The sequence below is a fragment of the Enoplosus armatus genome, chromosome 3, assembly GCF_043641665.1.
Source record: "Enoplosus armatus isolate fEnoArm2 chromosome 3, fEnoArm2.hap1, whole genome shotgun sequence".
Classification (NCBI taxonomy): domain Eukaryota; kingdom Metazoa; phylum Chordata; class Actinopteri; order Centrarchiformes; family Enoplosidae; genus Enoplosus; species Enoplosus armatus.
Genome location: NC_092182.1, coordinates 27122590 through 27194678, shown reverse-complemented (window position 1 = coordinate 27194678; position 72089 = coordinate 27122590). Strand labels below are relative to the sequence as shown.

General features: G+C 42.7%; 1 protein-coding gene across 1 annotated transcript; it reads left to right on the top strand.

Moving 5' to 3' along the window:
• Positions 1 to 20305: 20305 nt before the first annotated feature.
• Positions 20306 to 70273, top strand: pcbp4 (poly(rC) binding protein 4). Its single transcript, XM_070902129.1, has 13 exons — positions 20306 to 20440; positions 20705 to 20728; positions 22299 to 22331; positions 30444 to 30560; positions 36191 to 36322; positions 37149 to 37277; positions 40933 to 41007; positions 47435 to 47506; positions 54060 to 54101; positions 54184 to 54262; positions 56618 to 56673; positions 63985 to 64154; positions 69862 to 70273. The coding sequence occupies exons 1-13, from the start codon at positions 20306 to 20308 to the stop codon at positions 70271 to 70273; spliced, it is 1476 nt and encodes a 491-aa protein (XP_070758230.1).
• Positions 70274 to 72089: the final 1816 nt, after the last annotated feature.

Genomic DNA, 72089 nt, shown 5'->3' with positions numbered 1-72089 from the left:
TGAGTGAACCCCACTTCAGCCTACAGCGATGTTGAGCTGCAGCCAACTTTCTCCAACAGTCGCTCTTATGACTTCAGTGTTGTCGAAACATTTAGTCCTGAGAAACACTGAGCATGATGGAATCAGTTATCACCCTTTATTCTGTTCACACTGTCCAGAACAAAGTTCCCCTTTAGCCATGTTCAAACGCCTCAGTTCACTGACCCTGTGTGTGTGTGCGCGCCCCCCCTGGGTTTAGATTAAGGTTCGGCATGTACAGTAGATAAAGATCAACTTTAACACCCTGTTTCAGCTTAAACACTCCTCCAACGTGACATTGACTTGTAGTTGGGGGTCGGGGGGGGTCCCGGTGTACCTCAGAGATTATTCACAGATTTTATGGGGGTCTAGAGGACAGAGTCACTGGATATTCTCTGGAAAAGGAACTTGCTACAGACTGGGACCAGGATCGAATGAATGTCATTTACTGACTCAAAACAAGTGGATTTAGGTGTTCAGTCACTCTTGTGAATAAATTATGTTAATGAGGGTCCTCACAAGTATAAAAGCATAAACGGACACGAGTGTGTATTTATGTGCGTGAGGCTTGTTTCTGCTGTTTTAACTGGGCGTCTGAAGTCAGCGGCTCGTGGGTCTATCATTAGTCTACACACACACACACACACAGTGGCTGTAATTACAGTGAGACATGAAGCTTTGTTGCATTTTCCAACAGAAGGTAGATGGATTTTTTAACTTGGCTCGTTTTAAAATGATATTTGGAAGTTGTCAGTGAGACTTGCACATGGTGTTTAACTGTGTTTCAGTTTTATGTGGTCTGTTTCCACCCTGCTCTCTGAGCCAAAATGGCTGGCTCCGTCCCACTGTCCTCCTCCTTTTCTATATCACACTTTCTGTCTGTTTCCCTCTCTGATTTTATCTCTCACTATCTTTTAGCTGCTTTCTGAACCGCCTGTCCTCCCTCTCTCTGTCCTACTGCATCTTTCATCTCTCTTTTTATCTCTCTCCGATCCCTCCCTGTCTTTCTTTTAAATCAACTTTACTGTCTTGTTCTCTCTTTCCTCTCCTCTTTACTACTCTTTTTATTCACCCCCCCTCTCTCTTTGCTGAGCTGCCAATTAGTGTGTAAAATGCAAAACCTCAAAGAGCTGTGCATGTCTTCATGTAAAGACGAAGCAGAAGCAGAAATCAAATGGATTTGGGTCGTGGGTGCACAGAGCTTACTCAGTTGTGTTTTTCATCCTGGCTTCATTAAACTTTGTTTTTACCATAAAAAAATCCATTTGTTAATACATTTTTTCCATTAATCTTTTACTGATCACAATATAATGATAAACTGACCTGAATGGGATTGAGTCTTTTCATTTTATCTTATTCTTGGAGTCATTACTGTGAAAAACAACATCAGGACAGATTCACAGAAAAAGAAAATCTCTGCTTTCTCTGCTCCACTTAAACTTCTTTACACTTAAAGCTAAAGGGCGTATTGGGGACATCTGGGACGGGATTAGCTTTTCAAAGGGCAGTGCAGTGTGTGACTTCTATCTTAGCATTTGGTGAGCCATGCATCATAAATGAGCTGCTGTTTTCCCAACCGCTGTATTAAACATATTCCTGACATTTTATTCATCTGGTCCTTTTGCTCCCCTGGTTTAATTTTGAAGCCTCACCTGGAGTGTCAGTGAGGAGGTGTTGGGTCTCCGGGTCAAGTGAAGGAGCATCGGTACAATATGAGCTCATTTCCTGCTGACATTGCCGCTGTATGACCTCTATGACCTGTGTGAAACTGTATGTGTGTGTCTCTCTGATCCTCTGTGTTTGTCCGTCTCTACATGGATGTTAAATCCACCTTTTATTGAATTTATTTTTATGTATAAAACAAATGATATGGCTCCTTTTGTAGTTTTCTTTATTATATTATGTTTTGAGGGTTTTATCTCACCAACTAGCGGATAGATTGTCATGAAATTTTGAACAGACCTTTATGTTCCCCAGAGGATGAATCATACCAGTTACTCTAGCACCAACATCACGGTCCACCACACCACTGCTCCCAGCATGTTAGCATTGTTGTTGTGAGAATGTTAGCTTGCTGACGGTAGTATTTCAGAATCAGAATCAGAAATACTTGATTGATCCCTGGGGGGAAATTAGACGGATCATATCCCTCTTTTTGTGCATCTCTTTCAGTTTCTTGCTCTTGGACTCAACTGTATTGTTAAAGGAAAGAACAGGGTAGGTTAAAAAAGAAGAAGGAGGACTGTGCAGTTATGTCCAAGTGGACTGAAGAGAGAATAGCTGATGTGCAAGCAATTTGCCTGACAAGTAATCTCGCAGCGCCCTATCTTTCTCCACACCTCGTTTCACTTGGGTTTCGAGTGCTGAAAAGAAAAAGCGTAATAGTAGAAGTCTGCTAAAACATGTTGTTAGGGCAAACTGAAAGTGGTCCAGCATCAGTCTCTGTGGGTAGAGCAAGACTTTAACCCTGCCTGGTCTGAGGGCCTCGATTCCCACTGAGGCCGACCACACTAAAATATATATATGTACTCACACATCCAGTGAGGTAGTTGTGCTTTTATGCTCGCCATAAATGTTTTTCCAGATGTTGGTACATGCTGTTACATGCTGTTACATCCCCAGTTCATCAGGTGGAAACTCTCAGTGGCAGAAGCAGGTGATGTTGAGAAAAATCTGTTCACGTCTTATCTTCTGTCCAGCGAGACGTTGTGTTGGTTTTCCAAATCTGGATTGTGAATCAGGTCCTTTGAATGTTTTATGCTTGCCAGAAGGAATGTGCTGGTGTGGGAGAGAGATTTTTATAAGCTCCTTGTTGAACTGCCATGTCTGCACTGCCTGTGGTTGTAACCTTTACTGACCATCAGTTGGCCTGTAAAAAGCCCCCCACAGACTATATGATATTAGCCTGTCAATAGCCTGATTCAACAGAAATGTTGCAGAAAGAACAAAATGGAGCGTTTGGAACAATAAGTCATCTCGTCTCGTGAAGCGTGACTCTGTGGAATCAACAAAGTTTGCTAAATTTGATGTCATTAAATGTAAGTTTTCACACTTGTGATCTAAACAACTAAGCTTTCCCTTTCTGTTTAGAAAGTATTTGGGTCCAACAAGTCCTCCAACTTAAATGAGAGCAGGACGACATCATTCGTCCTTCCAGACCCAGTACAGATCCTTGTTGAAAGATGAATCGGTTTTTATGGAGTGACAGTGGTATGGTTAAGGGCTGGTTAGGTTCAGGCACAAAAGTAACATGGTTATTTTTTTGGGTTAAAATAAGTACTTGGTTAAGGTTAAGAAACCTTCGTCGTCATGGTTACAATAATAATCACATGGTTAAGGTTATGGAACGATGGTGGTAATGCCTTAAATTAAAACAGCATTGGCTGTGGTTTGGAAAATGGAAACAAACCAGTCTGCCGAGTTAAAGTTGACATTTCGTTGACGCCCCCAACCGCCCGACCTCCTCCCTGCGCAGATTTTGTCACTCTATAACAACGTCACCTGACTTCCTCCTTTGCTCCCATTGCTATCACTGTAGTTGCGAGAGGGATTTGTCCCTCGAACGTGAACGTATGTTGTTTTGGGACACTGACTGAAATGACTGAAACTGTCAGTCTTTGCGGGAGAACAGATGCTGACATCTTTGATAAAGAGAAACACTGTGATGAACTTTTTGTAGTTCTGTTCAAGGCTTTTGATACTGATGATCACAATGTTTAGTTACACATGTGGTTTGGGTTTCGATGATCCTGCTTACGGCTGGTTTAAATCATATGTTTCTGGGAGAGTTCAGGCTGTTGTTGCTGCTCTTTTATTACTTTAAATCTCGTTGCTAACTCCAAAATAGAAAAAAGGAGCTGTTTCTACTCCTACTTTTCCCACCTTACCTACTGCTACTTTGGTTTTTCCTTGAAGGCTCTCTTAACTGTCTATTCCTGAACTAATGCTAAAAACCACAAAAACATATTCTTCGGACACAACAGAACCAAATGATAGCGAGCATAAAATACCAAGGGAAAAGAATTAAACATTTTAAAATGTCTTGTGATTAATGGGTGTGCAGCCAATCGGGTTAATGGATCCAGTTATCAGTGGCTGTGTCAGGATCTCGGCTGGATAATAATGACTGCTCTGGTTTTGTGGAGCATCTAATTCAATAATGAGTCCATTACTTCCTGCCTGTTAGTCCCCAGAAGCCTCTGCTGCAGACCTCTGTTTCTCTTCCATCACATCAACTGTCTCTATATTTTGGCCACTTTGTGTGCGCGTTAATTAGGAACCAGTATTACCTAAACACAAAGTGAGACAGCAGCTAGTTCTGTGTATACATATAAACCTCTGCCCCGGGAAACCACATAACCCCAAGTCTTGTGTCCTGAGGACCTGTCATAGTTTAGTCACAGTCGTAATATAATATAATTTCTCCCCCCGAGTGTTGAACATACAGAGTACAGAGGTTTTCAAACTGAGGTGCGCCTCCCCAGGGGGGGCGTGGGAGAGTTGAAGGGAGGGAGAGACGCTGTGTGAGGTGACAGGGACATGCAGGCCTTCTGAAAACAACGTAACGTCCATATATCTGCTCACTGTAACTGCAGAATCATCAGGTTTTGAAGTTTTCTTCAGTAAATCAGTGATAGTCTCAGTAGTACAGTACAGTACAGTACAGTACAGTACAGGCTCTGATTGTATTAGTACGACGGTTTGAATCTTCAGGGATTTGTTATTGTTCGTCTTAATGTCTCCACATCAGTTAAGACGTGCCTCTCTTGCCTTTTAGTGTCATTTGCTGAAGTAGACAAACTCAAAGCCACTTTACTGTTTCTTTTCCACATGGCCTCCTCTCTCAGCTGTTCATTCTCTGTTTACCAGCCTGTCTTTCTTTCTCTTGTTGTTTGCTTCGTCTCTTTCCATTCGTATCTGCCCCACCCTCCTCTCTTCCTCGCTCTAATATGATTTACGTTTCCCAGCAGCCAGTGGCCTCATATAGATAGTGAAATAGAGAGATGATATCCATGCACACTCAGACATGAGAAAAGTGGCTCTTGGGCTGAGGAGCCGATTGAAAGCAACTCCCCGGCAGTAGACAGAGCAAATATGGCTGAATGAGTGCTTGATTTTCATACAGAGAGGGAGCGACAGGCTGGGGGAGGCAGATGTAGAGTAAGCAACACAACTATGGAGAGAGATAGTTTGGTGTGCGTGGGCGTGTTGACAAATCACTTATGTAATTGCATTTGTTTGACAACAAGAACCAAGATTTTTGTATAATCTGTGGAGCATTTTAACGCAGAAGACCAAGAAAACGCAGCCTTTTGCTGCTGCTGCGCTGTAATGCCTGTTTTATGTACCTGTACTGTACATTAGGCAATGGTAAACTGAAAATACATCTAATGACTTGCAATAGTTGCTCCATCTATATGTTACACACGGTATCCTGATGTTGGAGCTGCTCAACATAACTGGCCGGAGCAAGTTAATGGTCCAAAGTCAACGAAAGTGTAGGAAAGTACGTTATCTCAACATCCACAGGAGCATTTGTTAAGCTGCAGGCCGGCTTTTATCCTATAAATCCAGTGTTTTCTTACTTTGTTGAAACTGAATCTCTGTGTCTTCTTGGGTGCAAACTCAGAAACTCAGCAACAGACAATCAACCTGTGGAGGTGAGGAGATAAAGTACTGACAGCTGCTGATTCAGAGGACGCACAGGATGAACGTACACAGTATCAACTCGCTCTGTTCTTCTATTAGTTAGCTAAATATGAGGTTAAACTGATCCATAATGGAGCCGGCTACAGGAGTCCAGCTCCAGCTGCCAAAACAAAACAAAACAATTGCTGCTCTTTAATGTTGCTCATGCGGATTTCAACAAACTTAACACCTCACAAAGAGTAGTTATGGTAAATTTGGGAGAAAGTTTAGCCTGAATTTCCTGTAGAAACCAAACTCTGATTGCCTGGAGAGACCGCAAACCTTAGCCTCTTCACATATATGAAAATATTTATTGGACGATAATAAAATCATGATGTTTTGGTCTTGTGACCTTCACACAGACTCTCATCCTGTCTTCCAAGCAGAAGCACCATGATTTATATATGGCAGCAGAATAAATATTTTGGTGTCATGAAATGAGAGAACGCTGCAGCCTCTTCTGCTCTTTCAGCCAAGGCCGGAGCAGTTAGAGGAGATCACATGGTGACCTGACATGTTACACACAAATATCACAAACACTCGAGCTCTGTCATGTATAATTCATAAACCATCAAGTATTCCCTCTTTATCTCTCGGTGTGTCGGATTCACACACATTCACACACCCTAAGCCTGGCCAGTAGTAGTCAAGGCTAATTTAAGCAGTGGGCAAGTCTATAAAAACCAGATCCTTGGTTGTCTGGTGCGTTCATGTCTGGACTGATAACCTCAGCAGGCCAGCAGGCTCCAGCCTCGGAGGCACGATCTGAAACTGCGCCCACTGACTTAAAATCTGACTTGCAATAGCAGTTAGAGTTCGAGTGATGTCATGTCACACCAGCTGCTGTCATCCTCTGCAACCCTTTATAAGCAGACAGGTTAATAAACCGAGAGGAGAGCCGTCTGTCTGCTCTTCTCTGAGGCAAAAATATACATACAGCAGTATATTAGCAGTATACAGCAGTATATTAGCTGTATACATCAGTATACAGCAGCTGTATACAGCAGCAGTATGTAGTATACAGCAGTATACAGCAGTATACAGCAGCAGTATACAGCAGTATATTAGCTGTATACAGCAGTATATTAGCAGTATACAGCAGTATATTAGCTGTATACAGTAGTATATTAGCAGTATGCAGCAGTATATTAGCAGTATACAGCAGTATACAGCAGCTGTATACAGCAGCAGTATGTAGTATACAGCAGTATACAGTAATATACAGCAGCAGTATACAGCAGCAGTATACAGTAGTATACAGTAGTATACAGCAGTATATAGTAGTATACAGCAGTATACAGCAGCAGTATACAGCAGTATACAGCAGTATATAGTAGTATACAGCAGCAGTATACAGCAGTATACAGCAGTATACAGCAGTAGTATACAGTAGTATACAGTAGTATACAGCAGTATACAGTAGTATACCGCAGTATACAGCAGCAGTATACAGCAGTATACAGTAGTATACAGTAGTATACAGCAGTATACAGCAGTATACAGTAGTATACAGCAGCAGTATACAGCAGTATATTAGCAGTATACAGTAGCAGTATACAGCAGCAGTATACAGCAGTATACAGTAGTATACAGTAGTATACAGCAGTATACAGTAGTATACAGCAGTATATAGTAGTATACAGCAGTATACAGCAGTATATAGTAGTATACAGTAGTATACAGTAGTATACAGCAGTATACAGCTGTATACAGTAGTATACAGCAGTATACAGTAGTATACAGTAGTATGCAATAGTATACAGCAGTAGTATACAGCAGCAGTATACAGCAGTATACAGTAGTATACAGTAGTATACAGCAGTATATAGTAGTATACAACAGTATACAGCAGTATACAGTAGTATACAGCAGTATACAGTAGTATACAGTAGTATACAGCAGTATATAGTAGTATACAACAGTATACAGCAGTATACAGTAGTATACAGCAGTATACAGTAGTATACAGCAGTATACAGTAGTATACAGTAGTATACAGCAGTATACAGTAGTATACAGTAGTATATAGTAGTATACAGCAGTATACAGTAGTATACAGTAGTATACAGCAGCTGGCGCGCCGGTCGGGGAGCGAGAGACAAAGTAAAGAAACTTGCGCTGCAGCTACATGTGATGGGCAGGCAGTGAGTTGCTGTTAGCATTGAAGAGTAAAGACCAGACCAGCGTCTGAACGGACCCAAGTGATGTTTGTGGGTACGTTTACATGCTGTTTAATGTGCTTTAGCTGAGCTGCTAATTAGCGATCTATCCTGCAAACTGGCGTTAGCGGTGCACTGTTCCCTGGTGGACGTTTGTTTAGTCGCTCGTTCAACAAGTTGGTGTTTGTAAGTTAGCTGAGAAGGAGACTTTAGCAGCAGGGTTATTGTTGTGCAGCAGGCCGCTGTCTGACAGAACGCTGACGTTACTGCTTCATGCAAATAGGGTTTAAAATGAGTGATTTGATTGGCTGTGTGGAAATCTACGTAGCAGAGAACTAATGCTGTTGCAGAACATGGAATTTAATTTCAGTTGGACTGCAAATAATGAAAGCTGCACAAGCTGTACGCAAACAAACGTTTTGTCAGGTGAACGTTCAACGTCCATTAACAACACGGAGGGCGCGGTTGCCTCTGCAGTTTGCATGTATGATGACGTTTATTTGTTTGTCCCTGTGTCTCTCTCGCCCCGACACCTCTGTCATTTGCCTTTACTGCCTTAAACAGCAGCCGGTTGTGGCAGAACCTTGAGTCTCTGAGGAGGCACCGGTGGGTTCGGTAATGACAGGGGCTGCTGTGTACACTACATGGAGATCTGACAGTGACTAATGTGGAAAGAGAAAATGGAGATAAACCTGAATATAGCCTGCAATCAAGATGAATGCCTCTTTCCCCTTTAATTGACACCCTGCACATTTGCTCCATTTTCCCAAATTAAATTTTGGTGTCAGGTATGATTACTGGTGGGAGATCTTTTCAAAGCACACGCATCATGAGTGAAACAAGGTTTTTAAGAAGGCAGCAAACATGCATTTAGTCCAGGCAGAGTTAAACCTCCTCACCATCTCCATCAGCCACTAAGAAACACAAATCAGAAGTGTGCAATTTGCATTTACTGACGACTGACCGCGATGTTTCTGTTTCCCTACTACAAAATGTAATTAAAAGATTAGAAATAATAATTTGTGATCAGATAAACCTGCACAGCAGCAGTTTGTTGGAGAAATTAAACTCTCTTTTTTACAATCATCCCTTTAACAAACAGAGTGAATGTGGTAGATTAGGAACATACTGGCTGAGACACCTGAAACAACAGTGAAGGAAGTCCTGGCGCCTGCGCTCTGCAGCGAATACATGATGAAAAGTAATTAAAGAGAGTCTTCCACCAGGGCTGCGACTGTATTATGTGAGAGTCAATACCAGATGTGATCCGAAGGTGTAATCTGTCTCGTGGTTGTTTGCGCTTTAGTTCAGCAGTTGATATGCATATCCTGTTCTGGTATTCAAATACTCCCTGGTAGGCAGTCTGTCTGTCTGTCTGTCTGTCTGCCTGTCTGTCTGCCTCTCTGCCTGTCTGTCTGTCTGCCTCTCTGCCTGTCTGTCTGTCTGTCTGTCTGTCTGCCTCTCTGTCTGTTTGTCTGCCTGTCTGTCTGCCCGTCTGCCTCTCTGTCTGTCTGTCTGTCTGTCTGTCTGTCTGCCTCTCTGCCCGTCTGTCTGTCTGACTCTCTGCCTGTCTGTCTGCCCGTCTCTCTGTCTATCTGTCTGTCCGTCTGTCTGCCTGTCTGTCTGCCTGCCTGTCTGTCTGCCCGTCTCTCTGTCTGTCTGCCTGTCTGTCTGCCTCTCTGTCTGTCTGTCTGCCTGTCTCTCTGTCTGCCCGTCTCTCTGTCTGTCTGTCTGTCTGTCTGCCTGTCTGTCTGCCCGTCTCTCTGTCTCTCTGTCTGTCTGTCTGCCTGTATCTCTGCCTGTCTGTCTGCCCGTCTCTCTGTCTGTCTGTCTGTCTGCCTCTCTGCCCGTCTCTCTGTCTGTCTCTCTGCCTGTCTGTCTGCCCGTCTCTCTGTCTGTCTGTCTGTCCGCCTGTCTGCCCGTCTCTCTGTCTGTCTGTCTGCCCGTCTCTCTGTCTGTCTGTCTGTCTGTCTGTCTGCCTCTCTGCCCGTCTCTCTGTCTGTCTCTCTGCCTGTCTGTCTGCCCGTCTCTCTGTCTGTCTGTCTGTCTGCCTCTCTGCCTGTCTCTCTGTCTGTCTGCCTCTCTGCCCGTCTGTCTGTCTCTCTGTCTGCCCGTCTCTCTGTCTGTCTGTCTGCCTCTCTGCCCGTCTGTCTGTCTCTCTGTCTGCCCGTCTCTCTGTCTGTCTGTCTGCCTCTCTGCCCGTCTCTCTGTCTGTCTGTCTGCCTCTCTGCCCGTCTCTCTGTCTCTCTGTCTGCCCGTCTGTCTGCCCGTCTCTCTGTCTGTCTGCGTGTCTCTCTGTCTGTCTGCCCGTCTCTCTGTCTGTCTGTCTGTCTGTCTGCCTCTCTGCCCGTCTCTCTGTCTGTCTCTCTGTCTGTCTGTCTGTCTGCCTGTCTCTCTGTCTGTCTGTCTGTCTGCCCGTCTGTCTGCCCGTCTCTCTGTCTGTCTGCGTGTCTGAATTACAGAAGGAGAGAGTACCTTTATGAAACAATAAGTACCACGTTGTGTTTCAGCAGTTTCAGTGTACTTGTACTGCACTGGCTGTGTTTTTTGGTTAGCTGTGAATTAGCTGCAGGGCTCAGGGCTGCAGCCTGAGGCGTCGTTCCATTGGCTCCGCCACAGTTGCACATTATTAGTATGGAGACGTGTCCTTGTCTTATAGGAGCCTGTCTGTTAGCACCATACGTTCCCAACGCAGTACATAAACATACATGCACGTCTGTGTTTGTGCATATAATTACAGAACGTGCACGTGAAACTTTAATCATAGCCATCAGGAAACTGGGTCACGAGCAACACGCAGAAAGAATTCAAACAGGAAGTGAGGTCACATACAGGAAGCAAACGTCTAAGAGTCTGGAGCTGGTGACGTGTGGACAGCAACACCTGTAGACCAGGACCATGTCCCTGATTACACAGGATACTACCAGGACTATTACTACTCCTTCTACTTCTATACTATATTACTGCGTTATTGTTATGGACTTGTATTTCTTTTTACAATTATTACTGGATTATGTGTGTGTATATTGCATATACTGCACATATTATATATAAATACTAAACTATACACTTTAATATATTATTGTATATATATATATAATTGCATTATTATTATTGCATTATATTTATTATTCATATCTACTTTCATATCTAAATATTTATACTGACTTTATAAATACTGGAGTTGCACTACAGGATTTCTTTCAAATAATTCACTCTTGTAGTCTAATGTATTTTAATAAATATATATATATATATATATATATATATATAGCTTTTTAATGTCATCTCTATAATTATTCCACTTTATTTCTATTCATTCAAATAGTTCTTCACTGTTTTCTTAACCACTCAGGGTCTCTGTGCTGCTGTAACATGAAAAGTAAATATCGTAAAATAAAATAACGTCCTCCTTTTTTTATCTTCTTAAATTATTAAAAGACACACATTACATTATTATTATTATAATAACAGAACTTGCAAAGCAAAGAAAGAATGAATATTCTGTATATAAATATAAAATATTCCATGTGCAACAAAACAAGTGCACATATTGTGAATACATGTGTCTCGTACAGGCTGCGTACCTGCTGTCTGTCTGTCTGTCTGTCTTCCTGTCCATCAGGGGACGAACAGTCTTATTCTCAGAGCACATTGCACTGTTGTTTCAGTGAGTGCCGTCACTCCCCTCAGCTTCACTGCTGAGTTGCTGCAGACCTTTTAAAAGCAACTCAGAATGGGATTCAGGCTGTTTTTCCTCAATCTGTCATTGTGGCCGCTCAGTTGAATTTTAAGATATTTTCCCTGTTTAATGGCCGTGTGCTACCGGCTCTGAAAACACCCGAACAATGTGTGTCTGCATCATTTTCTTTCTTTCCTTTCCTTTTCCCCTGACCTGCATCCCTCTCTCTTTTCCTGCATTAACAGACGTGCTGTCGTTTCTCACAGTCACATGAACGCCACGCCGCTGTGTTCAGCTCACAAGTACGGGCCTGAATAAATGTATGCATCCTCACGCTTGTGTCGGGGCTGCGATTTATGACTAAGCCTGCCGCAAGGCTTTGTGATATGACACTGTATGCCAGGGGAAACCTCGTATGTCCCGTCTTAAAGCAATGAGAGGAAACCGCATCGATCTCGGTCGAGGCTCGCTCGGAGGATTTAGATCGTGGAAGTTACTGAAACATGTCCAGGATTATTTAAACGTCTGATTCAAGGAGGGACTTTAAATATACAATTACAGGGTTTTCATGAAGCTCAGAAACAAACAAGCTGCATCTGTGTGAACTTTAGTCCTTTCCATGATTCTTTTCCTCTTTCTGTCCAATTGTAAATCATTTGACGGACAGAAGAGTCAAACTGTATTTTGTGTCTGGTGTGTGTGTGTGTGTGTGTGTGTGTGTGTGTGTGTGTGTGTGTGTGTGTGTGTGTGTGTGTGTGTGTGTGTGTGACGGATTGGAGCGTCACTGAGCTTAAGACACAATTCATTCTCATCACCATCCGTTACTAATTCACTGATGCTTCTGTTGTTTTCTCTCCACTTGGAATCAAATCAGTTTGGATGCTGTGCATGTATGGACCTGTGTGTGGGTGTGTGTGTGTGTGTGTGTGTGTGTGTGTGTGTGTGTGTGTGTGTGTGTGTGTGTGTGTGTGTGTGTGTGTGTGTTTTTTATGCTTAAGCTTTTATCTGCATCTGTCTCTGTCCGGACACTTGGCCAGTCACGTGCACGTATATCCTTTTATACGCTCATGTCCGAGCTACATTTGTGACTGTATGAGCCAGACGGCGTCAGCCTTCTCTGAGTGTGTGTGTGTGTGTGTGTGTGTGTGTGTGTGTGTGTGTCCTGTAAGCCTAGCTGTGTGTAAGTGGTTTTGGCAGGCCTGTCTGTGTATGCAGGCAGCACATGTTTTCCGCTCTATTTGTGTCTGAGTTTGTGTGTTTGCCTGTGTATGCATGCCAATGTGTGTGTGTGTGTGTGTGTGTGTGTGTGTGTGTGTGTGTGTGTGTGTGTGTGTGTTACGCTGTGCTTCTGGTGATGCACGTGCAGCGTGTTTATGTATCCAAGGATGGTGTGTGTTTATTTGTGTGTGTGTGTGTGTGTGTGTGTCCTCCTGGTCAGCAATGACTAAATATGACAAGGTCACTACTGTCATTTACCTGCCACACACACTCACACTCACACACACACACACACACACACACACACACACACACACACACGACATGTATAAACATGTGAAGGCACACAAATATATTCACAGACCCACGCACACACAAACATAGTGGAACACACACACACAACTGATGCAAAGGAGCATACTGAAACCATTTAGACACACAGGTACTCTCCACTTATCAGTACTCAAGCAGATACTTCAAAAGGTGACATGTCCTTTTCAGTCTCTTTGTCTCTCTCTCACACACACACACACACACACACACACACACACACACACACACACACACACTCACACACACACACTCAGTGGCAGCATGTAAATGTTAAACACACTGTGTAAATAGCTTGGCCTTAGATTGGATTGGTTTGCAGGATGTCCTTCCAACCCACAAGGAACCTGATTGGACAGACCCAAACCTGAACCACAGCCCTGAACATTTGTCTCTCAGAGCAGTTCAGTTCAGTTTGGGGGGGGGGGGGGGCGATTTGTATGTAAATCTAAACAGAAACAGAAAATGACCCATTTACAGGAAGGATGGCTTTGACTTGGATATAGTGACTGAGGTTCCTCTGGACTGACTCTTCAAAGACTGACACCTTAAAGAATAACTCAGTTTCATAACAACAAAGTTCTTATTTTTAGTATCGCAGGGCAGGAAACATGCGCAGTCAGGTGATTATTCTGTTTCAAAGGAAACCTCTAAACGTGTTTGATTGAGAAAACAAATGAGATGGGTAAAAGTTATCTCTTACAATCCTGAATCGATGTACATTGTTAATGACGGCATGTTGAACAGTGCAGCACACACACTGTAAAGCAAGCCGCTAACCCGCTAACCCCGACAACAGTGTGAAGCCACTCGCTGACTGATGGGGAGCTGCATCTTTCTAGTGTCAGCTGTCAACAGAGAGCTTCTATTTTAAGCTTTGTGTTACCATCCGAACATTTTGGCTTTCCATCTTTAGCGTTAGCATCCTGGCTTCACCTTCTATTACAGTGTTAGCCGTAGCATCCTAGCATTAGCCCGTCCTTGTGATTACAGTGATTATCAACAGCAGTGGCTGGATGACCTCCCTCTCTCTCTCCTTTTGTCTGCTCTGTGTCTCTCGCCCACTCTCTCTGATCCAGTCAGAGTTTAAAAGAGGAGGGATTTCAAGTTTATCTTTTCTTCTCTCCCTCCTTCTCTCTCGAAATCTGTCTCTCTCTCTTTCTCACACACACACACACACACACACACACACACACACACACACACACACACTCCCTCTCTTTCTGTCTCTCGCCCCTCCTCTTCCTCTTGCTAGATTCTGTTGTCTTTAAATAGAGACTGGTGTCACCCTCACTCACTCACACACACACACACACACACACATAGATAGGCAGTGATGTCAGCTTCTCTCTCTCCCTCTCTCTCACACACACACACACACACACACACACTGGCAGTGATGTCACCCCCCCCCCCCCCATCCTTCCATCCCATGCCATGACATCATCGTCTGATGCCGCACATCACACATGTGCACAAATACACAAACTCTGACACACACACACACTACATACACGTCCAAACACACGAGACACACTTTGTGCTGTTGTACAGAACAGATGTTTGTAAGACATCACACTCATAAAAGTCTTAATGTGAAAATGAAGTAGTACCCACAGAGGTCAGATACATGTAGTGAAGTTAAAAGCACAATATTTCCCTCCGACATGTAGTCAGTATCATAATCATCATAAAATGGAAATACTCAATACTTAAGAACAGACCTGCCTGCTGACTTCATGTCCGTTACTTAATCAATCAATAAATAAATACATAATAAAAAATCCTGTGAGTATTATAGGCTACTATTATTACTGTCATTATTATATTATTGGATTGTTATTACTGATGCATTAATGTGTAAGCAGCATTTTAATTTCGTAGATGGTTGAAGAGGATTTTTATATGGGTTGTTTGATTTATAGTAATGCATCTCACACACACACACACACACACATATATATATATATAATAAACTCATCATGTTATATATGTAATCTTAATTTAACGTTAACTTTAACTGTGAGATAAATGTAGTAAGTAGAAGGTATCATAAAATGGAAACACTACGGTGAATGTACTTAGTTACTTTCTACCACTGATGTTGATAACTGTCCAACCAAAACTGACATTTTTCATTTTTCTTTTCTTTTATAAGCACGTTGTCCTCGACGTCGCTGCTGACATGATTCAAATCAGCCGTCTGCCGTTTTAATCCAGTCCGCTTTAAGGAATGAGTTGTTGGCTCAGCGTTTAATCCAATCAGTTTTTAGAAATGAGTTGTTGCTGGCCAGAATCAATCAGGCCTGCCCACCTGGTAATCAAATCCAATGCAATGATGTGAAATCTATTCAGACTGTGTTCTGCCTTCTGGTTTCCTCCTCTGTCTCTCTCTCTCTCTCCCTCCTTGTCTAGAGTTTCTTCTTCTTTGTGTTTCCTCCCTCTTCATCTCGCGCTCCTCCTCTCTTCCTCCCTGTTTTGTATTCATACACTCACAGACTCCCTGTTTCTCTCTGCTCACGTCTTTCACAACAGTTTCCTTGACTTTTATTTGGAGACACTGATATGAAAAGGCTGCTCATTAAGAGGGGAGACATATCAGGGTTTCAGTTAGAAGACGACTCCTGGATTTTGTCCATTGGCATCAACTTCTAGAATAACTGCATTGTCCTGAAACAATACTGTGATGATACCCAGCAGGGAGGGAGTTCACCTGGGGGGTAAAACATCACAAACATGACCTCAATACTAATAAATAGAGAACACATGCTCACAGTTATAATTATCATGGTGTTTATTCATTGGTGGTAGCTTCTCCCACAAGCGTTTGGTTATTCGTGTATTTTCTTCCAAAATGTCGTTAATGATACTGTGTTTTTTTCCCCAAACTAAATACGTTCAGTCCCAGACATTTAAATACAGCTTGTTATCTTAGCTAGCAACACCTCATCGTGGCTGTAGCCCTTGAATGCTAACAAATGTATAGTTCTTTTATGTTGATTAAAATGACAGAGGGAGATATTTACTCCCCTTCCTTACTTGCTACGGGACCACACCTGTGCTGGTAAAATAGAAGAAAAGCCTCAACATTGACAATCAGGTGTGTGGTCTCATGTTATATGTATTTTAAGGCGTTGCAGAATATGAGGGAATGGAAACTCATACGAATAGCAGCTGCATCTGCATCATCACCGCAGACGGACCGCTGCAGCAGAGGATGTTTAACGTCTGGGAGAAGCTACGATTTTTACTGACTTTTATCTCCCTACTTTAGATTCCTCATGTCTCATTCAGTAACTGATCTTCTTGTTGCGCTGACGACATGAAGCTATTTAACTATCCAGAAGTGTCCGAGTTCAGCAGCAGAAAACACTTTCTTTGTGCTTCATTACTTTCCAGACTTGCACAAAATGCTTCTGAACAGTAAACTTATGTTAGTCTAGTCTTAGTAAATATCGAGCTACACTAGAAAGTTGTGGAGATGCTGTATTTTGCTGCCCTGAAGGTAATTTGTGACGGGCTTATTACACATCACCCATAGTGCTCAAACTTTACTGTCGAGCACAGTTGTAGTACAGAGCCACTTGTCTCAGAAAAACGACATGAAATGGAGGTATTGTTGTGTTTTTGGAAAGCGTGTCTGTGGGAAAGCACATAGTCTGGCAGCAGAAGGAAAGGAGGGGATGTTTCTCTCTGCACTGTTTTCCAGTATATCACAAAAGAAAAGCAGCAGAACATCCTGTTTTTTTTCCAGAGATAATTTAAATAACATGCAGCGAGCAGAAGGAACTGAATTGAATTATTACATATCTGTATTCATAAGAATGAGTATTATCTGGATATGAAACATAACTGTTACAATAAAGTTTGGGCGTATAATCTTGTACAAACCGTGTATTATTCAATCAGAACAAACACGCAGCTCAATTTATATTCTGTTACTGCAAATACATCCAATAATTCAAAGTTGTATCTCGCACGTTAATGAAACCACACAACTGAAGCATATTTCACAATAACAAATAACAAACTATGTGTCAGTAAAGGTGTTTTTATTTTATATTCAAAGCATCTTTATTAGGTTGAGCCTCTGAGATGAACACAGTTAACGGTCAGTTTCACAAAAGCCCACAAAATAATCCAAATGATTAGTTTTTCTGTGGTGGTGGAGCTCCAGCCCCGCAGTTATCGCCGCTGTTGTTAGTTTTGAGCAGCTACAAAACAAACCGTCTCTTTGTAAAGTTTAGAATCATCGCAGTCATTTCCGAGGCTGTTTATCTGCAACTGATTAAAAAAAGAAGAAGAAGAAGAGGAATCTTCTGTAGACTCCACCAGAGGAGGACAGTGTGTGTGTGAGAGTTATCATCATCACCATCACCACCATCATTATCTTCGTTACGATCTTCATCACTGTCACACATCTGTAATATCTGCAAGTTCCACTTTCACAGCCTTCTCCATGTTCTGCTGGTGTGGTTCCAGTTCCAGACAGTTAACAGTTAACTGCCTTGTCAACACGTCTTTCTCTTGTTTTATGGTTTTCAATATGATTGTATTTTCTCGGTTTATGCTTCCACTTTTTTTTTTAATCTTTTTCTTTTGTTTGTTTATTTATTTCTGTTCTAAATATTAATACCAATGTTGTCCCATTGCTAGTTCGTACTTTAAACCCTTTTGGATGAGTAACATGTTACTATTATCTACTTCCTTCTAGCACTATGTTGCAGTTTCTTTTCTAAATGTTTGTAAATTTGAGTCATACAGTGTAATCCAGCTCTGCTCTGATTGGTCCAGTCTGACAGTAGATTCATTCTAAATCAAGCAGATCACAAACACAACCCTACACCTCTACTCATGACCCCAGAATTTAACTTGTGGGGCTCGGCTTCTTTGACAGATGCGTCCCCATAATGTGACTGACTGAACACACACACACACACACACACACACACACACACACACACACACACACACACACTCTCAGTGCTGACCTCATGCATGGCTGATTCATGGCTTATTCCCCCGAGTCCATTTCTACAAGGACAGGTCCATAGGGATGTTAACTGTGTGTGTGTGTGTGTGTGTTCGATCATATATGACTCAAAGGGGGGTGGGGAGGCCAGGATTTTAACCAGCTGAAGCATCTGAAAGAGTTTCAATAATTCATAAGTTCTGTATTTGCATCTCTCTCACACACACACACACACACACACAGAGTAAATGCATCCTTTCAAATACATGCACACATGCAACCAAGCACATATACACACTCCAATGCACACAACTACCCAAGTGGTCCAACACACTAAACAAGAATACACACACGATGCATCCCCGTACAGTGACACGGTTTCTGAAGTACACACAGATACACAAACACTTGACCGACGCTGTGAAGAAATGAATTCAAAAAGCGATGAAACGCCCGTTTCAGTGACTTCCCAGGTGGTCCTTCTGTCATTCTCTCTTCTCTCCACCCCCCTCTCATCAGAGTCTCAGGTGCTCTCTCTCTGAAGTTAAAGCAAACCTCCCTGTGTGTGTTTCTGTGAGCGCTGCGTTGTCATGAGACGCTGCTCGTCTAGCGTGCCAGACAGCCTGCATCGCAGTTGTGACCTACTTTGGTTCAGAGTGTATTTTTTATGAGACTGGGAGACGCAGAAGCTCTCAGTGCAAATGGAGATGCAAACATGAGGGTCCATGCACACACACACAAACACACACACACACACACGCATATGTTTTCATACGAAGCAGCACCTTTTCATACACATCGTTAATTTATTCATCTGCATACCGTGTGCCGCTGAGGACCCTGGTTGGCATAGAGACAGATGCCTGAAAGACTGCTCTCCAGACAGCACACACATAAAAACACACAGATGCTCAAGGAAATCTCACAAGCTTACACACAAAAACACAAAGTACAAGGTGTACATGTAATGATGTGCTTGACACAGATGTATTCATACACTTCAACAAAGAAACGCATCAACAACGGAGCAACACCACCTCCTCAGTATGCAGAGCGGCTGAAGTCTGCTGCTCCCTCTGTTTTCGAGGGGGTTTGGGGTAAAAGGAAACGCTTAAGTATCATCACGCTTGAGTGGCATTTCCATGGCCAAAAGCTTATTTAATTCAGCCCCCTAAGCCTTTTAAACAGAGTTCCCAATTAATTTTTAAATTACCGCGCTGACTTGTTGACTAGCTTCTGACACTTGAGAAATTATGTTAATTTCCACACTTCTTAAAAGCGCCGGAGTCGGCTCGCTGCTGCTGCTCAGGATGTTGAATCAATGAAATGTCTTGTAGGCCTCGTGGCTATAGAGCAAACACGCTGGTGGGTTAACACGAACTGCAAATCACTCTCACACACACACACACACACACACACACACACACACACACACTCTGCTTTGCACACACACTGATGTTTGTTACTGTACTTGTGGGGACCTTTACTACACTAACTGCTTTAACTCTCTAACCTGAACCCTCACCACGTCAAGCCTGACATAATATAATATAATATAATATAATATAATATAACTATAATATACTGAAATCAGATAAACCAAGTACATTTAGGATAAACAGGGTGCAGAAACCCTCTTATACACTGTGATGTTAAACTCCTGGAGACCCCAGGTCCACTTAATATTGTTTTATCAGCTTGATGCTTCATGATTTTTCCTAATTTTATGAGACTTATTATTATTATTATTATTACGTAGACACTGGATTTTAAACAGAACTTGTTCAGAGGAGGTCGAGTTGGCAGTTAACCCTCTCTGTAGAAACGCATACTGACTGTTGTGTCCTACTTTTCTTGTAGTTTCTGCTGAGTCATGTTAATCAACACTAGCTGTGGTACATGTGTTGAAGCTCCTTCCATGTACATAGCTGACTCGTCCATCATATAAACACGACTGTAAGGATGACGTGGATCAGAAACATTCACGTGTCACCTGTAGAAGTTAAATCGTCACAATTCTTTCCCCTCATCCTTCTTCTCTTTCTCCTTTCCACAGAGTTGAAAGAAACAGGACAGAACCAGCAGCTCCCAGCACCATCCCACCGTCCACCCCCAAACCCAACCTCCCCTCACCCCTCTCACAGCTCCAGGGCTCTCCAAGGGTTCCTCGCCAGGTTCTCCAAAGGGTTCTCTTTGGTGTTCTGGAAAGCTCCATACGCCTCGGGGCCTCGGACCTTCATGCGTCTCCCAGCGGCAGAGTCCACCCACACCTCCACCCACCACACCACCACCACTACCATGAACTGTGAGCAGGAGTTTGGAGACGGGGCCATGGGAGTCACGCTCACACTGCGCCTCCTCATGCACGGAAAGGTGAGGCGAGACGGAGGGAGAGTGACGCGTACAAACTACTCATACTGCATATAAAGGATAAGGCTGCCAATATTCTACATTTCTTATTGCCAACATAAAGTTGGGGTGTAATTGTTGACACGAGGTGACGACAACATTCTGCTTTTGTTTGTAAAGAATGATATAAAGACAGAGAAGCGTTTCTGATTGGCTGCATAGATGAAGTGTCTGTCTGTCCTCTGAAGGTGGCAGTAGTCACATTCTCTGTTTGTATTTTCTCCACAGGAAGTAGGAAGCATTATCGGCAAGGTGAGTTTACAGCTTTTCCTTCTGTTCTGCATGGAGAGAATCAAAGACTGGCTTTTAGTTCAAAAGACAGAAAAAAGGCTGAATGTCAATTAAAATGGCCATTTGAGGAGGATATTATGTTAAAGCAAATGACTGCGTCTGTGTAAGAGTCATTAAATGGATTTTTTAGCAGCATTAGTATATGTGCCATAATTTCACAGCATCACTGAAAATCCTCCCCATCTGTGAACTTTGTATCTGAAAATCTCCCCATCTTCACACTACGGTTTTCTAAAATTGGCATGCTGCTCAAGATAACGTTCAGTGTAATCCTACTACAACGACATAAAGTTGCCATGAAATATGCATTAATAGTGTGTAACATTTCCAGTCAGGCCATGTCATTCCAATCTCTGCTCACTGAAAGGGAGCTGCTCTCCAGGGATGCGAGTCAATTTAACTGTGGACGTGTTAAATAAACCCCTGTAGGATTTTTTCCAAATATATCACAGCCAAATGAAGTGTGATAATGACCACTGCCTTCGCAGCACACTCACTAACCCATGATTGGAGCTGATTTCCTTCAGCATATATTTAGATTTCCCCGTCCTCATCACTTACAGTGCGTGGTCTATTAGCTTGCGGTGTCTGACATAAAGATGGCATGAAAATTACATCAGTGTTACAGTTGTAGTTGGGTCGCCTTAGTCTGTCGCTGCACCCCAGGAGCTGCTCTCCAGGGTTTCTTCTGCGGCAGAGCAGAACTGATGTTCCTATCTGGCTTAAACACACTCTGTGATAGAGACAGGTGTCAAAATGAGATCATATTAAACCGTTAAATACGAGAGACAATTACTTTTTTACGTTTGTTTATCACGAGAATTCCTGAGCACATTTCTTCTGGTTTAGCAAACTGGTGTGTCGAATTCACAGCATTAGACTCAGATACCTGTTAGCAGGAAGTCCACCGGTGGAGCTGCTGCTCGGGGGCATCCCGGGGGCTGAAAGCATCACTGATTCATTTTCCTCACCTGGACTTCTCCAGTTGGCCCTTCAGTCTTCCAGTTATCACTTGCTTCTCTTACGGCAACAGCAGGTTTCTCCCCAGTGAAAATGCATCAACTGTTAAAAAACATTATATAATCATTTGGTTGACTCTTTATTTTCGGGTTCCTTCATTTCCAAATCATTTCAAACGATTTCTAAAGAAGTTTCCTGGAAAGAATCGTGTAATTTGGCTCTAATTAAAGGTCAAACAGAGACAACTGGGACACTTCCAGGTATTAGTAGTTAAGCCAGTCAGCTCAACATGAAAAAAGGTGCAGCTTGTCTGAAGGCAGCAATCAAATTCAACATGAAAAATAAAGTTTCCAATAATAACTGAAGGATTGATAAATATTTACCAACAGTTCTTTCAAACTCAGCACAACTGGCTAAACTAAACTGGTTGTCTCTATGTTCCCCATAACCAGCAACTTTCCAGGAAACCTTTGGAATACGCAGACAGAAAAACGACAGCTCTGGTCTTTTATTGTCCTTCACCAGCTACGGTTTCACATCGTGACACCTTCTGTTTCTTGTTTTTCCACAGAAAGGGGAAACGGTGAAGAGAATACGAGAAGAGGTGAGACCCCGCCACCCACCCCCTCCCTGTATGTTCTCTCATCTCTGTCGCCCTCTCCTATCTCCTATTAATCCATGGTAACCCTTCAAATGCATCCTGCTAATTACAGCATAATCAGAAAGCAGTGCAATACTGTGCAAATCCATACTAACACTGTGAGAAACAGGAAGCATGAGCACCGTTTAATCTTTATACACAATAGCGGCAGGAAAATCGTCCGTATCCAACGTGATTATATATTCTGTTAGTGTCTATTTCTACTGTAATTATGCTGCACATAAAAGGGTGCTTTTATCAGAATCTTTACCACAGATTTCAACAAGAGCAGAAACTTTTCCCGTCATATTCACCTATTTTTAGAATGCAACTTAAATATCTGGAGCTGTATTTTGTATTTCTGGCCGCCTGCTGTGATGTTAGCCATGTTGACGTTTACATATTTAGCTGTCTTTGCTGTCAGCAGCCTGTAAAATTGTGGAGCTTCCCTATGGAATATCTGTCCTCTCTGCATTCCCATCGTTCAAGAAAACAGAGATGCAAATAGAGAGACTGAGGGAGAGAGCCAGAAGGACGCTGAGAGGGAGGGAGCGCCACAGAAAGACAGAAACAGAGCCTTTAAGTGACAGCAGCACTCATGAAGCAGGAAGTAAGAAACTGGGAGGCCGTCGTGAAGTTCCTCGTTTGCTATCGTTCCAATCAGTGTTCATTTCTTCAAAGAAAACCAACACTGTGTCTTCCACAAGAAAAATGAGACTAAAACGCAGCCTTTGAAAGCGAGAACTATGACGAAGAGTATAACATAAAGGACAATGGGAAAGATGGACAAACTAACTAATAACTAATAATGTCTTAATGTCTTATTCAACAACCAATCTTGCGCTCAGTAACGTTGTGACGTCTCTGGTTCTTTGAAGGAGAAAACAACAGATTTATAGAATAAATTCATCCACAATCACTGAAAATTAGACGAGAAGCAGCAACAAAACATGCAGGCAGCGTGCTGACGTTTAATGAACCGTGAATCGTAAATCACTGTGATTAGTGGATTCGGTCGTGGGGGTAAATCCACACAAATTGTCTTCCTTCTTGACTAAGTGCTGAGCTTTGAGGAAACGGTGAGCCGGTCCAAGACCAGACTGGAGGAAGCTATCGCGGCGTATTAGCTGTGCGTCACCATTCAGTTTTAACGAAGCTCCTCTGCTGAACACTGCTTTCCACTGACCCACGCCAGTAACCATGGCAACCATGCACAAGAAAGATGGCGACAGCTGAAGCCTCAGAATGCTTCAACATGTTGGACAAAAATGTCTTTAGTTTTTGTAACAAGTCAAATGATCTGAAAGGGATCTACGTTTTCATCAAAAGACTAAAACTAAATCAACATCAGGAGCCAAAGTAATCTAATCCTCTACCACCTTCTCAGGTTGTTCGCTTGACTAATTCCTCTTCACTCCCGGCAAGACGCTACGTTTTCAATCAGGTCGCTTGCTGCGGCCGTGTGCATACTTAAACCTGTGAATCTATAACTTCTAATGTTCTGCGTTGATCTGGCTGAATGCAGAACACGGGCACATCAGCGTTAATGTATGCAAACCCTGACGTGAATACCAGAGAGTTTTATGTCGGTTTACAGAGAGCAAAGATGTAGGGCCTCCCAGAGGAGGGTTACTGTAAAGCCAGGATCATCCTTGTGCAAACATGCAGGTAAAGACAGGAAGTCAGAGAGACATGTATCAGTTGAATGTGTGCACAAGCAAAAATGTGCGAATGTGTGTGCATGGAGGTGCATTTAATGGAAAATGGCTGGCTCATGTTACTGTGGAGAAACAAGGATGAGGTGTTATGTCCCCAAATATCCATCATAACATAGCCACTGTTGTAAAATGACTCCTGAGTCCCTGCAGCATCAGGCTGGCAAAATAAAAGCCTCTGTGTCAGTTCAGCTGCAGCATAAAGAGTACAATATGTGAGAAAAGATCCAATTTTCTTTAACAATGGAGTGGGGCTCAAAATAGGTCACAGAACTCCTTCCGGTACGTTTCAACAAGAAAACAATACTCCACTGTGTTTTAATGAGCCGAAATTTACTCAATTTAGTTCCCTGCTTGCCTGGAAAAATGTTAAATAATAACCCACAAATACATTCTGCAGGGAGAAATGATTTTAGAAATGCGCGGCCTCAGAGAAATAGTTTGAAGATGACTGCACATGAATGAACTCTCCAGAGAGCCAGAGAGAAGAGAGCGAGGGAGGCAGGAGTTATGTTTCCGTTTATCTGTCAAGGGAATTTTAAGTTAACCTGTGAAATGCCACAAAAAATAAAATGTGAAATCAAGCCGAGAGTAAAACACCCAGCAGAGATGGAAGGACTGATGAATGTGCTCACGTAGAAAGACAAAATCAAAGATATTTTAACATGCCATATTCAATATGTCAGCGAAGTTTTAGGCTGCTTCCACATATTTACACACAGACACATGTAGGTTTAAAGAACTCTGGTCTGCACCAAACAACCAGACCATTTGTTTGTGTTGTGGATGCAAAGCAGACCAAAGGCAGTCGATAGTCGACAGTCGATAACTCCGGCTGGCACCCCAAAAACACACAGGCACTCTGCTACTGGGTCTTTTGTTTCAAATAAATTCAAAAGTTTAACTACTATTACTATTAATCCATTAATCTCCTGGCAGTGACTTGTCAAGGAAGCAACCTCATTAGCGATCTGAAGCGTTATATGTGTGTTGTGTTTGTGTCGCCCACACAGTGACTATCAGCCCCTAATGTTACTGTGTGATAATAATAATAATAATAATAATTCAGTGTGAACACGAACTGGACCAGAACTAAGAGGCAGCCATGTAAACATATTTCCCAGGTGTGAGAGAGACCTTACAAAAAAAGTATTAAATGATAATATTATTACTTAACTGCTTTTCACAACTCTTTTCATGAGAATCATTACTGTGAATATTTTAATGAGAATTAGGGATTTATTGTTAATATTTCTAATGCAGTACTTAAACATACACACAGTTCTGGATTCTGATCATTACACAAAATATACACTCAGCGGCCCCTTTATTAAGTACACCTTTCTACTGCTGGGTAGGTTTAGGGCTTTATTAATTATTGGTGTCATGGATTCAACAAGGTGAGATTTATGTTTACGACAGTGGGGTAAAAGTTAATTGCACTCTGCACTCCGACACTGTAGGGGGCGCCAAGTCGCACAAAATACCAAGTCTTGTATAATTCTTGGGCTTTAAGGGGCCTAACGTGTGCCACACTGTGACCCCACTCTGCACGTGGCAGCAGAAATCAAGATTCGTCAGACCAGGTGACGGTTTTCCATCTTCTACTGTCCAGCGTCTGTGAGCCTGTGATTCCTGTTCGTACTCAGCTGACAGGAGAGGAGGCGGCTGGCGTCTTCTGCTGGAGGTTTGACGTGTTGTGCATTCAGAGACGCTGTTCCCACAGAACTGCAGTTTCTCTTTTTCACACCATTGTCTGTAAACTCTAGAGACTGATGTGGGGAGGAGATCAGGAGATCAGCCGTCTCCGAGATACTCAAACATGTCTGGCATCAACAATCACTCCACGGTCAGCTGGATCACATCTCTTCTCCATTCTGATGTCTGGTCTGAACAACTGAACCTCTTGATGTCTTGCATTAACTAGCAGGTGTACAGGTGTACCTAATTAAGTGGCCACTGAGCGTACACCCCCTCAATATTAAATTACTAAAAGTGAAACTACATCAGAACATAGTAAAACAAGCACAATCCAAGGCAGACGCTGCAAACTCACTAAAACCAAACTCCTCGTAAAATAATCACCTTATTACAAAAGCAAAGACGAACTGAGGAATCAGCTCTATGGAGAGATTTAGGGAGACGGAGCAAACAAGAGAGGCAGAAAAGAGACAGAGCGAGGGAGACGGAGGAAGAGGAGAGGAAGAGAAAACAGATTGTCTTTGCCCAAGCATTTCTCTCCGACAGCGTAACTCTCAGAGCAGGAAGCATGAATATTTAAATGGATATTTGCCTCTCAAGGACAAACCACAACACTGGATATACAGTTATACTGGATTTAGGAGTCTTCCTCTCATTACTCTTCTTTATTCACCATCCCGCTGCCCAACTCCCTCACTCATTGTCTACGCAAACTGACAGATCAAACACACACACACACACACACACACACACACACACACACACACACACACACACACACACACACACACGCCACCGTTTTCACTTTCTCTAATGAACTGTAAGTGAAATCCAGTGTTTCAAGGCTACATTTTCGCACAATGCCAGGTTTTTGAAGTGTTCTGGCACAGAATCACCACATGGGCCCACACACACACACACACACTGAACACAATGAGAGGACACAGCATGCAATAAGTCCCTTTTCATCAAGTCAATAAAAGCATTGATGTCAGGTTGTAGCTCTTCATAACAGCTTCACACACACAAACATACACATACCTAGACATGCAAACACAGACACACACACACACACACACACACACACACACACACCCTGGCAGCATGACTCCCTAATAAAGCAGAACAGAGCAGAGTAATCCAGTTGAATGACATGACTGTCTGTCCTTCCTCCGCTCCAAATGAAGAGTAATGAAGACAACAGCAAGACAACGTACTGCTGCACATCTCCCTCATTAGGGCGGGAGGAGCAGGGGGAGGAGGGGGGAGGAGGAGGGGAGAGACGAGAGGAAAAGACAGGGAGATGGGGAAGAAAGGGACAGGAAAGACAGGGAACACCCAGTTTCTCACACGAACGTCCGACAGAATCAGTTCAGAAGATCCAAAGTGTCATCAGAAACCATCGGCTCTTAGCTTTAGCTTAGCTTTAGCCATTTTCTTTGCAAAAAATATCATGAATCTAAACTTAAAATATAACTGAATGACTTATGACGATATCTACCTGCTGATTCTGTTGAATAGAGAAGCCTCTCGGACTCAACATGGTAACAGTATGATGTAATAAATCGAACAGTAGAATCTGTTGCAGGATGAATTTAGATCGTTCACGTGTTGCTATTATTGTGTCTACCCTCATTATCAAACAATAAGGCAAAACTTTAAAACCTGTGTTCCCCCAGAAAGAAGCTAAACAAGGAACACAAGGAAACTGCTATAGCAGAAAGGAGGAATTTAATAGAGACAGGAAGCAAGGGGGAGGGGGGGGGCGTAGGGATGAAGGAAAGGATAGGGGGTGGGGGGGGGGGGGTAACTGAAAAGGGGTTAAGTAGGAGGATCAGAAAGACAGAGGGGAGAAAGATGGTAGTGGAATGGAAACATATCGATAAATGAATGATAATGAGACTGATTAGATAAAAGGAGAGAGGGAGGGAGGGAGGGAGGGAAGGAGGGAGGGAGGGAAGGAGGGAGGAGGGAAGGAGGGAGGGAGGGGGAGGGAGGAGGGAAGGAGGGAGGAGGGAGGGAGGGGGAGGGAGGGAGGGAGGGAAGGAGGGAGGAGGGAAGGAGGGGGAGGGAGGAGGGAGGGAGGGAGGGAGGAGGGAGGGAGGAGGGAGAGGGAGGAGGGAGGGAGGGAGGGAGGAGGGAAGGAGGGGGAGGGAGGAGGGAGGAGGGGGAGGGAGGGAGGAGGGAAGGAGGGAGAGGGAGAGGGAGGAGGGAGGGAGGGAGGGAGGAGGGAAGGAGGGAGGGAGGGAAGGAGGGAGGAGGGAAGGAGGGAGGGAAGGAGGGAGGAGGGAGGAGGGAAGGAGGGAAGGAGGGAGGGAGGGAGGGAGGAGGGAGGGGGAGGCGACGAACGAGTGAGTGCTGAGGGGAGGGACGGATAATGACCGTGATGTGGAGGAAGGAGGGACAGGTGGATGACAGACAGACAGACAGATAAACAGACAGACAGACGGATAGATAGACAGATAGATAGACAGACAGACAGACAGACAGACAGACAGACAGACAGATAAACAGACAGACAGACAGACAGACAAACAGACGGATAGATAGATAGACAGACAGACAGATAGACAGACAGACAGACAGACAGACGGATAGATAGATAGATGGATAGATAGATGGATGGATGGATAGACAGACATACAGACAGACAGACAGACAGACAGACAGACAGACAGACAGACAGACAGACAGACGGATGGATGGATGGAGGTGACAGACATAAACAAACAGATTGACGAGGAGAGCGAATGTATTTTTATAGAGATAATAAATGGTGAGAGGGAGAGAGAATTATTCCATCATTGCTTTATTACACTGTACAAAGGTGCAACACACACACACACACACACTCACACACACACACACACACACACACACACACACTCACACACACACTCACACTCACACTCACACACACACACACACACACACACACACACACTCACATTTGTTGTATTTTCATAACAATGAAGGAGACTGCGGTCTATAGAGGATGATATGAGGGGCAACAGGGGGTGAGAAATACACACTAATACCCACATATGCACAGTCACACAAGGTAGCAGGTGTGTTGTTTGGAAAAGACTAGTACGCACAAAGAGACCCATAAAACACACCGGAGAGCAGCTTTAACATGCAAAGACAAAACACACACACATTTAAAGGGCCGGTGTTCTGGCTAGAGAGAGACAGACTTTAAGGGGGCAGTCTATAGTGGGACATTTTACACACTCAAATAAAATGGTGGACAGTAAATGTGGTGCATTCTGTGGTGAATAGGGAAGAAGTTCAGACAGCCTGCAGCTCTGTGGGGTCTGACTTCGACACAGCGGAGCTAAATGCTAACATGCGCACAGTGACAATGCTAACGTGATGTGTTTGGCAGGTGTAATGTTTACCATGTTCCCCATCTTAGTTTAGCATCTTAGCATGCTAACATTTGCTAATTAGCACTAAACACAAAGTCCAGCTGAGGTACTTGTGATCGATCCGTCTGTCTGGTTCTGTCTGAGTGTGAGTTCAGTGATGGAGAGATCTGATGGACGTGAAACAGACGTGGCTGATTGCTGCAAGACAGTGATTCACACAGTGACACACACACACTCTCACACACACACACACACTCACACACACACACACACTCACACACACACACACACACTCACACACACACACAGTGCTGAGTTCACCATCCACAAAACTGTCCGTTAATATTGGCAGAGGGAGTAGACTTAATACACCTTCTTCATGAGGATGAAACCTACAGTCACCCACAGACTCTGATTCTCTCTGTTTATCTAAACTTCCTCTAACTCACACTTCAATTTTCTCCTGACATCCATCCTCTCCGTCCATCCTCGTATGGTTATTACTGCACCTTCTCTATATCTTCACCTTCTCCTCTTATTTCTCCTCAAATATTTGCACCACCTTGTCTGTCTCCTCTCCTCCTGATCCTTTCCCTCACTTCCTGTCCTGCTCTTCCTCCTCCTTCCCTTCCTCTTCTTCCTTTTAATTAATCTCTACCCACTCTCTCCTCTCCTCTCCTCTCCTCTCCATTTCCTGGGCTTGAATCACACCTTCCTCCATCCTCCTCCTCCTCCTTGAAACCATCTTAATCTTTCTCCCCCTAATCTCCCCCAATATTCTCACCACCTTTTAAATTTCCTCCTCTGCTCTCCTTGCTCCTCCCGTCTACCTCCTTTCCTGAAAACCTGGATTCACTACATTACTCCCTTCCCTCGTCTCTCCTCCCTCTTCCAGCCTCCTGGTAATCCCTCTCTCCTCCTGCATCACAGGTGAATCTCCTTTAGGGAGCAGCGTGGGGAAAACGGCTCTCCTCTTCTCTTTCTTGGCCAACATACCCCTCCCCCCCACTAATGTGTTTTCTCTCTCCTCTGTTCCTCCCCTCCCCTTCCTCTCTCCATTAACCTCCATCTTCCCTCCTTCCCGTCATAACTCACCTCCACTCTGCTCCCCACTTGCCTCCCCTGTTTTCCCTCCCTTGCATTATCCCCTCATCCCTTGTCTCCCTTTCATTACCTCCCTCTTTCCCTCCCTCCCTGTCCCGCAAAAATAATTTCCCACAATCCCTCCCCTCCCTCCCCCTCCCTCCCCCCTCCCTCCCTTGTTCCTCCATCTCTGTCTGGACCCACAGAGCAGTGCAAGGATCAACATCTCAGAGGGTTCCTGTCCAGAGAGGATCATCACCATCACGGGGCAGACGGACTGTGTGTTCAGAGCCTTCACCATGATCACGTTCAAACTGGAGGAGGTAGACACACACACACACACACACACACACACACACACACACACACACACACACACACACACCTCTGAGCTCCCCGTGGTGTTAGCGAGCTGCTCTGAGTGAAGTGCGTAACCTTTGCTTCCTCTACAACATGCTTGCTCCCTGTCAGGGAGCCATTTATTATATGTCTAATGGGATTGTCTGACCTCACACACACACACACACACACACACACACACACACACACACACACACACACACACACACACACCTACCAGTGAGTGTTCCTCATGGGGATTTGACATGAACACTTATCTCTCTATCTGTCCAGCTCTATTTCCGTCTTTCCTTCGCTCCCTAAGAGACTGAGGGTAAGACATTTATATTTCCTCCGTGCAAAGACAGATCTTAACAAACTGCAGCTGTTGTTTGTCGTCTCTTCTCATTTGTGGACGAGAGTTTTATTGTTTCCTTCCTTTGTTCAGTTTCCTTGCTTCTACAAATAATACTTTAAAATTAAATTGAAACTTGAAGTTGATGTATTTGAATGAAACATTTCTCTCCCAGTCTGGTCTTGGGATGGAAACACCGTCCATTTCAAGACATTTGTGGTTTGGAGTCATGTGCAGGAGCTACGTTCTTGTTGAAGCTGACTGCAGATTGAAAATCAAACTTAAACTTATTACTAAGTTAAACCGATATTAATATACACAGAATTTGCATAATTAAGAAATATGTTTGGTACGTTTGTCAACATCATGAGAATCATAACAAACCTGCAAAAGATTCACTGTCAACTTATTTCATTTGTGTTTATCTACAGGTTATTTGTTGTTTTTATAGTTCCATTTATACTACTAAATGAGAGAGTGAGAGAGAGAGGAAACTTCTACTATACTACTATAGTATAGTATATATAGTATATATATATAGATATACCTTCATACCATTAACAAAAGCTAATGGTATGAAGAAAGATAGGAAGGAAAATCAAAATGAAATTTGGTGATTTACTTAAAGAGAATTAGTGTGGCTCTATGTGGGCCGAATTACACCAGAGTGGTTTTGGCTGTGGAGAATCGGGGTGTCTTCTTGTTGCTTAAGAACATGTCGCGTGCTGAGAAATTAAATCCAGGCAGCTAGTATTTAAATCTCAGTGATCCTAATGGAAGAAAACGAGATGGAAATCAAATGTGAGGAGGAGGCAGGGAGTGGACAGAGATTTAGAGAGCGGATGATGGGCTGCTGAAAGGATTAAAGACATGTATGAAATGAGAGAGCGATTGAGGGGATAAGATGACGAGAGAACACAAGAGATGGAAGAAAAGAAGCGTTGAAAGAAAGAGTCGAGAGGAGGAGAAAGATAAGGAAAGAGTGGGTGCTGTATAAAGTTAACCAGAAAGAAGTAGGAAAAGTGTGATCAAGGGACTAAATAAAGAGAGAAATCAGAGAATGTGTGCAGCTTCAATCACGAGACCTACAAAGGTTCTCAAAGGTCCCCGTCCTGCTGAAGTGTTCTGGTCCAACCAGCTGCAGGGCTGCACCTCTCTGAGGAAGACTGCTGTCAGCTGACGGGGCTCCTCGCGGTCCTCACTCTCATCTCAGAGATGAGAGGAAGAGACTGAAGGAACAGGCAGCTGAAGCCTTTAGCCGTTACTCATGACGCGCATCTCATCTGTCAAATGTGTAGAAATCCACCATCTGCTCCGTGTTTATCAATAAAGTTTGAAGTTTCTATCAGATTTGAAGAAATAATGAAGTAAAAGTTAAACCGGTTAGAAACACCTGACGGCTGCTGATCTAATGAGAAGAAAAGTCACGAATAAAAACAAACTGAAATGAGTTTAATACTGAAAGAACTAAACGGACGTGAGGGAGAAATGAAATCAGCAGTAAACGAGGACTGATTTCATATTAGGAAATTAGATTAATAAGTTAATATTCACATTAATATTTAGTATTTGCTCCTCCGCCACCTCAAAGGTTAAAGTCTGGTTAAATAAAACGTCTGGTTATATGTCATCGACACGCTGCTGCTGTGCCTCTGAACAAATGATCACTGTTTGAACATGTTGCATCTCTGCAGCTGAAGTGCTGCATGTCTGCGCACATTTACAGTAACCAGGTTACTACATGCAATGCATTGTAGAGCTGCAGCGATTAATCCATGAATCGATTAGTCGATCGGCAGAAAACTGTTTTGATAATTGATCAATTGTCCATTCTCTGGTTCCAGCATCTCATTTTTTAAGGATTTCCTGCTTCTCTCCGTTTTATGTGATAACAAGTGAAATATGTTTGGGTTTTAAACTGCAGTCCGACAAAATAAAAAAATAAAATATATATATATATAAAGATGTCACAGTGAGTTTTAGGAAACAGATGTTTTTCCCTTTTATAGTCCAAACAATCTATTAATTAATTAATAATTAAAATAATCTTCAGCAGAACCAACTCGTTGTCCAAAGTCCTGCGAAACCTGATTTCTCTGAGTACCTGGTTTCTTGTGCGAGAGGCATAGAGCTTATTATATGAACGTTGTTCCCCCCCTCATGTCAGTGTCATTATGTTGTGTGTAATTACAAAGACAAAGACCAAGAAATTATTAGTTATTAAGGAATCTGACAGTTGTAGAACAGATATATATCTAAATAAATGAGCAGAATCGGTGTCAAATGAGAGATGCCATCAAGAAGAAGAAAAAAAGGAAAGGTAAAAGAAAAGGAGTTGGAAATACTGAGAAACTAAAAAAGTGATATAAATGAAGAGAGCATTAGAAAGAGGAGCAGAGAGGATTAAAGAAAATGTGTAATGACAGACAGACGGAAAGAGCGAGAGACTGAAACTGAGACCGGAAAAGAGACAAACAGCAGAACCTGCAGTCGGTTCACGGCTACACATCTCTCCCCTGCAGTCTATTTCATAATGCAGAGAAATATAGCTGGAAATACGGCTTTATTTATCCAAGAAACACACCGGGGACTGAAGCAGCCAGCAGAGTTCACAATAGACCCTAAACCACCTCTCTCACCCCAACACACACACACACACACACACACAGAAAACGCTTCATACTGGGCGTCAGCACGCGTTCAACACACACCTTCAGATCTGGAAAAAGAAAAACATATAAACATCATCACCCCCCGCAGAAAGAATACATGTCTGAAATCGTCAACTTCACCCAGATGAAGAGAATGTGATTGTTCTCCCACAGATTTGATCATTTTACAAAAGATTTTCCACGACTTAGCTCGCAGCTAGCATCATGAAACAACCTCTGCATGCGTGGGACAGTCCTGGATGTCAATTACTGTGACGAGAACACGCGGAAACAGCAAAAAGCTTCCGTAAGAGATTTCTACGTGACACGATGATATAAATAAATATGTGCTGGCTGTTCAGAGGAAGGAGGGAAGACTTTTATTCAGAGCACGTTCGTCTGATGGGCAGCCCCGACAAGCCCGCGCTGCTATTTACATCTGAGATGCAACGAGGCCCCAAGTCCGACTCGGCCTAATTGATTGAACCAATCATATTAAGATCAGGTGATTTAGGTCGCTATTTATTACCTGAGGTAATTAAAGAGAGCGAGAGTCCTACAGAATGAGTAGAGAGAGGGAGATTTAGCGAGAGCTATGTGGAGAGAAAAAGGGGATATAAGCTGCCAAAGGGGGAGATAGTATGTAATGAGAAAAGGGGGGAGACGGTGAGGGAGAGGGAGAGAAAGTTAGGAAATGAAAGAAAGAAGACAGGAAGAGCTGCCGAGGGGGGGGGGGAGACAGGATGCAATTAAAAAGAGAGAGAACGAGAGAAGTCTGTTCTGTCTAATGGACAATAAAGAACAGTTTTCAGAGACGGAGGAGTAGAGTGAAGCTGAGGGGTGGAGATGGGGGAGGGGAAAGGCCGAGGTTAGAGAGAGGTGAAGCTGTGTGATGAAGACTCTGCAGGTCAGCCAGGTGCAGCAGCAGGACTTCAGCTAAGAACAGATTCAAACCTGCAGCACAGGACGTGTCTTCAGACGCCTGTTATAGGCAGCACTTTGATTCAAAGAGTTTGTGTGATGTCGCTGTCAAACCTGCCGCTTATCGTGACCCGCGGCTCATTTGTCACACCGCTGCCTGAGAATCATGTTTAAATAAACAGGTTACTTCTGTCAGATGAACAATTACACCCTGAAATTAGAGTGAGAGTGAGGATGTTCTGAGCCGATCAACAGGATCGAGATCAGATATTTAGATTAATGGATATTGGCTCAGGATCCAGATGTTGACAGTCTATGACAGCAAGCAGCAGTGAACGATTGTCTTTATTTCAGTAAAATATAGCAGGTGAATCGACTGGAAATGTTAGTATTTTGTTGATGTAGAGAGTCGGTCTACATCCTGTCCAGACCTCCTGCAACACACTGACGTCCTCTCTGTGTGGATGTCACAGAGTTGACTATGGGACAGGATTTTAGGAAACTTGCAGGTTATATTTTTTACTGCAGAACTACTCGGCTGCGAAGCGACATCTAAATTGCTCCACTAATTGGAATGAAGGAAAAACATAATTAAAACAAATATTGGATCATAAGAAGTGGTCAGGACAGCCATAAGTGAGAATATCTGCAGCTCACTACAGAAAAGGCTACCTGTGATGTGGATGTGGGGAGGAAGAGGAGGAGGAGGAGTGTGGAAAAAACACAGAAACAGAAAGTCGAGGTCAGAAAGGGAGTCGGTGACAGAGAGCGAGACGGAGACGTTTGACCAGAACAAAGACAAAGTCTGTGATCTGCATTGGAAGTAAAGGAGGAAGTGTGGACATCGTCTGTCCAATCAACGCTAACCTTTCACTGGCTGACCTTACAGATGGGGGGGGGGGGTGTCTGTATCTGTCCATCACACTTGTCTTTATGCACATTTTAAATGTGTACGCTTAAAAAAGTGGAAACATGAACAAAACGTCATATTAGATGTGAGAAAGTGTTTGAAGTGGAAAAGCTAACGTACAACCATGTATCTCCAAATTTGATGATTTGGGAATTTTCTTTTTTAGATTAATTGAAGGATTAAGTTTTCATTCAGGGGTTGAGAAAAGCTAATTACACGTAATATCTCTTATCTGTACAAAAAACAAAGCGTAAAAACGCCATGTTGCTGTTTTATGAGGTGCTATGTGCACCTTTTGTTGCACCTTTTGTTTCACTGTATATTCAAAATCCTTGTGTGTAGAAATGATAAAACGCTGTCTTCTTCCTGTTTTTTGTATTTAACTATTTAAAGATATAAAATAGTGCATTCATTTCTACGTATGTTGCCGTATTTGCTAAGATTAATAGCTGTTCCCTAGCAACTCAACTGAGAAGGTTTATATATGATCGCCTCCTCGAATATTAAAAGAATTGTTCACCGACACATTTTGACATCCATTTTGCATTTAGTTACATTTAAAGCAAACATCAGACTTGTCATTTGTTTTCCTAAAACACCTTCAGCACACATTTCACCGGGCTGATCCCTCTGCTCACAGCCGCAGATGTTCCCTATTCAACTAAACAACACGGGGGGAGAGCGAGGCTCACATCTTCTTCAGACGGACACGAAGGGGAAATACCCTGAGTGCTTTTAAGACCTGTCAGTGTAAATCCATCTGTCTCTCTCCCTCAGGACCTGGCAGCCTTGGTAGCCAACGGCACAGTGACCAGCAAGCCTCCAGTCACCTTACGATTGGTCATCCCGGCCAGCCAATGCGGCTCCCTCATCGGCAAGGGCGGGTCTAAGATCAAGGAGATCAGAGAGGTGAGACACAGTGAGGAGAACCAGTTCCAGAGGAGGGAATCTGATTTCACAGCACATTACCTATTATCCAGTCTTATATATTGTTTACAAATCATCTCTAACGTCAGACGTTGTAGTAAACCCGCCGGTCTTGAACGTCCATCCATCTGATGAGTTCCCATATTTAGTTATTTCATGACAAATATCTTTGAGCCCTCCGGATATTTGTCAGACTAAATCAAACCAAAACCAGTTTACAGGAGTTTTCTTCTTGATGTTTAAAATAAAACGGACTGAACCATAAAAGACCTTGAACACGTCACAAAGGATGCCGCTCAGGTGACTCGTATTAAGCTGAATGTAGCGCATCCGACAGCCATCGCTTATGTGCCTGTTTCCATGGCAACATGAGTCAACTTACTGACATCTGAATATTAAGCCAAATATTAAGTGAATAAATTCCAGATGCATTTATATCCAGAATTATTTGATGTGGCGAGGGGACGACTCCAGGATGCTCGCTAAACACCTCTGAACTACGACTTCCACTTCACTTTCATTCTCTTTGACTGGCTGTCTAAACTGGGCTCACTTCATCGTGTCTATTAATACATGATCTGACACATGACCTTATGAATTATGAACAAAACCACAAATGTTCGTACAGCTCATACTTCCTGTCAGGCCTCTCCTCCTCACACAGACTCTTCGTTGTTTCCCTGCAGCTTTCAGCGTCTGACAGCATGTTTTCTGCTCAGCTTCACTTTACATTATATTTTTTCAGCAGGTAGAGAATAACTGCTCTGTGTGTGTGTGTGTGTGTGTGTGTGTGTGTGTGTGTGCGCAGACGACAGGTGCCCAGGTGCAGGTGGCAGGTGACCTCCTCCCCAACTCCACAGAGAGAGAGGTGACGATATCAGGGAGCCAGGACGCCATCATCCAATGTGTTAAACTCATCTGCACAGTAATCCTAGAGGTGTGTATCCACGAGGCAGCAGCCTGGGAGGACGTGTGTGTGTGTGTGTGTGTGTGTGTGTGTGTGTGTGTGTCCCGTCTTACGCAGCCACATCTTCATCTCGTCAGGCTAGTTGTACTTGCTGTTGGTATGACAACAGAATCAGAGCAAGGATCTGTAATAATGAGGTTCGCATTTGTGGTTCAGAGTGAAATGTCTCAAAGCGTATTGGATGGACTGTGATGAGATGTGGTTCAGACCTTCATGGTCCCCTCAGGATGAACTCTAATAACTCTGGTGATCCTGACTTTCCTCTAAGCCATCATCAGGTTATAATTTGACCAAATACCTGCATGACACTCCCATCAGCCTGAGCTGTACTTTGTGTTGACAGTGCTAATTAGATTCATTCATTAAACCGCCATGATGAGCCTGTTAGCATGCCGATGTTAGCATTTAGCTCAAAGCACTACCTTGCCTTTGTACGGCCTCACAGAGCATGTCTGTACATGTAGTCCTGCTCGTTTGATTCCGTCTCTGATTTTTAGGAATACATTTTAGAGAAAATACAAGAAAACACTTTATGAGTGAGGTGCAATGAAGCTGAGAGATTACAACATTGTTTCCTAAAACCTACAAAAACTGATTTTTGTCCACTTGTTTTCAGCAGAAACAAGTTGGGAACACAACATTAACACATCATCACCTTTTAATCAACTTTTGATCAACCAGCTGCTTCGTTCCACCTCCAGCAGTCACAGAGCAACACGATGCTTCATGTGGAGTCCTGTTTGTGTCTCCTGATAAGTCCAGTATCCTCTCTGCTAGCTCTGGTTCTGGTCTCTTTCGGTCTCTTTAGCTGCTAAATGCTGCTAATGTTCAGCAGCTGGTCTCTACCTGAGTCTGTCTGTGAACCAGAGCCGATAGACCAGGAGCTGAGAGAGAACCAGGACAGATAGACCAGGAGCTGAGAGAGAACCAGGACAGATAGACCAGGAGCTGAGAGAGAACCAGGACAGATAGACCAGGACAGATAGACCAGGAGCTGAGAGTGAACCAGGACAGATAAACCAGGACAGATAAACCAGGACAGATAAACCAGGACAGATAGACCAGGAGCTGAGAGAGAACCAGGACAGATAGACCAGGAGCTGAGAGTGAACCAGGACAGATAGACCAGGAGCTGAGAGTGAACCAGGACAGATAAACCAGGACAGATAGACCAGGAGCTGAGAGAGAACCAGGACAGATAGACCAGGAGCTGAGAGAGAACCAGGACAGATAGACCAGGAGCTGAGAGAGAACCAGGACAGATAGACCAGGAGCTGAGAGAGAACCAGGAGCTGAGAGAGAACCAGGACAGATAAACCAGGACAGATAGACCAGGAGCTGAGAGTGAACCAGAACAGATAGACCAGGAGCTGAGAGAGAACCAGGACAGATAGACCGGAGCTGAGGGTCACTATGAAGCTCCATGAAGCCGAGAGGAGCTGCACTTCTTTCAAACATTGTTAATATAAAAATATACACTACAGCTGCTTTCATGTTTTTGCTGGCTATACAGAGCACACATCTTTTTCAGTTTGCCGTCATTTCAAGGTTTTGAAATCTTTTTGTTCTTCAGGTTTTTTGGATGCGCTCTGTCGTGGTTGTTGGTTTACTCACAGGCTTAATCCAAAGAAGTCTCACATTATTATATCGCTCGGTTTTCATTCCTCGCTGACGTTTGACAAACGAGACGCTGAGCTGTTGTCTCTGATGCAACCTGGTGCTAATTTAGAAACGACACAGTGAGCAGAGCTGCAGAGGTGATTCTCCTACAAATTCATATTCATCCAAAAGAGCGTTAATTGAGCTCTGTGAGGACGTCTACCTGTCTGCTCTCAATCACACGGAAGTGTTTTTATGAGATACCGTCCACCTTTCCAATAATCTTCAAAATGGAAACACTGAAATCTATAATTCAGGATTGTATTATAATTAATCAGAGGCAGCAGTCATTAAGATGAGCTACGTCTTGGAGATTAGAAGCGGAAACAGTGAAATCAAAGGCTGTGGGAGCTCATTGGTATTCCAGGCAGCGTAATCTGGGATGAGAAAGAAAGAAAAGAAAGAAAAATGCTGACCTGAGCTCAACTCATTCACTTTCAACTGCTGGTGCAATCAAAGAGTTTACTCTGTCGGCATGGAGCTCCATCCCTCCATTCACACTTTCTGTTTGATCTCAAATAAGAAATCTTTTGATCTACTTTGCTCCTCCGACGGGCTGTTGTGTCCCAGTGCATGCTGGGATATGATACACTCTGACCCTGTTTTGACTGGTGTAAGATCTTTCAGAATGACCAACAACATGTTTTGTTGTTTACTCTGGAGGACTGTCCGTCAGCACCCAGGTATTGATAACAATATTGTGGCTGTATCACTGACAATCAATATCTTTCATTTGAGACACTGACTCTGATCTTTCCGCTGGGATTAATAAAGTACTTTATCTTTATGTCTGGATTTAAAAGTCTTTATAAGAAGGAGGAAGAGACAGGAAGACCTCACTTTCCAAATATGTCTTTCTCTCAAGATCAAACATTAGTCCTCACTAAGATAGAAAATAAAACTCACTGCTTTTTGGTCACTTTTTAGTTTAGTTTAATGTCCTCACAACACAACAAAGAACTGCAAATACAGACAGTCCAAAGCAAATGGCAAAGTGCTCTTTACTCAATGAAAATGTTCATTGGCGACGTATTTCCTTTGTTTTCAGGGTTAGGGTTAGTATATATATATATATATACAGTATATCGGCTCGTAGTGACGGCAGCATTGTTAACGTTAAGAAGAACATCCGGCTCTTACTGGAAGCACAAGACAAGACGTGTTTACTTTATTAACATATAACCATGATCGTTCCCTAGTTAGTCCCCTCACCATCGTATCAATAGTAAGCCAACAACCACTTAATGAACAACAATGACTTCCCTCATTTCAACCACACGAACAATTCAGACAAACGGCGACGATCCATCAGCAGAGCAACTTCTACACAAGAGTGCCTTCGATTTTACCGACGATCGTGTGAACCGTCAGCTGACAGCCGGCTGAGACAGGATGACATGAACACAGCTGACCAATGAAAAATAGAATAAAGAGCATGGCTGATTCCCAGCTTCAGAAGCTCTGAATCCTTTGTGAAATATAAGCATGGATGGTGAGAACTGGCCATGAACAATGTTTCCGTCAATAGTGAGTCTCCTCTGGATCTAACAGGATTGGGACATCCGGTCTTGTATAGTACAGATCTGATCCAGGAGGAGTAACCTGAGCCAGAGAGAGAAGGCAGGACGGTCTGTTTCTGTATTTCTGCTCCTGACATGTATCATACAAACACAGAGAGTTTTAGACTGTGAGATGAAGATGATGGTGGTGTGTTTGTGGTTTTCGTTAAGTTGTTTGGTTGAATATTGTGTTTTGTTATGAATGTGAGGCAGTGTCTTATGAATGTGAGACAGTGTCTTATGAATGTGAGACAGTGTCTTATGAATGTGAGACAGTGTCTGCAGGAGTCACTGTAAGAAACACCTTTCCTCCTAAAAGTAGGACCAACTATTCATCACTCTCTGAGGCGCCTGATACATACAGGCTGTGATTCTGTCTGTTTCTTTCTCTCCCTCCTTCTCGTTAGTCTCCACCGAAGGGGGCGACTATTCCGTACCGGCCCAGCCCGACCCCAGGAACTGTGCTGCTGGCAGGAAACCAGGTAACAACCAACTTCCAGCCAATCATTCCTGGGTCACCAGATAAACCACGACAACCAAATTTACCGTCACAGTATGTAAGATACAAGATGGATGACGTGTACACACTCATGCAGGATCTGGGGGAGGGGGGGGGGTATCTAGTGAGGAAGGTGAGCGAGTCTGATAGTTAAGAATGAAGGGATGAAAAGTCCGGTTTATAGACAATGGGAGGAGCGAGGGATGGTGGGGAGAGAGGCACGGGTGGACGGATTAATGGCTCAGATAGACGGGTGGATGGAGGGGATCTAAGGAGGGAAGGAGAAATGATGGATGGATGCAGGGGAGGATGGAGGTGAAGATGGAGGAATGGATGGATGAATGAGCAGATACATCATTTATTGCCAGGGAATTTGCTTTAGCTTGCAATTTTAATTATATAGAAAATGCCCACTTGGTTGCTCTTTGTCTTTTATTCACACACACACACACACACACACACACACACACTGTTATGACTGTTTAATAGGTCATGCATTGTGAATGGCAGCTCCTGTCACCACCCGTCCAATAAGATACAAATGAGGCGTTTTCATGTTTATTCAATACAAATCACGACTCTTCATCAGAGAGATGTGTGTGTGTGTGTGTGTGTGTGTGTGTGTGTGTGTGTGTGTGTGTGTGTGTGTGTTCACCAGCTACCATATTATGACCACCTTAAGCACGAATATGCAGCATTAGGTCATTAACGTCACCTTCCTCCTCCCTTCATTTGGTTGATTCTGCTCAGATTTGTCATTGACATTTTACATTTTCAAGTCAAGTCTATTTTATTTATACAGCCCAAAATCACAGATTTGCCTCAAAGAGCTTTAAAATCTTTCTAACAGACTGTGGATAAAGAAAAACTCAAAAGAAAAGGAAGGAAACTTCAGGGATTCCTCCGTCAGGACGCACAGACATCTAACAGGAAAATCACAAAATAAATAAGATGACAATATTAGGTAGATACTGCTTGTAAAGTTGTAACATCATGAAACTGAATTGTCTGACAGGTTGGATGGAGATCACATGGAGAGTCACTCTGTTGCCTGAAAGTCGAAACTGAAGAATGGAGTTCCTGAATTTGGCCACAAACTGACAAGTCCTCCAAATGAAATGACGAAACACGTCATCATCTGCGCTTTAAAGCGACACATACAAGTGTTTCCTGATCCGACGCCAACTGTTACAAATAACTTCTGAAAAATTAAGCATGATGTGACAACACTGTGGTTAAGCTTTGGTTAGATTAGGCACAAAAACAACTAAGTTTAGAGAAAGAACATGTTTGTGTTAAAATTACTAAAATATAATAACGTCACCTGACTTCCTCCTTTGCTCCCAACCAAGAGGCAGAATTCCTAAACTGTCTGTGGCTCTCAGCCAATCGTTTTCCACTTTAAACACGAGTCACAAATATATAGTTTCATTTTTAAAAAAGGCTCAGTAATTTCCTAAAACAGCTGCTCACTGTAGTTTTTATCATTCAACACTCAAACTGGAGGAAATAGTGCATTTGTTAGGGACTATTTTCAGCGGCGGATTAATCCACACTTGGTGCTCTAATGAGTATTCGGGGCAGCAGGACGGTGTGTGTGGGATTGAGTCAAAATAAACTGCAGTGTTTGTGTTCACGGTGATGACGGAAACAATAGTGTGGCTCATTCATGTGTTTTTAATAATAATAATAATAATTAATAATAGAAGAAGAAGATGTATCAGGCTGTGATACACACATAACAACACTTGTTAGTCCGATCAGTTCTGTTGGTTTTGGTCTTTTTATGCGATTTGTTATTAAGAAAACTACAGAATATGGACAGCCTTATAACACTTGCATGAAGTGCTATAGCTGCAGCATGCTGAATGATAACACCTGCGTTCCCATGGAAACGCTCAGGTCAGGTCTCATTGGCTAAGGTGTCTGATGAACTTGTGTTTGGTACTCGTCTTGCATGTCAATCCATTTCTTTCCTGCACATCTCTTGTATCTTTGGGCCGTTCCAAATAAACAAAGTTAAGAAGAGAAAATATAATAAAAGATGCGTCCGTGAAGAAGCTGAATCTTCCTGCCGTGATCCTGCCTCAAGCTGCCGAATAATCTCATGAACTCTTCAGTCGATTGCAGTGTCCACTGGGGCTGTTCAGATCTGAAGCTGATTACACCACTAACTGATTTTAATAGACTCCCTTATGGCATTGATTTAGGCAATTAGATCATGTGATCAGAGTAATATAATCATGACTGGAAAAGAAAATCAACTTTTCAACATTTATTTACAGCCAAATGTTATCTTTTCTTTTCAAGATCCCAGAGGCCTGAGGAAACCTTTCAGTCTCTCAGCTTCTTTCTTGGACTTCTTAACGATATAAACTATATCAAGACTGATCGCAATAGAACATTTTCTCAATTAGAAAGTTATGATGAGCTGTTTCTAAACAATCATATGGAAGTCTTTTAGGAGCGGACATCACCCTTCTCAAAATAGAGTCCTGCAGGGAGGACGTGTCCTTGTAGGACAGCCCTGAAGTTAGCATCGCCCTGGTTCCCTCCACAGAAAGCCAACGGGATTCTTCCATTGGACTTTGGATTGTTGCAGAAAATAAACTCTGTGGCAAACAGAAGTTTATGATACTGAAACGTTTTGTTCAGCAAGATAATCTTCACTAATGAACTCCACTTTTAGGATTTTTGAAGCGTAAATGGAATCACCAGTAAAAAGCTAACGTTAGGCTATAAAGGGACTACACCACGGTCACATGACTTCTACGTCACCACCACTAAGCTTCACTTGTAAGAGAATATAGACAGAATATAGATATATAGACAGATAGATGTAGATATATAGACAGAAGGATGTAGATATATAGACAGATAGATATAGTTATATAGACAGATAGATATATATATATATATAGACAGATAGATGTAGATATATAGACAGATAGATGTAGATATATAGACAGATAGATGTAGATATATAGACAGATAGATATATAGATATATAGACAGATAGATATATAGATATATAGACAGATAGATGTAGATATATAGACAGATAGATGTAGATATATAGACAGATAGATATATAGATATATAGACAGATAGATGTAGATATATAGACAGATAGATATATAGATATATACACAGATAGATGTAGATATATAGACAGATAGATATAGATATATAGACAGATAGATATAGATATATAGACAGATAGATGTAGATATATAGACAGATAGAATATAGATATATAGACAGATAGATATAGATATATAGACAGATAGATGTAGATATATAGACAGATAGATGTAGATATATAGACAGATAGATATATAGATATATAGACAGATAGATGTAGATATATAGACAGATAGATGTAGATATATAGACAGATAGATATAGATATATAGACAGATAGATATATAGACAGATAGATATATAGATATATAGACAGATAGATATAGATATATAGACAGATAGATGTAGATATATAGACAGATAGATATATATATAGACAGATAGATGTAGATATACAGACAGATAGATATATAGATATATAGACAGATAGATATAGATATATAGACAGATAGATGTAGATATATAGACAGATAGATATATAGATATATAGACAGATAGATGTAGATATATAGACAGATAGATATATAGATATATAGACAGATAGATGTAGATATACAGACAGATAGATATATAGATATATAGACAGATAGATATAGATATATAGACAGATAGATGTAGATATATAGACAGATAGATATATAGATATATAGACAGATAGATGTAGATATATAGACAGATAGATATATAGATATATAGACAGATAGATGTAGATATACAGACAGATAGATATATAGATATATAGACAGATAGATGTAGATATATAGACAGATAGATATATAGACAGATAGATGTAGATATATAGACAGATAGATATATAGACAGATAGATGTAGATATATAGACAGATAGATGTAGATATATAGACAGATAGATATATAGATATATAGACAGATAGATGTAGATATATAGACAGATAGATGTAGATATATAGACAGATAGATATAGATATATAGACAGATAGATATATAGACAGACAGATGTAGATATATAGACAGACAGATATATAGACAGACAGATGTAGATATATAGACAGATAGATATAGATATATAGACAGATAGATATAGATATATAGACAGATAGATATAGTTATATAGACAGATAGATATATAGACAGATAGATGTAGATATATAGACAGATAGATATAGTTATATAGACAGATAGATATATAGACAGATAGATGTAGATATATAGACAGATAGATATACAGACAGATAGATATATAGATATATAGACAGATAGATGTAGATATATAGACAGATAGATATATAGACAGATAGATATAGATATATAGACAGATAGATATATAGACAGATAGATGTAGATATATAGACAGATAGATATATAGACAGATAGATATAGATATATAGACAGATAGATATAGAGTATAAACACAAGGAGGCTGTAAAAGCAGACTAGTGAGTAGATGACTTTCCGTGTTCGGCATGAAGACGTTAATGTCCGCGACAACCTCTGTAGTCTCATGTAGCCACCAGCCGTACTTCTTCCCCTGATCTTGTAGAGGGGTGTATAGAGACTGAATATTGATGATCCAAATATACTGACCTGGTTTAGCCACAATTAGCTCTTTCCGTAATACAAAACCAAAGTAAAACATCATCCTGCATCTTTAACGATTTTTCCCTGTAGGTTTTCCAAAGTACCTTGAGCTCTGAAAAGTTTTCAGGGACAGAAACTGATGCTTAATTGGTGGAAGAAATCTTGCTGTGTGCACTCAGCCTCAGCAGTGCATCGGGGCTTAGCATCATGCAGGTTGTCATTTGGTCAGTTCGAGCTATGGATGATTTTCCCTGAGAGACTGGCACAACTGAGATGTGTCTGTCCTTGGTCTCACATCATTGGACTGTAACAGAGATTGTTTGGAGGTTTACTTGCCCGTGGATGTCTCTCTGCATAGTTGTCTGGGGCATTTGGTTATTTGTGGATGAACACTGTGAGCCTCTAAGGTGACACTGTAGTCAACAACCGTCCCAAACACGTTCAAATGCAGCTTCGGCTTAGCTCCTATTTCAGCAACCTCAGAACTGAAAAAGTAAAAATCAATATTATACTAAAGAGGATTCAATAAAACAAGGTCACTTTTAACTTTGTGGTGCGTCACAGAGTCTCTGACTGTGTGTGTGTGTGTGTGTGTGTGTGTGTGTGTGTGTGTGTGTGTGTGTGTGTGTGTTGGTTTTTGTTCTATTCATGACAAAATATGACAGCTGATTGGATCGGTCAACTAAAGAAACCCATTACTCGTTCCTGATCCCAAGATGGCCACCGTGCCCCAGAAGTATTTCAGACTGACTCAGTGCTGCACCTGTGCCCCCCCCCCCCCCCCCCCCCCCACCTTTGTCAGATCCTGTGTGTGTGAGCTGCTGTGTGATAGTTTCCCCTCAGGGATCAATAAACGATCCACTCACTTCAGTTGTGTTAGCTCATCTTCTCATCTGCTAATAAACATCTTCCTTATCTTTTTGGGATGATTGGCTTTGATTTTTATTGCCTGGTAATACTGAAGAGCAGCGAGTTCATCCCGTCACTAAAATACTGCCGAGAGAAGTGAACAGAATATCATTGGAAAGCGTGTTTTGGATGATTTTCATCAAGTTTGACCTATAAACACAAAACCTTCCTCTAAAGCTCTTTGAGGCAAATCTGTGATTTTGGGCTGTATAAATAAAATAGACTTGACTTGAAAATGTAAAATGTCAATGACAAATCTGAGCAGAATCAACCAAATGAAGGGAGGAGGAAGGTGACGTTAATGACCCTGATTGGACAGTTTTGGTGATGTCATCCTGCATCATCAGCACTACCTGGACCCGCGTGGGGAGATCAGAGGTGACTGACAGGAGGTCACGCAGCTCTTTACTAGTAGAGGTCGGCTTCACCTCCAGGACGCCGATGGTCCAGTCGTCTTTTTTAACAGTAAAAGTTGTAAAATCACATAGTCTACATACGTTGTTTACTATTTACTATTTAATGCCGGGGCTCGCCTCCCCACGTGCAAATGTTCCAGCCAGACACTATTTTGCAACGGCACCGTCGCTGCATCCTGGGCTCAGCGCCGCCCAAGACGACTGTGATTGGTTTAAAGAAAAACAAACAAGCCAGAGCAATTTGAGGACGGGTTGAGCCAGACCTGTCTCCAGAGTGTGGAGAGGGTCTGCCTATGTGAGACCACTGTGAACATGAACCAGACCAGAACTTACTATGAGCTCTAACTGTAGTCTCTTTGCTTGTGTCTCTTTGCCGGCTGAAGGTGTTCGAGGCGTCAGACTTTGGCTCTCACCCCCTGTTCTCAGTGGCACAGGGAGGAGTGGACCTGCAGCAAGTGAGTATGGCCGCCGGGGGGGGGGGGGGGGGGGGGGTCAAAGGTCACTTCATCTCTGGCTTTTTTCATCTGCCAACAAGTCAGGCTCATCTCAGGCTTTAAAAGATATAAGACACACATAAAGAGCCATCCTTCAGTGCTTATACACATTTCATTTCAATGATAAATCAGTTGATCTTTACTTCATTTTGGGAGAAATCTCTTCATGTGGTGCCCTGAGCTGTGCAGCTAAACAACCACCTTCCTCGTCGGAGCCAGAGGAGCTGAATCCAATCACACCGCTGCAGCCAGAAATGGCATCATAAAAACAGCCGGTCAGAGGGGTCAAGGATCCCAGATAGACACCTCTGCACAGAGAAGCTCAATAAAAATGATTCTTCCTTTTCATGTGAAAAACTAAAAAATTCAGGGACGTGGTAACCAAGGTTGAGTAAACATGACGGCCCTGGAACAAAGTATGAAAACACAGAGACAGAAAGAAATAGAAAAAGGTGACACATGGAGTGTCCAGACAGAAAAAACAGAAGCAGAGGAGAGAGACAGAAAAGGATGGAGAGAAGAAGTGAAGACAGTGGCATTAGTTTTCTGTTAAACGTCTCACACTCGATACCTCAGCCCACCAGGAACACGTCTGTTAAGGATTATAACCGTTTTTTCATGTGATCTGAAAGCAGCCTGAAAACCAAACAATGCAGCAGATTCATTTCTTTACATTTTGCGCGCTCACATCTGAGCCACCATCCAACACGCTGCGCTCAAAGTGTCTGCGCACAACAATTCCTGTGAAGTACAGCAAGTGGGGCGCTATCACTTCCTGTGTTAGCTCTAAGTCTCAGTCAGAGAATGAATTAGTGATTGTCGTAGCTCAGTGTTATTATTCTAAAGCTTGTGTTACTCTGACAACACGCTGCAGGGCTGTGTGGCTGCTTTGTAATACAGAGGAACTAAAGAGGAGCTGAACGCATAAACACAAAGATGATGTTCAATCTTAACAGTGATATTTCCAACAATACACACGTCTACAAAACACTCTTTTTCTGCCGAGCTGGCCGAGACTCCCAGGAATATTTTGTTCGTTGCCCCCCCCCCCCAAACTTTGGTCTCAGTTGTGGCACCAAGTGAAGCAGCAACACCGGCTGATGAATGTGTTAGGACGGTCAAAGCTCCGCTGGACTTCCTGCTCACGGCTGCTCGGCTCCGACTATCAGCACAGCAGGGACGTCACTATCCGTGCTTCTGTGTTCGGTGATCAGTGCCCCCCCCCCCCCCGCGAGGTCTCTAACAGATGTTGCCCCCCCCCACCACCACCACCACCCGGTCCTTTGATGCATGTTTTTGAATATGCTGAGAGGGAGGGCACAATTTGCGGGTGTATTTACTCTTTTCCTCATCACAGTGAGGGTCAGCTCAGGTTCATTTATAGTAAATCTACTTTTTTTTTTTTCCCTCTGGAGAAACACATTTCTAAATATTGTTGTAAGAGGTTCATATAAAAATAACATACCAGACTTTGAAAACTGTGACGATGACAAAAATAATTACCTGCTTGTCAAATGTTCTTTTGACTTCTTTATGAAAAACATTTGAGAATTCATAAAGTATCATCATCTATATTTTCTGTATTTTCATCTGTAATTCTCAAAATGAACATTTACTTTTGTAAATGAAACCCGTCACTTTCTCAGCACTTGAAACTAAATTGTGGAGATGAATTTACTGAAATGTTTCCCAGTGAACAGAATACTCTGCTGCTCAAATAGCTTTCATGTGAAGGGCGAGGCAGGGTGTTCAGATTAGACCATCCGTAACCGAGCGGTCCGAGGTCAGTTTCCAACAGCCGTCATTAGCTAAGTGTCCTTCAACCAGCCACTGAACCCACAATCATGGCTTCCACGTTTATTTCATGTCAGTGGAGCGTCGGGCCCCCGGGCCAGTTCCCTTGTACGTTGAAATACTTCTCATGTGCAGCCTCTCAGAGTGATCATCTGAGGGTGTGCAGCATTTCATGGCCTCATACAAAATGTCTTTGCTCTCCACAATCACACTTTGTTTTGACTGTCTTCTATCTGCGTCTCTGAAAATGACGGTATGATGGTTTGTCACTGCTAGCTAATATTAGCCCCGTCGCGGCAAGGCTGAACTGAAAAACACTTTGTGATAAGAGTGAAGAAGAAGAGGAGGAGGAGGAAGACTGCCGTGGCAAAAGGACAAACTGACTGCAGGATCAGGATACTCACTGACTGCATGTTTCTCTGGCAGACAGCTTCCCAAGTGTTATTAAATCACAGCGTGTGGATCCAGGATGCAAGTGATGGAGGCAACACGTCATATCATCTTTAATAGACGTAGTGCAGCAACTTTAATAGAAGACGGCGCAATTCAAAGTTTAAGACAGCTCATTGCTAAAATACAGGCTAAACTAATTCACACAGGATTGAAGATAAAGTATAAAGAGATGAAAGATGAGAAAGTAAAAATAGATGATGTCTACATGAATTAAAAGATTAACAAAAAAGAAAGAAAGTGATAATCAAAATCCAAAAGCCAAGATTTGATCTATTATATAACACGATATATGTTTACGTTTAATCTGAGGTTTATTTGAAATCTCTCTTCTTCACAAAGCTCCAGCTGTTGTTTTCACACATTGCACGTCATCTTTTTTTCTTTATACTGTTGCTCATTTCGTCCTCTTCATTGTAGAATATTGATATTTTAATTGTAAATGTCTACATTACATTTATGAATCTTGACTTTTACAGTACTTTTTGACCTCGTAGTTTGACACAACACCGAGGCGAACAGGTGAAAACCTACTTAATAAACCTGCATTTTAAGCTTCATGATTGTATTACAACAATCAAAATCCCTGATGTTGGTGTCCCTCTAGTTGAGCGTCTCGATGTCACTATGACATTGATTTATCTTTGTGTCTTGTCCGCCTCACTGGCTGAATTTACTGTAACTAGAAGGTAAAGTTACTGACTCACTTATTAAGTGGCAAAGCCTGAAACTGGGGAACATAACAAACCGACTGACCTGGAGTCAGATTCAGACTCACACAGCCACGCACACAAAGGTTAAAACCAAGTACCTGACTGGCTTGAATGCAGATGAACTGTATGTGTGAAGGGACACGTGACTGGACGAAGCAGACGGATTGACAGAGGGACTTGCAGACAGGCTGATGGATGGGAGTACGAGTTACAGGACAGAAAAAGACGGACGTGTACAAACGGGAACAGAGGAGCACTTTACTCCATCACGCTGACAGCTCGAGAGCCAACTTTAGCCAAGTGGTGTTTGAGTGTGTGTGTGTGTGTGAGTGTGTGTGTGTGTGTGTGTGTGTGTGTGTGTTTGTCGGGGCCTTGGGAGTGTCAGTTAAAACAGCAGTAACACTAGCTAATGGAGGCTCCACGGGACGGATGGGAGGAGAGAGGGAGGAAGGAAGTGACAGAAGAAGCTCTCCAGTTGTGTCAGATCTGTCTTCCAGCCACATCTGCTGCTCTCTATGGGCGGACACGTGGCTCAAGCAGCTGGTTCAGGAGAAATATCTGGCATGTGGTGCAGATGTGAACATGTCAGTGAATTATTTCATAAAGTTGTTTTAGTTGCAAACTTGTTATAGTTGTTCTTAGTTGTAAAACCATGCGAGTGTAACCAGTGAGAGAAAGCACATTCAGTAACAAGGCCATTACTGTCAACAGAGAGTGCCCACCAGCCGTCCTCCCCCCCGCTACGTGGACTTCAAATGGAGTCAAATAGGACGAGGACACTAGCTTAGAACATGTACACTGTGTTTTGCATCTTCACGCTAGCTAGTGTGTAAAGCTTTACGTAATGCTAGTCACTCCTGCACGTCTTGTGTGGAGACGTGAGGACGTGCTGCCAAGCCAAAGTTTGATCTTTTCATCAAACAGCGAGATGTTCCTTTCTGGTTAAAAATGGCACAAAAATTCATCTGTTTTCTCTCTGTTGAGGCTCGAAAACCATCAGCTTCTCTCACCCAGTGTTTCCCAGTGGGTACCTCCAATATGGCCGCCACAGGCTTCATTGTGCCACCTGAAAGCCCTCTATAAAGAGGGGAGGGCAGAAGCAGACAAAGTAAAAGGAAAGAAGAAGACGGGGAGATGAAGGGAGGAGGAGAGGAAAAGGAAGTGAAGGAAACAAGGGAGACATGGAGGGGAGAGGGACAGAAGAAGGGAGGGAAGGAGGGTTAGTGGGAGTTAAGTGGCTGTGTGAGGCGATTAATGCGTTTTATTCATTATTTAGGAAACAGTCATGTGGAGAGGGGGGGGAGAGAGCGATGAGATGCGTGTGCTTTCGGGTAAAATCACTCATTTGCTTTCTGTTGACAGATTCATCTGCAGCTCTCACAGAGACATTTCTGGGATTTAACATTAATCTTTATTTCAAGATTACAGCTGTGAGGATTTATTAACGATAACATCAGCTGGACACGTTTAAACGCCGGCAGACATTAAGAACATCTGAAAGCGTTTATTAGTGAGCAAGTAAACAAGTAGTAAGTAAGTATATAGTATTGTATATAGTAAGAGAGAAGGTTAGTTAGTGGGTCAAGTAGTTTAGATATGATGAGGCAAGTGTGTGAACACTGTGTGTGTAGCTCAAGTTCAATGTTAGATATGAACATGAATACTACACAGCACAGAGTCAAATCAAAACACACACACACACACACACTATTAGTGCCGTATCTCGCTTGTGTTGAGCAGCACTGCACATGATAAATAACTTAGTTAAGCAGGTGGCATCCACCTCTCACAGAGCAACTTGTTGTACACATTGTTTCTTCATGTATGAGGAGCTGTTCGATGTGTTCTCCTCAGCATCTCGCACAGTCAGTCACAAAAATGACTGTTTTGGTTTCTTAGCTTTTCCCAAAACATCTCTCCTCTCACAGAGCGCCATCTCCTGGCAGCTCCGAACAGGCCAGGACTCCTCTGGAACTCTACTAAATATCAGCACAGATAGGAGTCATTTCCTAAGTTAACACAGTTTATAAACGTTTATAAAAGAAGGACCAGAAATGCATCACTCTGAGAATATGTGTCCAGTAAGACCTGATTTCCTGCTCTGCTCTGAGCTGCTCCTGCCTGCTGCATCTCTGATGTGTGCCGCATTAAGCCCCCAATGAATATTTATGAGTATATGGCATTTTTTGGATTCAGGCATGCAGGGTAGACTTTCAGGTTTGTCAGCGTGTATAAATATTTACCGGCAGATCGAGACGCAGCACAGCCAGGTCGATTACTCTTGTAGCACCTTTTGTTTCTGGTGGGATCTTTTCAGCAAACAGCCTTTTTGTGATATATAAGTATCACAAAATAATACAATATAGTATAAGTTGCTGTATAAATCAAATTGGCTTGGCTTGACTTGACTTTTCTCCAAATCCCTGAGTTAGCAGCAGGAGTCAAAAGTTCAGCGGCAGCAGCAGTGCAGCCCGCGTCAAGGATAACAAGTCTGAAATCTGTTATATAAGGTGTGGTGAACCTCAGGGAGACACACACACATGCACCAAATATCTCTCTAATGCACAAAGTCTTTTACATGCATACACACCAACTCTGTCCCCCTCCCCACACACACACACACACACACACACACACACACACACACACACACACACAGTTTGGGATTTGGGAAGGCCTCTAAAAACTTTAAATCATGATCTTGGAGAGATAAACACGGACGCTCTAACGAGGAGAAACAGCGAGAAGTCACAGGAGATTCAGTCTGACGGACGATCGAGGGAAAGTCGTGTTACTGTAGTCTTTTTAGTAACTCTTCCAGTGTCTCTGTGCAAGGCAGAGCATTGGGAAGCATCACTCCTGATGATACTTCCTTACATCCTCAGTGTAAAGATGAGATACGTAAATGGACTCGTAGCTCGTGCAGGAATAAACCTTTTACTTACAGGCTTCCTCAGATACTTTGTTCTTATATGGACTTTGTGTTATGAGCTCCAAAGATCTTGGAGAACGTCGTCATTTTTCATCAAACTGCGTCCCGAAGACAGTTGGAGAGATTTCTTTATGAGCGATCACATTCCTGTATCTTTATTAAAAATCTAGAAGAATAAAACGATGTGTGATGCAGGTGCAGGCGAGGCTGCAGGACATGACAACAAAACAACTAAATAAATAAGTGGAAAATATACATCAACCTGGCAAACAGCACATTACTGTGATGAAGAAGATGTGTTATTAACACTAACGCCACTTTAAATCACATGTAGTTTTCATAGGCTTGATACTTTATGTTAGATAAATGTTGTATGTCTGCCTTATCTTTGCTTGGTGCTCAATTCTTGCATGTTTTTAGTGCCTATAAATTATATTATAGATGAAATATTTGGGGTTTGTCGTTTCTTTTTGCAGCCCTGTGTAGACACGCTGCCGGCACAGCCTCCACCAATCAGCCGAAACACGGGGATAATATTATATAATAACTTCCCCAGTGGACATGCTGACACAGACATCACATAGACTTCGACTTCAGTGACACTTTGTTGTCTGTTCTGTTTCAGACGTACGCAGTCCAGAGTCACTACGGCATTCCACATTCAGAGGTAACCAGAAATGACTGAGGGACTATTTCACCATCGCCATGATCTTTTCTGTGACTTAATGATGCTGTTTTCATTCCCTCAGCTAGCCAAGCTCCACCAGTTGTCGATGCAGCAACAAGGCCTTGCCCCCATGAGCCAATCAGCTACACAAGTTCTACCTGGTATGCACACACACACACACACACACACACACCAGTGTTTCCCCTACATGCATTCAGCAGTGCCGCACTTCCTTCTTTGAACTGCATCGTCGGTCGCGCAGCAACAGCACGACAGGATGGAAACAGCTGTGATGGGAGTCGAGGAGGCGATCGACTCGCGTCTGTCAGTGAAGTCTGTTAAAGTACTTTTGAACCAGACGCCGGCACAGCCTCCTCTGCTGCCGTGTGACTGACACAGCTGCCAGCGGCCAATCAGGAGAGAGGATTTTAGAACTCACTGGACACTGACACTAACTGAGCAGGAGAGTGAAATATATATTTCTCAGTACTCCTTTACTAAAGTAAAAGTACTCTGTGACAAGTAAAAGTCCTCCATTCAAACTCTTACTTAAGTAAAAGTACAAAAGTATCAAAAAGTAAAAGTACTCATTATGCAGAGTGGCCCATTTTAGAATCATATATATTGATTACAGATGGGTTATAATTAGTGATCCATTAATGTCACTTTAATGATGCAGCTAATGTTGATTACTTAATATATTAATGGGTAGCTTCGCCTATAATAATATTAATATAATCATAATCATAACGTCTTATATATCATTGTATTAATAATCTAAATCTGCAAAGTAACTAGTAATTCATGTTGTCAAATAAATGTAGTGGAGTAGAAGTATAAAGTAGCAGAAAGTGGAAATACCCAAGTAAAGTACAAGTACCTCAAAACTGTACTTACTTACTTTCCACCACAGCTCATAGTGTGTGTGTGTGTGTGTGTGTGTGTGTGTGTGTGTGTGTGTGTGTGTGTGTGTGTGACTTTGAAGTCACTTTGTTGTCACATCTCTTTAGTATTTTTTTTGTCCTGTGTGACTGTTTCAACCAAAAAGAAGAAGAAGAAGAAGTTTTATTCAAAAACGTGGTTTCCATTTCAGACAGCAGAATGTCATTACCTCCAGTTTCATCATTCACTGCATCAGAAAACAGGATGATTGTAAAAATCTATTCATCCTATCAGACATGCTCTGAATGCACCGTCCTTCTGCTCCCATCAGCCACGTCAAACGTTAAAGATAATACACGTTGTATAATCTTAGGTTAGTTATTATTATTATTACGCTATTATTCATTATAATCCCTGTGTGTTAGCATCATTAACATGCTGACTGTTGGCATGTTAGCTTCATGCAGCTGCGCAGAAGTGACTCGGCTACTTGACTGAAAGGTGAAACTCAGAGGTGGAACAATGCAGACGATCATTAAACCCAACGACTGCATGTGCAACAGCGCGACGTCTCATACATGCAGCCGCATTTCAGAAGTTTCAGAATTAAAGAAAAAAGTTCTTAATTCCTCGTCTAGATTTACATGTTGCTCATTAAATATTAATACTAAGTCATGCACTTTCTGTGGCTCCTAACTGATCTGAGAACTCCTCATGTTACTTCCTCCGAGGTCTCTGTAGCTCAAGTACACAAGTATACATTGGAGGTACTTTTACTTGAGTGTTTCTATTTTCTCTTACTTTATACTTCTACTTCACAACAATTCACAGGCAAATATTGTATATTGTATTTTTACTACACTACATTTGTCTGATAACTTAAGCTACTTTGCAGATTCAGATTAATAATATAAAATGTAATCCACTAATAAATGATGATGTATTATTAAAGGTTAGGATAAGACTTTTTTGACCCCTGGGAGGACATTCACAAGTTTCCCAGCAGTATATAAAGTCATTAAAATCAGCTGCAACATTAAAGTGATGAACACATGAATGCATCAATAATTATAATGCAATAATATATATTATTCTGAAATGGGCCATACTTGCTAATACTTAGTAATAGTGCTTTTACTTAAAGTAACAGAGTATTTCAACACTCTGGTGTTAATACTTTTCCTTAAGTATGGGAGTACTTCCACATGGTTTTTGTACACGCAGCGTGGACCCTGTGAAATGAAGCTCGCGTCGGTCGGTCTGTTCCTGAGACACGGACGCTCTGACGTGTCATTTTTCAAACAAATGCAAACCACGCATGCACGGCAGAGAGAAAGAAGAGCAAATTATCATGTGGGGATATGGATGGCCGATTATTCCATTATGTTGCAGGTATAAAACTCATCAGTCGTGGTACACACACACACACACACACACACTCTCTATTAGAGGCACTGTTGGTTTAGCTCGCTGTGACCAGACCAGAAGAGAAAGATCATGCTGCTTTATGTTCTGTGTGTGTGTGCTTGGCTGGTGTGTTGTTCTATGTTGGAGGACAATAAAAAAAAATATAAAATCTCTCTCTCTCTCTCTCCCTCCCTCTCTCTCTCTCTCTCTCCCTCTCTCTCTCTCAGGAGGGATGGATACCAATTCCCAAACCACATCTCAGGAGCTCCTCATTCCAAACGACGTAAGTACTGGAGATGTAACCGAATACAAATCCATTATTTGGATATGCACCCGCCCCTCCTGCACCGTCACTCAGTTCTGTTTTCACAACAGCCAACAGTCTTTACAGCCACCTTTAAGTCTACAGGACATCTGTTAGCATGAATTAGCTTAGCTGTGCCAAGAACATCCCTCTAACTGTGTGTTTGTACCCTTCTGTACGCCCCTGTAAGCAATGATAAGCTCCGCCCACGGTCCTGCCCCCAAGCTGTGATTGGACAATTCAGTGTTTTGCATTTTGGCAGGAACAATGTGTTTCCATCTGAAGAAAGAAAGAGCTTCGTTTCACCTCCTCACGAAAACTTTATGCTGCTCTCTGCTGGACAGACGTCACATGTGATTTGATTTTAATGGAAAATTCAGTTCATTAAAGAAAAAAAGCTGAATACTTGTCATTTAACATGTGTTTAATGAAGCCACTGTAAATACATATATTATTATAATATTTTATTTTATTTAGACATTTTAAATCTTCCGTAGCAGCAGGTGTACACCAGATATTCACTAGTTATAGTCACTTCTAACCTGCTGTGCGTCACGTGTGGACACGTTCAGTGGCACATTTAGCTCCTGTCTGTGAGCGAGCTGCACCGTCGAGCAGCTGACGACACACCGGCAGTGAAGCGGACAGTTACCAGTTCAGTGTCACGCTCAAGGACGAATGACATTTGATGGACATGTTACTGTTGCGAGGTCAAAGCAGTGACCTTTTGTTCATAAAGCAGCCTTTGGACACCGTGTCTCTCTGCCGCTCATCCCTCCCCGTCACAGTGATTCAGTCGGTGTTCAGCTGTTCAGGTTTTGCCTGATATCAGACAGAAATATCAACTTGTTAGACTCCACTTCCGTCTTCATCTGGCATCGCCTCCTCTCTAACTGATTTCCGAGGGGGAGGGGGTTTCGAGTTTCTCTAACCAATCACTAGAGGCCACCGTATCTGCCTGAATCTAACGTCTTTTTAAGTCGACACTGATCCATGCCAACATACTGGTTTAAAGAGTGGAGCAGAGTGAGGTACATATTATATTCATATTGAGAAGACATGCCTTCAAAGCGGAGCACAGCTTGACAACAGCTTGGCCCCCCCCCCCCCCCGCGCTTGTTGGTTAATCGCTTTTTCAACCGAGGAGCCCGTTTGATGTCATGACAACCAGACCAGGAGCAGTCAGTGGGCGGGTTTGAAGGTCTGGACCCAGGCCACCTTAGTTTGGCTGTTTACACACAACAACGCAGCTCCATCCAAAACTCATCAAAGCAATTAAGCCGTTTACATGATTCTGTAAAACTTCTCGCATAATAATCTGGTTTACAAATGACATGCAGTCACTGTGGGGGCTCTAACTAAAATAGTAAAAAATTACAGAATGACCACGACTACAGAGTGGCTCCTGCTGGAAACACTAACATAAGAAAAGGAAGTGAAGACAAACTATATTTTTGAAATGAAGCTCACATGTTCTTGAGCAGCTGATTCAACTTCAGTATCTAATCTAACAACAGATCCCCGTGAGTCAGTGGGGGTCTGCGGGGCTGAAAGCCTGGATCATTACTGTTCATCACACCTGTAATTTATTAATAACCAGTGGTGGGATGTTTGAGGTACTTTGTACTGTAGTATTTCCATTTTACTTTATACTTCTCTACATTGTGGAGGGGAATAATTGAATAATACTTTTCACTCCACTATATTCATTTTGACAGCTTTAGTTACTTTGCAGAGTCAGATTATTAATAAAGCAGTCGGTTGTCGCTGAATGTCTTTATTGTCACAGTTAAACTATGAAAGCAGTGCAGGCTAACATAGGAGTTTTACTCAAACTGTGACTTGTTGCTCAGACCCAGACTGCCGGTTTCACCAAATGTCAAGGCCCCACGATACAATATTCTCATGATACTTCACGTCACGATACCATGATATTGGGATTTATTACCTTTTTTCAACTGCAAATTATGTCCCCAAAAGAAGACTTTGTCAACATCTATTTAATCTAATCTAATCAGACTAAACATTAAAACACTACGTTAGTAAATTATGCCCAATACCACAGATGTAACAGATGGTGATAATGACGTTTATATACAGATAATCTGAAGGTTTATATATATATATATTCCCCCTGTCTGCCTCACTTGACTCTTCCACACTCTCTCCATCCGTCAATGAGTGTTAGTCACTCATTCAGTCTGTCACAGAGCGGCTGCTTAGAGCTCCTTTCCTGCAGTCAAAACACAGGGTTAAATACAGCAGCCTGTCTGCAGGGGGACAAACACACACCCACACACGTTTGATAAGTAGTGAGGACCGTTGACTCGGTGAGTCAGGCACTCCTTGCTGCTGTCGTTGTTACCATGAAATGAAACTGCTAATAGAAACAATGATCTTTCTGAAAAATGCTGATGTATTTTTAAGAGCCACTGCTGGATGAGCGAGTCAGACCGGGTCCAAGTGAACTGCCACAGGTGTCGGCATCAGCTCGGGTCATGTGGTACGTCACAATCGACACAGGAGAAAATACTTCAGGAAAATCAGAGTCCACGTTAAAGAAACTAATGCTATTAAATGACAGCTGGCGTTGGTGTTTCGTCCTCGTTAGGGTGTTTTTGGATCAGGTCTTATTATCCTGAGGTCCCCTTCTTTTTGCACCTTTAAAAATGTGTTCATGTACGTGCAGTTGGAGAGACCACGACCTAATCTGACTGGATTAGGGTTTTAGTTTCTTACCGTAACGTACCTTAACTAAAGTTTATTTCCCAGAACATTGTTCCCTAAGCTTAACATCACGTAGCTGCCACGAGCCGAGAGGAAGCGAAGACAAGTTGGCTTTGGACAAAAAATGTCACTGAATATAAACCAGCGTTTTGCAGATTTATATACTATATTAAATATGGCGCACGAACACAGTAGATTATGTGGTTTGTTCTCGCTGATGCTCAGCCGCTCATTCCTCAGTATCTGAAGGCAGGAAGTCGTGCAGTGACGTTCAGTGAACATGTCCTCACACTGGGTCTGTGTGGATGAGTTGTCTGCAGACAGATGAGGTCACGTCTCCACTGGAAACTCTGACAAGACAATCAACACCTGACCCTGACCGACCCCCCCCCATTCATGTTTATGTGGGGATTATAACATGCAACGACTCTCTCACACACACACACACACACACACACACACACACACACACAGAAACACACATTAAACATGCAATCCTGCTCACATGTTGTTTGGCCTCAGAGAACAACAGGGAGGCTGAAGACCCTGTGTGTGTGTGTGTGTGTGTGTGTGTGTGTGTGTGTGTGTGTGTGAGTGTGTGTGTGTGTGTGTGTGTGAGTGTGTGTGTGTGTGTGTGTGTGTGTGAGTCATTGCAGGGCCAAGCAGAGCAGCTTAATGACATCCTATAGCTCACAGTTAGAGATTTAACAACAGCCCTGTCTGACACCCCCTCCTCTCTCTCTCTCTCTCTCTCTCCCCCTCTCTCCCTCTGCCCCTCCCCCCTCTCTCTCCCCCTCTGCCCCCCCCCTCTCCTTCAGTAAACCTTTCCAAATTAGAAGGGCAGCAGGGAATCGCCCAAAAATAGCCCTCGGTCCGTCCTCTTCCTCCTCTCCTCTTCAGCTGATTTTACCCAACAGCACTTACATAAAGCCGCTCAGAGGGGGGGGGCACATAACACTGTACAGCAACCTGCAAAAACCTCATATCTCCAGAGCAGTCAACCTTGTAGAAAGAGTAAAAGCCAAAGCTTGTTTTCCCAGTGAGCGCCGCTGCGGTTCTTGTGGTTTAAAGTGGTTTAAGTCGCGACGTCTGAAAGTAGCATCGATGTTCCTGAACTATCCGTCCCAACAGACCGCCCACTGTTTAAGTGAGGCTTGCACCCGAACTGATTGGTCTATCTCGCTGTCAATCAACATATCAATAGCCCTGGTCCCCGTGATCACACCTCACTGCCTGTTGTTATAGAGACAAACATCTCTGATGGCTGTTCAGCTGTCGTGTTAGTTGGTGATGATGCTTTAGTGAAGTCAGAAAGATAAGTGACATGTTTGATTTGAGTACACGCTGCAGAGTAAATCTTTGTTGCTGCTCTTCATCAATTCTCTCCTGTGTTATTTATCAGTTATGAGGCTGCTGTGAGCTCACAGACGTCACTGTGAGTTTCTGTTCAGCTCTCATTTCAAATCTTCACAGTTCTAATAAAAATGCATTTTGTTTTCTAGGCGAACTTAAATTTTAAATGTTTTTATACAATTCATTTCATAGAGTACGTTGTGTAATCACTGACTGGATGTTTCCACACAATGTTTGTTGTTCTAAAGTGAACACTTTAATGGTGCGTTCAGGATCAACATTTTGCAACGCGCCAGATCAATTAACTAAAAACCAGATTAATGAACAATGTTCCTTCATGAAAATTGTTGAAAATGTGTCTTTGCAGATTAGCACTTCAGTATAAACACGAAATTTCTAGGAGACCGAAGATAATTTTATATAAAATTATATATAAAAATCCTGGTTTAGTTGTTAACACACCTGATGGATGATGGTCCAAGACCGGAGATACAAGTTTTTCAGACAGTGTGTCAGTGCGAGTTCACACAAATGGTCCTGACCTGGTTGTTGTCAGCTGGCGCTTTGTCTTCCATCTCCCATAGTGTCATTACAGCTACACACACACACACACACACACACACACACACGGAGTGAGAGAGAGACAGAGAGAGAGAGACAGAGAGAGAGACAGACAGACAGACAGAGAGAGAGAGACAGAGAGGGAGAGAGAGAGACAGACAGACAGAGACAGAGAGAGACAGAGAGAGAGAGACAGAGAGAGAGAGACAGACAGAGAGAGACAGACAGAGAGGGAGGGATGCATTGAAGGAATGAAAGATACTGAATGAAGGAAAGATCTGGGTCATAAGAGGATGGAGAGAACAGAGGGGAGACAGGAGGCTGAGAGGAGGGAGGAGGCTGAGAGGAGAGAGGAGGCTGAGAGGAGGCTGAGAGGAGGGAGGAGGCTGAGAGGAGGGAGGAGGCTGAGAGGAGGCTGAGAGGAGGCTGAGAGGAGGCTGAGAGGAGGCTGTGAGGAGGGAGGAGGCTGAGAGGAGGCTGAGAGGAGGGAGGAGGCTGTGAGGAGGCTGAGAGGAGAGAGGAGGCTGAGAGGAGGCTGAGAGGAGGCTGTGAGGAGGCTGAGAGGAGAGAGGAGGCTGAGAGGAGGCTGAGAGGAGGGAGGAGGCTGAGAGGAGGCTGAGAGGAGGCTGAGAGGAGGGAGGAGGCTGAGAGGAGGCTGAGAGGAGGGAGCACAGATGGAGTGAAGTTTGCAACTCAGAAGTTTCATTCAAAAATGATTTCAAACAGAGAGGGAGGCTCAGCAGGTCCAGCAGGTCCAGCTCCTCCTGCCCACATGTCACGGTGTCCTTGAGCAAGAACTGAACCCTCTTACTACGATGCAGACTCCTCCTTTGGTCTGTAACGCTGCGCTCAAACTGACCTGGTGAGGGAGTTGAGTTGTAGCTTGTTTGCTGCCTGTGCAAGTTAGCTTGGCCTTAGTGCCTTTGTTATTGTGAACAGTAGTATCCTCGAACAGATTGAAGCCTGTTTGTTTCCAGTTGACTGAGGAGAAATTTCAAGTTTCTTTGACCCATAATGTCTCCGTGCCGTCCTTATGTGCTGTATCGTATCGTATAAGCTCAGAGAGACGACATGTGTTCATTTATTTCTCGTGTCTTGACAGAATAAGTTCTAACAGCATGAAAACCAGTTTGTATATTGAAATCAAGAAATAACTTTACTGTGATCACAAGAAAAAAGAAGTCATTGGAAGTCATTAACCTGAAATGAATCACTACCCTCTGAGGTATTACTACATTATTGTCTCTTAATTTTCTTTACAAGTAAAATAAATAATTAACGGTAGATGATGAAGTTATTTAATACCATGTGTGCCGAGGGTTAATTAGCTGTTTGTGCACTGGTTCTTTACACCAAATGTCCCTTACAGGGGTCATTAAAATATACCATTGTTATGATTCTGTAATTGGATCACATTTACACCCTCTCTGGTGCTGAGACTGTACTCCTCATTATCTCTCCTGTCACTTCAATCCTTTAAATATATGCAACCTGTTTTTTTCACAGAGAGCAATGATCTGTAACAGTTCTGTTTATTACAACAGACGCAGTTTTATGATGCAGTGTCGTTAATATTCATTGTTGGTCTCATTTGATCCCAGTCCTCACGTTTCCTCGCAAACATTTTCATCAGCACTTCAGTTTTTTACACAGTTAAGCTCCGAATGCAACTTTGACACGCAGGAGATGCGATGCAGCCTCAAGCCGGCCCGCCAACGCCTGTTCGCTTTTTTAAAAGGGTAACGAGACATATTTATGGTCTGAACTGACACCAAGTGTCAGCCTATCTGTCTATTGTTGCTGTGACCCATACAGCATGACAAACCCCCCCCAGTGGGACCAGTATAGCACACACACACACACACACACACACACACACACACTCTGAGCTCATGGCAGGCAGATGAGTCAGAGTTCACCACCTGTTGCTATTCCATATTCTTAGACACGAACAGATAGCAAACATAATGGACAGATGGACATCAACATAAACTACACAGAGAGAGATGTGGGTGGGGTGTAGGTGTGGGTTCAGAGGGGGGAGGGTACAATGAAGCCAGACGTCCTTTCAGCAGCTACAAAATACGTTTTATGAAGTTTGTAATATTCAGGTTTAGTTGTGAATGTGTCAGAGAGGAGTTCATTCAGCACTGTGGTCACTTTGGTAGCTGTAGCTGACTTGTATTCTGATGCCTTCAAAGTGTTTCTAATATTTTGTCCACCCTCTTTATGTCAACTAAGGTGGACACATTACGATGAAATTGGTCGTCTATTGATAGGATCTATCCGATGTACCATAAAGGTCTGGTCACAGTGGCAGAGTGAATGCTAATTAGCTAACGGTAGCATGCTAACACGCTAAATAAAGATGGTTAAAATGGTAAACATTTTACTTGCTAAACATCAGCATGTTAGCATTGTTATTGTTAGCATGTTAGCATGCTGACATTAGCTCAAAGTAAGAGGAAAGAGAGAGATGAACTGCTACATGGGCTGACAGACAGACTCACAGACGGGCCTGACAACTGTTAAAAGAAAAGGAATATTAAAAAGTTAAAATACTGTCTTTACTCTCCGAAACCTTAAATGCTGCAGCACACATTAACTCTTAAAATGTCTCTAATCCTCTCTGTCTCGTCCTCCCCACAGCTGATTGGCTCAATCATCGGTCGCCAGGGCACCAAGATAAATGAGATCCGGCAGGTATCGGGGGCTCAGATCAAGATCGGCAGTCAGATCGACAGCACCAGCGACCGCCACGTCACCATCACCGGCACACCGATAGCCATCAACCTGGCTCAGTACCTGATCACTTCATGGTAAGCATCCAGACTAAAGGGAAGTATCTGAATACGACTGCTGTCATCTCCCTCAGAGCCGCATGATGTCAAAATAAATGCAGAGAACGTCTCCTTTGCTATTAACGCCACCAGTACTCAGATCAGATACGGTGCAACCCGACGAGTGTTGCAGTTGCTTTTTTACTTTAAACCAGGCTGAAGTTTCACTCACTTCTCCAGGAATGGAAGTTTTGCTCCTTTGCTTCCTTGGTAGGTATTTTCTTTTAACTCTGACGTTTTTTTAATGAACACCAGATAAGAGACAGAGTTCAGATCACAGATGAAACAACTCTGTCAAGCTTTCTTCCCCAAATCATTATGTTCAATCATTGCAGGCACTGAATAACTGAGAAAACTGGACTAATTCAAAGCCACTGTGGACACAACCTTTAGGAGCGTCGGAGTCCGTTACTGCTTCAGTGCACCTCTTCCATTTTATAATAATCTTGAGGTATATGCAGTCAATAGTTTGAGCTCTGTTTTCATGAAATTACCAAATGAGTCGAAGCACCAAATCATCTTAAAATAACTATGAAGTTATTTATTCTCACCATGTTACGAAGAGGCCACTTTAACGGCAAATCGTACAAACATCCTGCATGAAAAATGTTCCTTCAGTCAAAGTCTGTGAGTATAATCAGTACTCCAGCAGTCAGATGTCCCCTGTGACTGTCCTCCTGTGTCTGTCCCCCTGTGACTGTCCTCCTGTGACTGTCCTCCTGTGACTGTCCCCTTGTGTCTGTCCTCCTGTGTCTGTCCTCCTGTGACTGTCCCCCTGTGACTGTCCTCCTGTGACTGTCCCCGTGTCTGTCCTCCTGTGTCTGTCCTCCTGTGTCTGTCCCCCTGTGACTGTCCCCCTGTGACTGTCCTCCTGTGTCTGTCCCCCTGTGACTGTCCCCCTGTGTCTGTCCCCCTGTGACTGTCCTCCTGTGTCTGTCCTCCTGTGTCTGTCCTCCTGTGACTGTCCCCCTGTGACTGTCCTCCTGTGACTGTCCTCCTGTGTCTGTCCTCCTGTGTCTGTCCCCCTGTGACTGTCCCCCTGTGTCTTATTAACAAGACGTTACAGTTATTAACAGCATTCAGAGGGAAAGCAGCACATCTGCATCTGAACAGCTGGAACCAGGAAATGGTTTCACACCATCAGTTCACTTCCTGTCAGTCCACTGATCCATTAATGGACTGATCGATTAATGGACTGATGGATTCAGCTGGACTTGTATAAACTGTTGGGGAGTTTAATTTGTAACAAAACAAATTTTATAAACTTCATATCTTTCGTAATAGAAATCTTAATTTTTACAGTAACTAGTAACTAAAGTACAATATTTCACTCTGAGATGTGATGGAGCAGAAGTAGAAAGTACCTCACATTTGTACTCAAGTACAGTACTAAATGTACTTAGTTACAATCCACCACTGTTTATAGTACCCGTATCATTAATTCATCACATTTAAACCATCATCGCTGGTGATATTTCAATAATTATATCGTCCAAAAGAAAATTAGTGATTTACTTTAAAGTACTCGTACTGAAACAAACTTCACAATAAAGTACAAAATTAAAGGTTATAAACGCAGGAAAATGGATACCTCCAACGTGATTAAAAATAATGATCACACAAAGGTAATTAATAAAAATGTAATTCATAAATGTGCCTTTGATTGGCATTTTACAGATCAAACAAAATCTACACAAACCATTATTTATTATTAAATGATTATAGTAGTTTATGACTTAAAGTGGAAACCATCTTAAAGGCCTCCATCATGTCTGTCTTGTTTAAATTAAATACAAAATCACTGCTTCAGTTATTTAAGTTTTAGTGCTTATGTTTCATTTAATTTTTACTTTTCTGTGACTATATTTTGATGAAATGATTCTGGTTAACTTTCAGGCAGGTTTCAGTCATGGCTCTCGCTCATTTGTATGTAAAAGCTGCCGAACGTTATGTCGGATAGAAAATATCACATTTCATTTTTGTATAAGCAAGTATAAATTTCAGAATCGCACGTCAAGTATAATCGAATGGCAGCAAAGATGATTGACCTTTTTATTGAATTGTGGCAGAAGTGCCCTCTTTTGTGCTGCTCATGCTTCATATAGTACATCTGTAGGATTTATCACGTGAGAATCACTACATGATAAAGAGAAATGAAGCTCAACGTCTAACGTTTGTTTCTCCTTCACACGGACGTCTAATATGAGTCGGGACGCTCAGGACTGCCAGGGAGCTTTAATACAAGTTACCACCATGAATATGCAAATTCATGATTGGACTCTGGATGAAACTGATATTTCACTCACCACTCTTCCTGCCACTGACAGCAGGGAGAATAGGTTGTGCGAATCTCTCTCTCTCTCACACACACACACACACACACACACACACACACACACACACACACACACACACAGGGTGTAAAGCACATGTACAGATGGGTCGGCCTCATTCAGTCTGAAATGTCAGGTCAGGGAAGGTGACAGACTGACGCTGAGGTATCCATGACGAATCCGCTCTTTTTCATTATATTTTTTTTTAATCAGTCAACAGACAGATGAGATTTCTTCCGTTGGCCAGGTCTCTCATCGGCTGACCTCAGAACAGCAGCTAAATTAATACTAGAAACTGAATGAAATGACATCACCTGTGAGAATACCTTCTCTGTGGTAGACAGGCGCGCTGTGGTAAATAGTCACCACTCACAACCAAGTGTGATTGTTCATTTCACATGATTGACAGTGAGCTAGACCAATCAGTTCGTGTACAAGCTTCCCATAAACAGTGAGCAGGACGTTGGGACTGATGGGGTTAAATAAACGTAGCTGCCTGCCCTCTTTGATCCAACAGGATGCACTGAACGTACGAGAGGATGCGGATTAGTATCTGGAAGTCACAGTATCTTTAGACTTGTACACCTCGCATGTAATGAGCCCTGTTGTGTTCAGTGTGAGCCGGCCCGCCTGCGCACATCAAGCACAGCTGTATTTCTTCATGAGGTCATTATTCATGTCTTCACGTGGGACATCCTGGTGAAATGCTGCTGCCTGGGATTGGATTGTAGCACATTTACATTTAAAAGATGAAATACTGCAACATCATCAGAGACCTGATTATGATTTCTCATGTGTTAAGATATTTCAAAATCAATATTTTCATATCTGTTAAGTGCCAGATTACTGACCTCGTTTTGACAAAACAATGTCCCCAAATTGTTTTAGTATTTCAGTTCACATTCAAATACTGTAAAACCAACAACAAAAAACAACAAAATACACACTCCTGCTGTCACTTTTATGCCGCTCCATTACTTGCACTGAATGGCAGTAACGCAGTAAGAAAGGCAGCAATGCACCAACAAATTCAGAGAAGAAGAAGAAGACGACTGCAAGCGAGTAAACATGGATGTAAACAATGCAGGTTTTAAATATTTTTTTTTATGTTTTTAAATCTGCTTTGCAAATGTTTTATGAGGAACAAATACATGTTTGTGTTAATTGCTGAGGTCTAACAATATGAGCATAACTTTTATTTGTTCACAAGAAAACTCCACAGGGCACCTTTAATGTAAAAAAGTAAACAAAGACAAGTTCTACATCATCAGACATCATCATCAGCACCAACCGGACAAACAGGTTCACAGCATGATACGGCAGTTGAACTGCACATTTCCTTATATATCAAGCAGGGCGACATTCACTGCATTTATTGTCTCATTTTGGGGCTCTTGACTTTGTCAAAATCGAGCTTTAAGACTCTCATTATCTTTGTGTTTACAGCCTGCATTTTCCAAAATCAAGTTAAATTACCAAAAACTAACTGACACTCAGAACAGCTGGGGACTGGAAAAGTTAATCCAGCATGAGATACTGGTGGGTTTCTGGGTTACTGGGCAAAATCTAACAAAGCTGCTGAAGTCTTCTGTGGGCACTAACTTGGAGGCAGCGGGGCACATGTGCGATGCAATATGTTCCCTGCTGTAGCCTGGTGTCATATCACCTGTTTCAATCACATATCTGCATCAGCTAGAAAATCATGTTGACATTAATTCTTTCTACGATGCAATCACACGTCTCCCTCTCTCGTATAACAGTGCGTTTGCTTTGTGTAGTTTTGTCAGAGACAAATGGGGGATGACCGCTCTGATCTGAACGTGACTCCCTTTTATCTGCTGTTGATTATTCATGCCTTGGAGCGCGCTCCCTCTGGACCTTCAAGTGCAATCAGGAAACCTGTCAGACAGTGTGGAGAGAAAGGCAAGGAGCCAGGATGCAACGAATGTTTCCATTCAAGTCAACGCTCATTCATTTGGCTGATGCATTCAAAATGGCTGCCGCAGAATCTTTTAATTTTGTTGTAAACTATGGCACACAGGCCTTTTCCCTGTTAAAGCCAGACAAATACTCATAAAGTGCTACCAGACTATAACGATATTGTTTTCACTTGGATGGTAATTTTTATGAGATATTGATCATTGATCTGTACATGCAATCTTAATATTTCTAAGATGAACTCTTGAACGTCTCAGCGTCTTTAAACGCAATCTGCTGAACTACAATACTGCTGTTTCAAGCAATATCCTGAAACGTTTATAATGCCCCCTTTACACCTGAAAGACAGATGTGATCTGCATCTGGATCTCTTACCTGGTTGAGGAAACTGGTGTAAATGCACGCAGACCACATCTGCATAACTTATTTGCATGCGGAGACAGGTGTATGCATCAGGTGTAAATACAAAGGCTTGTCATCAGCTGTCATTATCAAGATGATGTATGTGAAACACATTATTGACTCTGTAGCTGCTGCAGAATATTTAAAAAGAGAGCTGAAGTTCCTCTCCCGGTCTTTTTCAAGCTAGCCTACGTTTTGTCATAGTGGGTGTCTTTCATTGGTCTTTCTAAAAAGCTGAAAGATAACGCTGGAGTTTTATGTCAGATTCTAAGTTAAATGGGTATCTACTACTCTTTTGGCTTGTATCATTTAACAACATTATCATTTTAACCCACGATAAATGATGTCATTAGCACTCAACAACCTTGAGGTTTGACTCCTCTGGCTAAAACTACTGTAGTTGTTAAACGTCCAGGACAGTCACTGGTATCCATTTTGCTAAGAATATGAAAACCCCAGTGTAATGAAGGAGACCATGTTGTACAGAACACATTAAGAACCAGAAGCTAGCAGCACAGACGCTAACCTGGACCTGGAGCGGGACTTCAGCTCTCTAACTGGGTTTTTGTGGTTTTTCCTGTTTTTGAACCAGCTTCATCAACTTCCATCCTAATATATCTATAATGGTTTTGTTCCCTCCTCCCTAAGCCCCCTCCCAAGCCATCACCCCAACTTATACAGCACACCCCCCATCCGTACAGCGAACTCCCCTACAATAATCTGTTGCAACCTCCAGCAAAACACACCTGTCTTATGATTTTAGTTTTGTCATTTTTACTCTCCAAAATATCCTGTTTGGTTTTTTTTGGTTTGGGTTTAATTTTCTTTTTGGTTTGTACTCTTGATTTTTTTTTAACATGTCTTTTATTTAACCCTCTAACCCTTCTCCATCCAAAATTCCCTCTCCCTTACCCCTCTCCTCCCCTCCCTCCACCCTCCGTCCCTTCCCTTCCCTCCACCTCCCCTCCCAACCTCTTCCTCCCTCCCTCCTCCCCGTCCCTCCCCTCCTCCAGTTTAGAGACCGCCAAATCCACCGCCCAGTCCTCCTCCATGCCGTCTCCCGTTGACCTGACCATGAGCTTCACCCAGCCCGCCCCCCCTGCCTCCGCCTCGTCCTCCTCCTCCTCCCCCCTGGCAGCGATGGGCGCCGCACTGCCCCACGCTCCCATCCTGGGCGCTCCCTACGCCCTCCCCCTCTCCAGCCTCCTGGGGATGAAATCCATCCCTTACCTGGCACTCTCCACCCCTCCTGCCTCAGCAGCTGCGGCGGCTATCGGGGCTCCCATGTTACCGGGTTCGATGCAGACAGCAGCCATTCCGGTTCAGGCTCATGCAGCGGCGGCCCTGGCGTCCTACACGGCCAAGATCTCATCCTCAGCCAACGGGATGAAGAAGCCGGAGAGACAGAAGTTTGCGCCGTACTAATGAAGCAGGTGGAATGAAAGGATGAGTTTGCATCACTGAGGTAGCTTCTGGGAAAGAGGCTGGTTTTTAGATGGAAGGGCAGTTTTATTTTCCTTCTTTTACTCTCTCTTCTTTCTTTGTCTTCCTCTGCCTCTCCATCTCTTATTCCTTTCTTCTTGATTGCTCAAAAATGTCAAAGTGGGATAATTGGAACATGTATGATTTCAGATGTGACGTAGAAGCCGCGCGCAGCAACAAATGCTCGTTTGTCCGAGCAGCGCAGACTCGGTGTTTGTCCACTGCACCACACAGCAAGCTCAAGTTGTTTACCACAGTCAGAGTCTGTCGCCTGTTCATGGAATATGTCCAAATCTGGTTGATTAGACTTGTTTTTCTTGACCGACGTGGGCCCGTGGAAAAGAGCAACTACAGGGACGATACTAACGCTGGTTGTAATTTCATATGTTTCTAAATCAGAAGTAGCCATTTTCTCTGCAAACTCACACAAACAGCCATAATTAACTCAGAACCTGCTGCCAAAATCTGTTAACTGATCCCAGTTAAGAACTCAGACAGCCAGACTGCAGAGGCTCATGGGTAATCAGAAATGCAATGAGAGAGGTTGTCAAATTTTCATGCTGATATCCGTCTAAGCTCCACATGGGAAAAATAAATGAAAGAACAAATGGAAGTTAAAAAATAATACTCTCCATCTCGCCTTCTTGACCTTTTCTACAGGACACAAACATCATATTTGTGTCAGCTTTTTCTTTGACTGGCAATTTCAAAAACAAAGTTTTATGAGCGCTCAAATCTTCAAAACCAGGTGAGACTGGAGAAGATGTTGTTGACTGAAAAAGATAAAAATATCCAGCACAGCGTCTGATCACATGTACTCATGATCCTGACAGTGAGTACTAGTTATTTGGCAGCATGTGGGATATTTCTGACTTTTCATTTCTCAGTGGTGATTAAAAATGTGCAGAAGTAGACATTCCTGTACAGCAGCATCCTCAAGGTGATGGCTCACTATATACAGCTACTGTGACGCTTTATTTTGGTGTTTGGGTTGCCATGGTTTTAAAAAGCTCTGAGCCACTGGTCTCAACTTCCCTGTGCTGCATGTATATAGATTACATGTATTTGTATTTACATGGTTTGACCACTTCTTCATCTTTAAGGAAGTTTAAAGGTGACTTCATTCCTTTTTTAAAAGGCTCTGCTTCTTGATTCCATAAACATGCTGCAAGTTAAAACTACCGCAGCAGGTCATCGACATTTTCCAATAATCCCACTTTACGTCTCTCACTAAAAGTCGGTTTTGTTTGACTTTTATTCATGACTTGTTTTAGTAGCTCTGCCCGTATCAGAGTGACTGTTTGGGGGTCCGGTGGGTGTTTGTAGCTACTGTATGATGATACTGATATTAAAGGTTATTTGGGCCACACAGCCTGTAAAAGCCATAGAGACTATTCAGCTTTTCCCTCCTCGTCTGTTTCCTGCTCTCTTTTTGTCCCCTGCTCCTTATTCTATTGTATACTCTCATATTTATTGACTAATATGAAATATTCCCTCAGAGAGTTTATATCACTGGTCACTAACACTGAGCTGAACAACTCAGCTTTTGTATACAATGATGTCTACTTGTATATGACTACTTCCTTTCTGCTTACTGTCTGTTTTTCTTTATTTGTAGTATTTGTTGTATAGAGTTTTTTAAAAACATACACCAGATTTTAAAACGTCTTTTTGCGTTAACAGTCTGTACTTGTTTTTGTTCACTATTCTCATTTTAAAATGTGTTGTTTAAATTATTTTTTAACTTATTAAAAGGAGT

Coding starts and splice junctions, on each gene's coding strand:
- pcbp4 (XM_070902129.1), top strand. CDS start 20,306: ATGCGTCTCCCAGCGGCAGAGTCCACCCACACCTCCACCCACCACACC. Junction 20,441..20,704: donor GCCTCCTCATGCACGGAAAG/GTGAGGCGAGAC, acceptor TTTTCTCCACAG/GAAGTAGGAAGCATTATCGG. Junction 54,263..56,617: donor AGCTACACAAGTTCTACCTG/GTATGCACACAC, acceptor TCTCTCTCTCAG/GAGGGATGGATACCAATTCC.